The 71,281-nt window shown below is 44.3% G+C and overlaps 3 protein-coding genes across 6 annotated transcripts in view; 2 read left to right on the top strand and 1 right to left on the bottom strand.

Annotated features, from left to right (window-relative positions):
• COPS3 (COP9 signalosome subunit 3) overlaps positions 1 to 7,771 on the bottom strand; it is a 25,763-nt gene extending 17,992 nt beyond the window's left edge. Inside the window, exons 1-4 of one of the 3 annotated variants that reach the window (XM_059378620.1) lie at positions 7,592 to 7,771; positions 4,116 to 4,245; positions 2,015 to 2,127; positions 1,872 to 1,921 (exon numbers count right to left, since the gene is read on the bottom strand). In XM_059378620.1, the coding sequence (XP_059234603.1) occupies positions 1,872 to 1,921; positions 2,015 to 2,127; positions 4,116 to 4,245; positions 7,592 to 7,646 (348 nt within the window). In that variant the 5' untranslated portion in view covers positions 7,647 to 7,771. Of the gene's footprint in view, positions 1 to 1,871; positions 1,922 to 2,014; positions 2,128 to 4,115; positions 4,246 to 7,591 lie in introns of those variants that run through there. The other 2 variants (XM_059378621.1, XM_059378622.1) reach the window with 2 other exon arrangements.
• An 18,454-nt stretch (positions 7,772 to 26,225) lies between these two features.
• Positions 26,226 to 29,066, top strand: LOC132004432 (serine/arginine repetitive matrix protein 1-like). Its single transcript, XM_059380857.1, is given in 1 exon segment — positions 26,226 to 29,066. A coding segment is annotated over 1 exon segment (2,694 nt). The 5' UTR covers positions 26,226 to 26,243; the 3' UTR covers positions 28,938 to 29,066.
• A 2,778-nt stretch (positions 29,067 to 31,844) lies between these two features.
• On the top strand, positions 31,845 to 70,264 carry NT5M (5',3'-nucleotidase, mitochondrial). Of its 2 annotated transcripts, none has more exons than XM_059378763.1 (5): positions 31,845 to 32,685; positions 35,843 to 35,943; positions 47,561 to 47,621; positions 67,710 to 67,842; positions 69,435 to 70,264. In XM_059378763.1, the coding sequence occupies exons 1-5, from the start codon at positions 32,416 to 32,418 to the stop codon at positions 69,575 to 69,577; spliced, it is 708 nt and encodes a 235-aa protein (XP_059234746.1). In that variant the 5' UTR covers positions 31,845 to 32,415; the 3' UTR covers positions 69,578 to 70,264. The 2 variants fall into 2 exon arrangements, with proteins under 2 accessions (XP_059234746.1, XP_059234747.1); XM_059378764.1 differs by having other exon boundaries at positions 31,851 to 32,685; positions 67,710 to 67,824.
• Positions 70,265 to 71,281: the final 1,017 nt, after the last annotated feature.

The raw sequence follows: 71,281 nt of genomic DNA, 5'->3' as shown, positions 1-71,281 counted from the left end.
CTTTATCAACAGTTCATTATATTTATACTGAAACAAACAAAAAAATTCCAAGTTATTTACAATAAAGAGCCTATGGCTTAGTAAACTTAGCTGTAGAGAAAGATGTCGGCATCTTCCCACAGGGCAGTCTAGGGATCAGCCCAACATCACCATCTCTTACCTGATAATAAATTCCTATTGAAACTAATACCATAACTTATAAACAGACCATTTCTTGCCTTGATTATAAATAATAAGACCGAGTTTCAAGTGAGGTAGTCAGTTTCTGGACAAGAGATGTGACTCTAAAATCACTAAATAACTTAACGTGGGTTTTTTCAATAAAGACTTTTTTTTTTAACCATTTCTTTCAAACCACAATTTAATATTCTGACAAAACACCAAATAGTTCTTCCTGTCTTATCTCCTTCCAAGCACTATCTGAAAGTTCAATTTCAAATAATAATTTAAAAGAAAAAAAAAACCCAAATGAAAACTTGTATCACGGAAGTTAAATAAGGACCAAACATCTGTTTCAGATTAAAGCAGATGAAAGAGACAGGACAACCCAATGCAATTCATGATCGGAGATTTTCTTTTGTTGTAAAGGACGTCAGGGAAACCATCAGCAAAATCTGAATAAGATCAGTAGATTTGTTTAAAGGATCCTGACACCAATCACTGTATTCTGGTTATATATGAGAATGTCCTAATTTGTAGGAAACAGTCATTGAAGTATTTTAGAAAAAGCAGCAAAGTATCTGCAATTTTCTTTCCAATGGCTCAAAAAACAAAACAAAAAAGCCAGAGAGAGAAAAGATGGGACGTCTGGGTGGCTCAGTTGGTTAAGCAGCTGCCTTCGGCTCAGGTCATGATCCCAGCGTCCTGGGATCGAGTCCCACATCGGGGGGGTCCTTGCTCAGCAGGGAGCCTGCTTCTCCCTCTGCCTCTGCCTGCCATTCTGTCTGCCTGTGCTCGCTCTCTGCCCCCCTCTCTCTCTGATAAATAAATAAAATCTTAAAAAAAAAAAAAAAAAGAAAAGAAAAGGTAAGTAAGTGCGGTAAAATAATACTAACATCTGGAGAATCTGGGTGAAAGGTACATGGGGATTCTTCATATTATTCCTGCCACTTTTTGTAAAGCTAAAATGTTATAACCAAAAGTTAAGAGTTCTAGCAAACAAACAAAACCCCAGTATATTACAACAAAACAGGCGCACAAACAAAACCCCAGTATATTACAATAAAACGTGCGCTAGGATAGTAATTCCAGAAACATCCACCTGCAGTAGCAGGCTGCCCTGAGGCACTCCCGATGGAGCCTCACCTGATGGAGGAGCTAGCTGTCCCCACAGCCAATGCTTGGCTACTACACCCATTTGCCAGGGTGCTCAGTACTAAGCTGGAACTTTAACAATTCAGTTCACTGTGTAAGTCAGATTTTAAAATGTAACCAGAGGGGACCTGGGTGGCTCAGTGGGTTAAGCCTCTGCCTTCAGTTCAGGTCATGGTCTTGGGGTCATGGGATCGAGTCCTACATCAGGCTCTCTGCTCGGTGGGGAGCCTGCTTCCCCCTCTCTCTCTGCCTGCCTCTCTGCCTACTTGTGAGCTCTTGCTCTCTGTCAAATAAATAAATAAAACTATTTTTAAAAAATGTAACCAGAGGGGTGCCTGGGTGGCTTAGTGGGTTAAAGCCTCTGCCTTCGGCTCAGGTCGTGATCCTAGGGTCCTGGTATTGAGCCCTGCATTGGGCTCTCTGCTCAGCAGGGAGCCTGCTTCCCTCTCTCTCTCTGTCTGCCTCTCTGCCTGCTTGTGATCTCTGTCAAATAAATAAATAAATAAAATCTTAAAAAAAAAAAATGTAACCAGAAATACTTGAATAACATTGCTTACCTGTTTCCTTTCCACAAGTGCGTTTGTCAGCTGATGGCAAAGCCCAGCAACTAGAAAGAGCAATGACAAAATGTTGACAACATCAATTGCTAGTCAGGCAAAATGCATTCGGTGGGAAGTAAACAAAGTGTTACTGAGCTTACAAGTGTCTGTTGCGTATCGAATATGCTCCCCATTACAGGTGCTGATGAAAAGCTGAACCTGTGAGAACAGCGTTTCGAAGTCAGGAACACTAGGCATGGAAAACTTCACAAATCTGGAAGAAAGAGAAAAGCATTAATCCATCCTGATATTTCACTGTGGAAACGAAGAAGCAACTGAGGCCAGAAGGTGAGCCAATCTCCAGTGCTCGATGAAGGTAAATGAGCCACAATCTTTTAAAAAACTAAGAAATGCACTGACCTAATTCTTGGCACAATCAAGAACAAAAAACTCCCTCAAATGAGGCCAAATACCATGTGGTCTAATATTCATGAGGGAACTGAATATAAATTTCTACCCCTAAATTTTCAAAACCATTTTTTTTAGAGCACCAAGGCACTTAGGGCTATTTACTCATTTGAAAAGCAGTTGTTGTTGTTCTTGCTCTGAGGACAGACTGAAGGGGGACAAGGACTGAGAGCACCAGACTGGCTAGGGCTGCGGCCCCGGGTCACAGGGTTCTGTGGTCTATCTGGGACAAAGAACCAGCTGATGGGAAGTCCAGAAAGGGGGGGGTTGGGAGGACATGGATGATCCACCCTGAGTCACTTGGCAGATGGGACCTTTCAACGACACTCTGAGAGCGGGTCAGAGACAGGTTTGGGGAGGAAATCAGATACGTTACTACTGCTCCCGCACTGCGTACAAGTAATCTACAAGCTCTTCTATTTTGCAAATAAGTGAATTGCTGAAACTAACTTCAAGAAAAATGAGATGGATATTACTGCTTGAACACACCTGCTTCTACATGTTTCCATTTGTTCTCCTGTCTATGTGTTTATTACCCTACTTAACTGTGTCACCATGTATCTGTAACCAAACTTCTCGTCAAAATGTATCTCAAACGATCTCATTTGGGCTTCAAAATTGGTCCGTATGGCCCTGTGATTTCCATTTTATTAAGTACAAATATGAAGCCCAGGGCCCCACACTTTGTAACTGAAAGCTCATAATTCAAATCCAGGGTACTCAGAAACAAGTTCAGCGTTCTCTCCAGGTTTTAAGATATACCTTCAAGTTTCGAAATGCTTTCCTGTACTTGACTTCCCTTGATACTCATCAACATGGAAGTATGTGTGTGCATAAAACATGCGTGCTATCTGGTTTTAACCAGCAAACACACACAGTAGAAATCTTCACCTGCCAGCACCATCCCAAAAGAACCTTCTGCAACGGTAGAAATGTGCTGTCCAACACAGCAGCTACGTATGGCTACTGGGTACTTGACAAATGGCCAGTGGAACCAAAGGGTTCACATTCATGAATTTACGTTTCAAGAGCCACATGCGGCTAATGGCTACCATATTGTAGCCCACAGCTCCAGACTTATTCTGACGGTCTCCTCTCTAAACTCTATTCTAACACATCTTTGCCTAAGAGTTGCTGGGCCAGTGAGCCAGACCCCTGCTTGAAGTCCATTTCCTCTGGGTTTATTTACAGTGTTTTCAACTTTCACGACAACCATAACATCCCAATTTGTAATACTAAAACATCAAGAGAAAAAGAATTCTGTCAAGCACACAGAGTTACAAGGAACCCTAAATGAAATAAGATCTATTTAATTTGGTCTTGACCAGCCTGGCCTTGTTTGAAGGGAATTGGAAGCAATGTTGCTTTGGATCATTGGTAATTTCACTCGACATGTCCCTGTGTCGACACCGTGCCCTGTGCCATCACTCTTCCCTATTTGCTTTTTGAGGTAAAAAATGTGGACAATTCGACAGATTACATGAAGAAAAGTATTCAGACACATGCAAACCATAGAGCCCACAACTGAGATAGCTGTTTGATTTTTAAAAATAAATTTCAAAATGTGTATAAACATAAACAACAATTGAAAAGTTATAAAACTGAAAATACAACACACCATGATTAGCTGGGATGAGGAAAATGTTAACTATGGTGACTTAAATGCATACTTGTGCAAAAGAGCACAATGTTGTTTACACGGTTTACTTTTCTACACCAAAAAAAATGACAGCCAGAAAGTGCAGAGCACTCAGGTTTAGCAAGCACAGAACTGTAAAAGAAGATGCCCCTTACAAAACAGCAAGGACGCCTAAGGAGTGCTCTTGTACATCCAGAGCCCCGAGCACAGTGTCCAGATGGGATAAGTTCTTTGCAAGGAGTTCCCCACTCTTGTTGATCAGTTCACAAAGCTGAGTCATTTGCCCTGGAAAACAGGAATAACACTATCATTCAGTTACGGCACTAAGAAACTATAGAAACTCTAACCACAGACTTCATACCCCAGCAAGCTATAACTTTATGATTTCTTATAGCTCCCTCATTTCCAACGAGGACTCAGAAAGGCCAGAGATGTGAAATGGCCTTGACTATGACCTCAAAACTAGACCTCCGATTTCACTCTGGCCCCTGAAAGTTTGCACATTCCGTCCGTTCTCTCTTCCATTCCCCAAGTCAGAAATGTACACATTACTATCACCACTACTCTCATCTCCCTCTCTGTATCCAAAACGTCACCAAATAGAATTTTACTTTTAATTTTACTTCCTAAGTCTCTTAGCTCCATTCCTTTTTCTCTCCCCTGCCTTAATTCAGACCCTTATCATTTCTTGGCCTGGACTACATCATAAATCTTTGAAACCGTCCCCCTGCTTTGCTCTTTCTCTCCTCCAATCCATTCTCTATACTGGTACCTGTGGGATCTTTCCAAAATGTAAAATTCAATCAAATAACTCCAAATGCTTTAAGAAGTATAATCCCTCAGCCGGCTAACAGGGCCCTGAGCTTCCCCAGCCTTACCCTCTGCTGCCCTCCTCCTTTCAACACACACACCTACTCTGGTCATGCCAAGCTCAGAAAATCAGACAACATGTCATGTTCTCTGTCATGTTATGTCTCTACACATCCTGTTCTCCATGCTTGATCTTCCCTCCTTCACTCTGTTCCCCTGGGTCTTCCTCTACCAATTCATACACTTCATTCAACAATCAGTCTGGGTCTTCTTTGGACCCTCCTATCATTCCCTCTCCCCCAGCTAACTTGAAAATGTGTTCTCTCTGTGTCCTCTCTGCATCACCTGGGGTTGTGGTGGTTAGGTCATTTAACATAAAGTCAGGCCGATGGGCCGTGTCATTTCTCCAGTTTCAGAATACAGTGCTTACCAGCCCATCAATCAACAGCCTGTTACTTAATCTCCAAATTGATCCACTAATTTTTCTCACATCCCAAAATGTTGTTTTAACAAAAGGTGTAGAATCTAATTAGGCCTGAGTTGGTACTCTGCAGGAGACTCACTGATTTCGATGGGTTATACAAATAACAGACACCATGGCCACATTCTATACTTCCAAACGCTACTAGCTGTCTTTCCGGGGCAAGGGGGTTGGCATGTATGGGTTTATATAAGTCCACAGGCAACAACCTCTTGTCTCCTCCTTTATAGTTCTCTTTTGCATTTTGAACTTCAAGCTATACACATCAGCTATTTGTACTTAGTAGCCAAGGGACTTTTTTTCCTTATCAAAAACTCCAAAAGCACTTAAACAGTATAATACTTAAAATCCAAGTGACTATAGCTAGGAGCTTTGGTAATTTTGTTTCTGTGGCTTCCCTACTGTAATTTAAAATTTTCACCAAAAATAAATATACTATATCACATGCACTGCAAAAACAAAACAAAACAAAACAAAAAAACAACTCACACCTGTGATCTAATTAATTATCATCTTTCAAGATAACACAAGTTGAATAGGGGAAATGCCATCATTTTATCACAAATCTCACTGGTAAATATGAAATAGCTTCTTCTAGTCAAATAATCTGCCTCCCTTTTTTTACTCACTACTCTAAATAAAACTTGAGATGGTACGAAACACACAGAAATAAGCATTTCAGTCCATTATTTCCCCCAATTAAGTAACCAATGCAGAGTTGAGACTTAAAAGCTGGGTCACTATGAAATCCTAAGATAGTTAACTAGTGCGGGCCAAGGAGAGAGGCAAAGGTAGTTCAGTGCCACAGGGTGCTTCTGACATGAGCCCAGTCAGAGATGTGGCCAATGAGATTTCCTCTACTCAAAGAAAGCTGGATATTATGAAATTCCCTTTGCTTAAGGTCCACATTAGAAAATTCTGAGTAGGAACAGAAACCTCATAAACATTTACTATGCAGTGAGCATGAAGCACAGAAGCCACAGGCAGTGGAAGTATCATGTTCATCTCTGCCTGGCAGACTGTGCCTAAAGCAGTGACTTGCACAGCAAGCATACAAAGCTTTCAGAGAAATCTCACTTGACGCTAAACAGTTCCACTTTGTAAGTGAGAAAACTGGCCCAGGGAAATTAAGTGGCTTACACAGGAAGTGACTGACAAGATTCCAACCCAAATCTAAGTAGCTATAGTACATCCCAGGAAGCAGAAGCCAAATAGTTGGTGGCATAAATGAATGAATGAAAGAACGGTTTCTTCATTGCCAAAGACTGCAAGTCTGTGCCTTCCCTGTGAACCTCGTTTCCATCATGAAGGGAAACCAGAAATATTTCGTTAAGCATGGCTTCATACCCGATCAGTTAACTTAAAGTAACAGTGAGCGCACTCCTCCGTTTTTACAAGGGGAAACAGAGACTCAAGAGATTAAAGGTGACATGTCCAAGGTCACATAGCTCCTAGAACTTTACAGTTAACAGCTGCTGGCCATAATTTATAACTGCATCTACTGCACTGCATATAATAGGTACTGTTTCAAATGTTTGTACAGGCTTCCTCTCATTCAATCCCAACACTTCTTTGAAGTAGGGACATATTTTTATTTTAGAGATGAAGAAACGGTGTGGTTAAAGGGCCCTTCACAGCCTGCAGCTAATTACTTTAATTCTGAGTCCAGCATTCTCTATTCAGGTGATGAGATGAATGAACCAAAGGGCATGAACATTTAAGTAATACTGGTCACCATTTCACCCCTGGAAATGGAGCCCTACAAGCAAGAGCTCGCTCGGCACTCTGCCGGACTAAAACAGGCGCGGAGGCTTCCCGAGGGCGCGCCGGCCGGCAGCTGAGGGGCCGGCCAAGGCAAGCCTCCAAGCCAAGGCACCCAGAAAGGATTCGTCTCGCGCCCGCTGCCCGAGGCCTAGTCCAGAGGCGGCCAGGCGCCACTGTGACAGACGAGGCTGTGCACCAATCACCACAGAGAAGGGAGGTCGAAGGGCCAACCGGCGCTCGGGAAGGCGCCAGCGGAAGTCACGCCCCCAAAACTGTCAAGAGAAGCGCCCGGGTGGAAGGGGCCCTGGCCGGGGGGAGGAGGGTCTAGCCAGCCCCAGGGACGGGAGGCGGCCGGGTCGCCGAGCGCACGGAGCGGCAGACGAGAGAGCAACGGAGACCGAGAGCGCGCCCGACCCCTCCGTGGTCTGAGCGCCACAACCGCGAGCCCGGCCCCGGAGACCAGGCTCGGGACGAACAGGGAGGTCCCAGCCGTCCGCGCTGGCGGCTGGGGTTGCAAGCCCGTCCCCGCAGCCCGGAGGGCCCGCCCAGGCCCAGCCCAGCGGCCCAAGGCCTCACCTTGAGCCGAGAGCTGTCGGACACTGTTCACGAACTGCTCCAGGGCAGACGCCATGTTTCCCCGCGGCGGCCCGAGCAGCAGAGGCAGCTCACGCGGGAAAAGGCGGCCGCTCTGGGAGGAGGGGCCGCACCGATCCTCCACAGGGCCTCAACAGCGACCCGACGTCACTTCCGCCGGCTCAAGCACCGCGAGAGCACACCTACCTGGGAACCAGTTACTGTTCCCATGGAAACAGTTCCGCTTCTCCCCGTAGCCGGAAGTTTGCTTTCTTTTCCTTTTCTCTTTAACCCGTGTGCTTGTAAAGTTTCTCCTGGTATTTAATGGGGCGATGGGCAAAGGAAGAAATTAAACTTGTAATTAGGCCTATATTTCTCGCATTTTGCTCGGAATGGCCGTCCCATTTTCCACCCGGCCAAATCCTTCAAGCCTGGCTTAATTCCCACCTCTTCCATGAGGCTCTTCCTGTCACGAAGACTGGAACCAGGCAGGTAGCCTGGATTCAAATCCCTTTCCTACTACTTACCGGCTGTGTGATTTTGGACAAATAACTTGGCCGTCCTCTGCCTGTTTTCCTCATCTGTAAGATTCTTAACAATGACCTCAGGCACGGAAAACACCTAGAACGGTGCACAGCACAGAGAGAGAACTGCGTTTTCATTCAAGGTATATGTTGAATGAATGAGTCTCCCCGTCTGGAATTGATCTATCCTTCCTCCAGTTGACTCCCAAAGCACTTTGTTCCTCTCATATAGGCAGATCCAGTCTGTTGCAGAAAATTGTCTCCAAAGCCCATACCATAGCCATTGCTCTTAACTGTCATGGAGTTCCTTAAATTCGAGCATCTGCCCTACTTACCTCTGTATCCTCTAAGGGCCTACCATAGCGTTTGGTGCATAGTAGGGACTGAGAAAATAAGCATACATTTTAAATTTCATCCAACATTGGGCGCCTGGGTGGCTCACTGGGTTAAGCCTCTGCCTTCAGCTGGGGTCATGATCTCAGGCTCCTAGGATTGAGTCCCACATTGGGCTCTCTCTTTGGCAGGGAGCCTGCTTCCTCCTCTCTCTCTCTGCCTGCCTCTCTGCCTACTTGTGATCTCTCTCTGTCAAATAAATAAATAAAATCTTTTAATAAATAAATAAATTTAATCCAACATTTATTAAGCATAAGCAATGTGCTGTGCTAGGTGCTAGGGATACACTGGTGAGTAAAAACAGTCATGATCCTTCTTCCCTGAAGATAATGAACAAATAGAGACCTAAAAAAAGGGGGTAGTGCTCTGAAGGAATGGAGCAAAGTTCTGTAGGATCATGCAACAGAAGAAACTGACCTAGCCTGGGAACAATAGGAAAGGCTTTCTTGAAGAAATGATACCAGCTGAGCTCTGAGAAAAAGACTAGGAGTTAGTAATGTAAGGGAAATAGAATTTTCCTGCAAAACAGTGTATGGTCAGACCTTGTGGTGGGAGGCAGTTTGCTATCTGACATCAACGAACTGAAAGGAGCTCATGAGAGTTGAAGGGAGAGGTATGAGATGGGGCTACACGGTAGACAGTGACCACATTAAGTCAGCTGTCTTAAAGATACAGGACTTCTTGAGAAGATTGGGAAATTAGAGTTTTATATAAACAAGTAGAATCGTTGGATTTGTATTTAGAAAAGGCTGTCTGGCATCATATGGATGATGTTAGAGAGCCATTTAGGAAGATATTGTAGTAGTCAACATGAAATATAATAATAATTGTATCTTGAAAGCATGGATTGAAATAAATTGGTGAATTTGGGACATATTTAGATGAATGGCTTTAACACATGCACTCTAAGATGGAAATGACCCTGAATGTTCTCTGGCAGCATTTGGTCCTTAATCTTTGATCTTGTAACACACAAGACAGATATTTTGACTTATAGGACACACGTCTATGTATGTACATGGATTTTAGTGAAAGTCAAAAAATGTTGCAGAGGAGTAAAGCACTACAGTAGTTTAAAATAGCCGCAGATACTAATCCTACTTTAAAATGTGTTGTCTATTTATATTGTGGTAGCTCTTCCCCCGCGTAGTTCTGCAACCAGTAGCATCAGCAATATCTGGGAACTTCTTAGAAATACAAATCCTTGAACCCCCACTCAAGATTTACTGCACCAGAAACTCTGAGGTCGTGCCCTGTAATCTGAGGTAAATAAGCAGATAATTCGATGCATGCTAAATTGAAACAGAGAAGCCACAAGACAAATTACACTAATTTCAAAAACACCTAAAACTTTCTACCCATCTTTCTTCCTCTCCAGAATGAAGTGACTAGAAGAGATGTGCTTACAAGGGTAGCCTTGAATATGTTCTTTGTGTCTTTTTAAAAGCTAGTCATTTGTAAAATCTGGCAATTACTTGAGATACACCTTACAACAAACAGAGGCCCAGAAGTTGGTGGAGATGTTACATTTAATCATTTGTTTCTTCTCTCTTTGAACACACATCTCCTTTGTAACCACAAATATGTGTCAAGTCCTGTGCTAGATGCTGGGGATATGTCTGTGAACAAGACAGAAAGTCCTTGCCTACCCAAAGTTCTGATTTGAAGAGTAAGACACTAAACAAGCAAATGAACAAAATAATTTCAGATAACACATGCTATGAAGAAAGTCACATAGTGATTGAACATAGAAAGGTTAGGAAATATTCTGAAGTCTGAAGGGTGACAGGAGCCAGTTTAAAAAAAAATCCAGGGGAATAGAAATAAAAAGAAAGAGAAACAAACATGGTTTTCTTAATACCTAAATAAGCTTGGTGTGTTTCTGGAAAAGAAAAAAAAATGCCACTGTGGCTAAAATACGGTGAATGAGGAAGGTGCTGGTGTGTCTCAGTTGAATACTGCTTGTCTATAACAATAGTAATAATCTCAGAGATTTGTCTAGTGTTTTCAATTTGCAAAGCATTTTCAATTCCAGTAGATATTTGCAAATTCATCACTGAAATGGCTTTTTTTTTTTTTTTTTTTTAAAGATTTTATTTATTTATTTGACAGACAGAGATCACAAGTAGGCAGAGAGGCAGGCGGAGAGAGAGAGAGAGAGGGAAGCAGGCTTCCTGCGGAGCAGGGAGCCCGATGCGGGGCTCGATCCCAGGACCCTGAGATCATGACCAGAGCCGAAGGCAGCAGCCCAAACCACTGAGCCACCCAGGCGCCCCTGAAATGGCTTTTTAAAATATTTAATTTTTTAAAGTAATCTCTACACCCAATGTGGGGCTTGAACCCACAACCCAAAGATCAAGAGTCACTTGATCAGTCACTCGCCAACTAAGCCAGCCACATGCCCTTCACTGAAATAGCTTTATCAAGTGAAGTAACTTCAAAGAAGGGAACAGTAAAATAAATAAATAAATAAATAAATAAATAAATAGGAAAGGAATAGTCGATAATACTGAGAAAAGCAATGTCAGGCACTTGTATAAGCACTATCCACATACTCCATTTCTACTTGGAGATCCATGTGGTTCTGGGGGAAACTGGGGAGACCTGTATACCTTTGAATTGTTTGGATAAATATCCAGTGTGATTGCTGGATTGTAAGGTAATCTTATTTTGAACTTTTTGAGGAAGCTCCATACTGTCTTCCACAATGGCTGCACCAATTTGCATTCCCACCAACAGGACACAAGGGTTCCTTTTCCTCCGCATCCTCGCCAACACCTGTTGTTTCTTGCGTTGTTGATTTTAGTCATTCTGACAGGCATGATAATATCTCATTGGAGTTTTGGTTTCCATTTCCCTGATGATAAGTGATGAAAAGCATCTTTTCATGTGTCTGTTGGCTTTCTAGATGTCTTCTGGGGAGAAATGTCTGTTCATGTTCTCTGCCCATTTTTAAATTGGATTATTTGTTTAGGTGTTGAGCTGTATCAGTTGTTATTGTTTTCTTTTAATAATTTATTTACTTGAGAGAGAGAGAGAGGAGGGGCAGAGGAAAAGGGAGGGAGAAACCCCAGCAGACTCCTCCCTGAGCTTGGAGCCATCCTGGGCCCCATCCTACTACCTGAGATCATGACCTGAGCAGAAACGAAGAGCCAGAAGCCCAAAGGACTGCACCACCCAGGGTCCCAAGTTATATCAGTTCTTTATATATTTTGGATACTAGCCCTTTATTGGATACATTATTCTCAAATATCTTCTCCTATTCAGTAGGTTGTCTTTTAGTTTTGTTGATTGTTTCCTTGTTGTGCAGAGCTTTTTATTTTGGTGTAATATCAATAGTGTATTTGTGCTTTTATTTCCCTTGCCTCAGGAGACATATCTTGAAAGAATTTGCTGATGTCAAAGAAGTTATTGCCTGTGTTCCCTTCTAGAAATTTTATGGTTTCAGGTCTCACGGTTAGGTCTCTAATCCATTTTGAATTTATTTTTGTGTATAGTGTGATAAGATGGTCCACTTTCATTCTTTTGTATATTGCTGTCCAACTTCCCCAGCATCATTTCTTGAAGAGTCTGTGTTTTTCCCATTGGATATTCATTCCTCCTTTGTCAAAGATTAATTGACCATACAGTTATGGGTCCATTTCTGGGTTTCCTATTCTGTTCTGTTGATATATGTGTCTATTTTTTTGCCAGTATCAAGCTTTTTTATTACTACAGCTTTGAAATATAACTTGAAGTCCAGGATTGTGGTGTCTTCAGCTTTCTTTTTCAAGATTGCTTTGGCTATTTGGGATCTGTTGTTGTTCCATACAAAATTTAGGATTGTTTGTTCTAGTTCTGTGAAGAATTCTGTTGGGGGATGCCTGGGTGGCTCAGTGGGTTGGGCCGCTGCCTTCAGCTCGGGTCGTGATCCCAGGGTCCTGGAATCAAGTCCCATGTTGGACTCCTTGCTTGGCGGGGAGCCTGCCTCTCTCTCCACCTCTGCTTGCCTCTCTGCCTGCTTGTATGCTTTCTCTCTCTCTCTTTCTGACAAATAAATAAATAAAATATTAAAAAAATTCTGTTGGTATTTTGATACTGATTGCATTAAATGTGTAGATTGCTCTGAGTAGTATAGACATTTTAATGATATTTATTCTTCCAATGCATGAACATAGAACGTCTTTCCATTTCTTTGTGTTGTCTTGAATATCTTTCATCAATGTGTTGTAGTTCTCAGAAGACAGGTCTCCCATCTTGTTAGGTAGGTTTATTCCTAGGTATCTTATTATTTTGGGTGCAATTGTAAATAGGATTTTTTTTCTTAATTTCTCTAGGCTGTATCTTATTCTTTCAGAGGTTAGGATTGTACTACTTAGCATTCTTGAGTCTCAAGTGACAGAAAGCAGAATTTAAGCTGTTTTAATTTTAGAAGGGAATTTACCAGCCCATGTCCCTGGGAACTTCAAGGGATGAACTAATTGAAGACTCAACAACAATGACAACAATAACAACAACAACAACAACAACAATACTTGGCAATGTTGAATAACAATCTGAATATTGTTTCCATTTCACTTACATTTTCTTACTTTCCATTTCTTGGATAAAACTTTTGTTTTTAAATTGAGGTATACTTTGCAAAAAATTACACACATTTAAAGTTTGACAAAAATCTGATAAAACAAATAAAAATTGATAAAACATTTTGACTTATGTACCCACCTACAAAACTATCTCCTCAATGAAGAGAGTAAATATATCCATCACCCCCAAAAGTGACCTTTTGTAATCTCTCTCTTCCCCATCATTAATTGGCTTCAATAACTATAGATTGGTTTGCATTTCCTAGAATGTCATATCAATGCAATCATGCTGTACATATTCTTTTTTGTCAGGTTTATTTTATTCATCATAATAACTTTAAGACTCACCCATGTTTTACATTTGTCATTAGTTTGTTCCTTTTTAAGTGCTAAATAATATTCTATTATATAGATATACGACATTTTATGTAGCACAATGTTGATGGATACACTTGGGTTATTTCCATTTTGGGGCTATTACATAAAAAGCTTTTCTGAATATCCATGTGCAAAATTTCATATGAACATATTTTTTTCCTCTTGGGTCCAAAGCCAGGAGCGGAATAGATGGATAGTAAGATAGTTGTATGTTTAACTTTTTAAGAAACTGCCAAAAGGTTTTTTAAAGTGTTTGTACAATTTTTCTTCTCTACCAGCAGTGTATGAGAGTTCCAGTTCTTCCACACCTTTGTCAACATTTGCTATAGCCAGTTTTTTAAATTTTAGCCATTTTAATGGATATGGAGTAATATCTAATTGTGGATTTAGTTTTCATTTTCCTGATGACGAATGAGGCTGAGTATCTTTTTGTGTGCATATTGGCATCTATAGATCTTCTTGAATGAAATATCTGTTTCAGTAATCACCACTGCTGTAATGGTACTCTATAAATTTTGATATGTTGTATTTCAATTTTCATTTGGGTCAGAATACTTTCTAATTTTTCTTTTGATTTATTCTTTGCTCTGTGGACATTTAGAAGTGTGCTTTTAGTTTACAAATACCTGGAGATTTTTCAGAGCTCTAATTTAATTCCACTGTGTTCAAAAAACACACTTTGTATGACTTGGTTCCTTTTAAATGTGTTGAGGATCCTTTTACAGTCTAGAATATGGCCTATCTTGATAAATGTCCCATGCGCACTGAACAAGAATGCATACATTACTGTTGTTTGTGTAGAGTGTTATAAAAATGTTAATTAGGTTAAATTGGTTGATAGCACTGTTCAAGTCTTTCATATCCTTTGTGGTTTTCTGTCTACTTGTTCTATCAGTTTTTGACAGATATTTAAAAATCTCTGACAATAATTGTGAATTTTTCCTTGAAGCTTTATACATTATAAGAAGCTGTTTTCTTTTATCTGTTTTATAGTCATTTAAAGACAAATATATAATTCATTTAATGGAATTCACTATTTTAGTGTATTTAGTCAGTGGGTTTTAGTATATTCACTGTGTCGTGCAAACAATCACCATTATTTAAGTTCAGAGTGTTTCTATCACCCGCAAAGGAAACCACATATGTATTAGCAATTAGTCCTAATTCTACCCTCCCCCAGCCCCTGGCACCCAGTAATCTACATTCCATCTCTGTAGGTTTGCCTATTTTCTGCTGTAAACCCAATCCTATACTGGGTGGCCTTTTGTGATTGGCTATTTCACTCAGCATAATGTCTTCAAGGTTCATCCATGTTGTAGCAGGTGTCAGAATTTCCTCCTTTTAAAGGCTGAAAAATACTCCATTGGATGGATATACCACCTTTTGTTGATTTACTCATTCATTAATGGACACTTGGATCGCTTCTGCCTTCGGGCTACTATTAGTAATGTTCTTTAAACATGGGTGTACAAATATTTGTTCAAGTCCTTGCTTTCAATTCTTTGGGATGTATTCCCAGAAGTGGAATTGCTGGATTATACAGTAATTTTATTTTTAATTTTTTGAGGTACTACCATACCATTTCCCACTAGCAGTGCACAGAAATTTGATTTCTTCATATCCTCTCCAACATTTTTTATTTTATATTTTAAAAATAAATTTTGTGATAGCCATCCTAATGGCTCTCACATGGTATCTCATTGTGGTTTTGATCTGCATTTATGTAATGATCAGGGATACTGAGTATCTTTTCATATCCTTTTTGGCTATCAGTATATATTCTTTGGAGAAATGTCTATTCATATCATTTTCCCATTCTTAAATGTCACTTGCAATGTTTCTGACACAAAGCTTGCTGTCAACTTTATCTTTGTTCCTCTGTAAATAATGTGTCTTTATTTTTCTGGAGGCTTTTAAGATTTTCTCTTTATTACTAGTTTTAAGCAATTTGGTTATGATGTGTCCTTGTTTCCCCAACCAAAAGGACTCCAATCATGCATAACATAGAGACAACAATAGAATTGACAACATAGGGTTAGGGTCCTTCTGGTCAGAAAGCAGAAAAACATTTGAAAAAAAATGGCTGGAAACTTTCTGAATTTGATAAAAACTATAATCCTACTGATTCAAGAAGCTCAATGAACCTCAAACCCAAAATAAATGAAGCAAACTACACCAAGGGATATCCCCCTGAGACTGGAAGGTATTAAGGAAATCATAGACACCAAAAAAGTGATCCCATTAAGCTGTATATGAATTCATGATCTCACCTCCAAGTACTGCATGTGTGAATTTCACCCTAAACTGTACACCAAAATTTTGGAAATTGAACTATGGGTAGACAACCTCCCAGGTCTGAGACTGACAACTAGGTGGTGCACATACAGGAAGATCTGAACAGCACTGTAGCAGCTTTGAAAACTGAGCTAATGAAGTTGTAGTGCCCAAAAAGTTGGTAGAAAATAGAGAATTGAACTAACATGTAGAGCAGGTCAATGGCCTGCTAAAACAAAGCAAAGCAAAACAAACAAACAAACAAACAAAATCAATATTTCCCATAGGATTTATATAGACCCAGGGTCTCATAACACAATATTCAAAATGTTCAGGATACAATGCAAAATTGCCTGCATATTAAGAACCATGAAAATATCAATTATTTAAAAAGAAATTTTATTTACTTATTTGAAAGAGAGAGAGAGGGAGGGAGGGGTAGAGCACGAGGGAGAAGCAGGCTCCCTGCCATGATGCAGGACTTCATACCAGGACCTAGAGATCATGACCTGAGCTGAAGGCAGATGCTTAACTGACTGAGCCACACAGGCACCCCAAAAATGTCAAATTCTAACAAGAGGAGAGACAGTCATCATGTCAGCTCAGAGGTGACACAGACGTTGGGATTATCAGACAGACTTTAAGTTCATTATAACCATGCTCCAAGAAAAAGGATGAGTACACTTGAAACAAATGGAAAGATAGACGGGTTTGGCAGAGAAATAGAAGATTTCAAAAAGAACCAAAAAGTAATTATAGAGTTGAAGAACACAATAACTGAAAGAAAGAAAGAAAAAAAAAGCTAGATTGGATGACTAATAGAATGGAGATAAGGGGGAAGGGATTGGTGAACATGAAAACAGTTTAAGCTGAACAACAGAGAGAGGAAAAAAAAAAACCTAAACTAAAAACAAAAAAAGTCACAAGGACCTATAGAACAATACCCAGAAGGTCTAATGTTTATGTCATTTGAATTCCAGAAAGACAGTAGGAAAAACACTATGTGTAAAAAGTATTTGAAGAAATAATGGTCTGAAACATTCCAAATTTGGCAACAGATTAAAATTACAGATTGAAGAAACTCACCAAAATCCAAACAGGATGAACAGATCCATCCCCAGACACATCACAATTAAACAACTGAAAATAAAAGACAAAATCAATATTCTAAGCAGCCAGAGTAACAAAGAACTAGGTATAGGGAAAGAGTGATTAAAATAATTCCAAATTTCTCATCAAAAAACATGGGGATCAGAAGATGTGGGACAACATTTTTCAAGTGCTGAAAGAACTGCAAACACCTAATTCTACATCCCACAAAAATACCTTTCAAGAATTAAGGCAGACTAAAGACATTCTTGGAAGAAAGAAAATGAAGAATTTATCACATATAGACCTGATCTAAAAGAAATCTGAGGGGCACCTGGGTGGCTCAGTCATTAAGCCGTTAAGTCATTAAGTGCCTTTGGCTCAGGTCATGATCCCAGGGTCCTAGGATTGACCCCACATCCGGTTCCCTGATTGGTGGGAAGTCCACTTCTCCCTCTCTCACTCCCCCTACTTGTGTTTCCACCCTCACTGTCTTTCTGTTGAATAAATAAAGTCTTAAAAAAAAAAAAAGAAATCTGAAGAGTTCTTCAGATGGAAAATGAGGGATACCAGAGGCAAACCTGAAAAGGTAGGAATGAAGAATAACAGAAATGGTGACTATCTAGGTAAAGCCTTTGTTTTTTTTTCTTAAATGCTTTAAATTTTTTCTTCTTAGATTCTTTAAAATATATATAATGTTTGAAAACCAAATTTATAATATGGTCTGTGAATAGCAAACACAACTTGGAAAAACCAAAACAAAACTGGAGGTATCACAATTCCAGGCTTCAAGTTACAAATCCATGGTAATTAAAACTGTATGGTATCAGCATCAAAATAGACACCTATATCAATGGAATAGAATGGAAAAGCCAGAAATAAATAAATAAATGGAAAGCCAGAAATAAATAAATAAACAACTATATGGTCAGTTAGTCTTTGACAAAGGGGGAATGAATATACAATGGGAAAAAGTCTCTTCAAAAAATTGTATTGGGAAAAAACAATGCAAAACAATGAAACTGGACCACTTTCTTCTACCATACACAAAAATAAATTCAAAACGGATTAGAGACCTAAATGTGAGAACTGAAGCCATAAAAATCCTAGAAAAGAGAACACTTAGTAATTTCTCTGACATTAGCCATAGCAACATTTTTCTATATATGTCTCTTAAGGCAGGAGAAACAAAAGCAAAGCCAAACTATTGGTACTACATCAAAATAAAAAGCTCTGCACAATGAAGGAATCAATCAACCAAACTAAAAGGCAACTTACTTAATGGGAGAAGGCATTTGCAAATGACCTATCTGATAAAGGACTAGTATCCAAAATATATAAAGAACTGATACAACTCAACACCTAAAAAACAAATACTCCAATTTAAAAATGGGCAGAAGACATGAACAGATATTTCTCCAAATAAGACATCTAAATGGCCAAAAGACACATGAAAAGATGCTCAACATCACTAATCACCCCAGAAATGCAAATCAAAACTCCAATGAAATATCACTGCACACCTGTCAGAATGCCTAAAATCAACAACACGAGAAACAACAAGTGTAGGCAAGAATGTAGAAGAAAAGAAACCCTCTTGCGCAGTTGGTTGGAATGCAAACTGGTGGAACCACTGTGGAAAACAGTATGGGTAGTCCTCAAAAAAATAAAAATAAATCTAACCTTTGATCCAGTAACCTCACTATTGGGTATTTGCCCCCAAAATGCAGAAACACTAATTTAAAGGGCTATGTGCACCCCTATGCTTATTGAAACATTATTTACAATAGCCAAACTCTGGAAGCAGCCCAGGTACCCACTGATAGATGAATGGGTAAAGAAGTTGTGTTATATTTTATATAATGGAATATTACTCAGCCATAAAAATAATGAAATCTTGCCATTTACAACAACATGGATAGAGCTAGAGAGTATAATGCTGTACTATGGAAGTCAGCCAGAGAAAGACAAATACCATATCATCTCAATCATATGTGGAATTTAAGAAACAAATGAGCAAAGGAAAAAGAGAGAAACCAAGAAATAGACCCTTAACTGAAGGGAGGTTGGTTGCAGGATGGGGGAAATAGGTGATGGGGATTAAATAGTGTACTTACCATGATGGAAAAAATGTATAGTAAGGTCTGATGGGGTTTCCAGTGTTTGTATATGTAAAATGTGACAACCACAATGGAAAAGGGGAGGGTAAATGGACCAAATAGTGGTAAGATTTGTATACTCTACTTGAAGGGGTAAAATATTTATTCCTAGTAATATATGAAAAGTTAAATAAATATTGTAATCCTGGAGTATATATTGTAACCACTAACAAGTGAAAAAAAACCTCAATAGAAACATGAAAAATAATAAAAATGTCAAATAATCCAAAAGAAGGTGGGAAATAAAACAACAGAGAATTGAAAAACAGAGGAAACAAACAGAGAACAAGTAATGAAATGGTAGGTCTAAATCCAATCACATGTACAATTACATTAAATATAAATGTTTTAAACATACATATTACAGAATTGATATTGTCCAAATGGATTAAAAAGCTGATCCAAGGGGCGCATGGGTGACTCAGTGGTTAAGCCTCTGCCTTCGGCTCAGGTCATGATCCCAGGATCATGGGATCGGGCCCTGCGTCGGGCTCTCTGCTCATCAGGGAGCCTGCTTCCCTCTCCCTCTCTCTGCCTGCCTCTCCGCCTACTTGTAATCTCTCTCTCTCTCTGTGTTAAATTAAAAAAAAAAATCTTACAAAAAAAAGTTGATCCAAGTATAATTTACCTGCAAGAAACTCACCTAAAAGTTAATGCAAAGAAAAAAAATAAAAGGGTAGGAAAAGATATGCCTTGAAACACTAATCAAAAGAAAGTTGGAGGTGTCTGTATTACTGTCAAACATAGTAAAATTGTGTAAAGAGAGTTGTACATAGTATTCTGTTATTACCCTTACCGTATTTGTAGATTCTGTAGTGATGTATCTTACAAGCAAAATTAACCGAGATAAAGATAATGCTGAAAGAGTCAATTCATCAAGAAGACACAACAATCTCAAATGTGTATAAACTTAACCTCAAAATATATGAACGAAATTGATTTTAAAAAGTTGAAATGGACAAACCCATGGTTATAGTTGGAGATTTTAACATTGCTCTGTAAGTGACTGATAGAACAAATAGACAGAAAATAAGCAAGGAAATAGAAAAACTGGAGGTCCCTGGGTGGCTCAGTGGGTTAAGCCTCTGCCTTCAGCTCAGGTCATGATCCCAGGGTTCTGGGATAGAGTCCCACATCAGGTTCCCTGCTCGATGGGGATCCTGCCTCTCTCTCTGCCTACCACTCCTCCTGCTTGTGCTCTCTCTCTTGGACAAATAAATAAATAACATCTTAAAAAAAAAAGAAATAGAAAAACTGAATAACACCATCAAACAACTTTATCTAATTGGTATTTCATACAACACTTTATTTGATAAGAGCACAATACACGTTCTTTTCAAATGCACATGAAACATTCTGCAAGACATACCATATAGTGGGTCATAACACAGGTCTTAACAAATCTGAACAAACTGGAATCATACGAAGCATGTTCTTTAAATAATGGAATTAAAGAAGAAATCAAGAACAAAAAGGTAACTGGAAACTTTCTAAGTACCTGGACACGGAAGAACACACTTATAAACAGTTTATGGGTTGAAGTTGAAGTCTCCAGGGAAACCAGAAAATATTTTGAACTGGATGAAAATTAAAATATAATATATCAAAATTTCTGAGATGCAGCTAAAGCAGTGCTTAGAGAAAATAGTATGGACATTGTATTATAAAACAAGTTCTTAAATCAACAACTTAAACTTCCAAGAAAACTACAGAATAATATCATTCATGAACATAGGCACATAAAACCTCAACAGAATATTATCAAATTGAATTCAGCAATAGATAAAAAGTCATACAATGACTAAGCGGGGTTTATCTCAGGAATGCATGAGTTGTTCGTTGTTTGAAAATCAGTGTAACCCATCATATTAACAGCCTGAAGGAGAGAAACTATATGATCATATAAACTGATGCATGCAGAGAAAGCATTTGTCAATATTCAACATGCATTCATGATTAAAAAAAAATACTCTCAGAAGACTAGGCATAGAAAAAGGAACTGCTTAATCAGATTTTTAAAAAGTGCCTACAAAAAGCTCATAGCTAACATGATTCATAATGGTGAAAAAATGAATTCTTTCTCCCAAGATGAGGAAAAAGGCAAAAATAATTTTTAAAATCCTAAAACAAAACAGCTAATCAACTCCCAAATATCTTGATATTTAAAATCTTTGGGCCTTGGGGCGCCTGGGTGGCTCGGTGGGTTAAAGTCTCTGCCTTCGACTCAGGTGATGATCTCAGGTTCCTGAGATTGAGCCCTGTGTTTGGCTCTCTGCTCAGCAGGGAGCCTGCTTCCCTTCCTCTCTCTCTGCCTGCCTCTCTGCCTACTTGTGATCTGTCTGTCAAATAAATAAATAAAATATTTTAAAAAAATAAAATCTTTGAGCCTTCAATTTTTATGTAAGAAACAACTGGACAATGAATATCATGGTATCTCCTACTTATTTCATATCTGAGGAAACTATGAAGCATACATACTCAGTGCATAGTATATTTTTCTTAGTTTTTCACATATAACACATATGCCATAATCTTTCGCCCTTTCACAATTTAGTTGTATAATTCAGCTGGTTTTTGTATATTACAAGGCTGTGCAACCATCATCACTACTTAATTCCAGAACATTTTCTTCACGCTAAAAAGACATTGATTTCCCATTAGTAGTCACTCGCCATTCCCTCCTACATCCTCCTATCTCCTGGCAACAATTAATACTTTCAATCTCTATGGATTTGCCTAATCTGGACATTACAAATTGAAATTATGCAATTTGTACCCTTTAATGTTTGGCTTATTTTACTTAGCACGTTTTCTTGGTTCATCCATGTTGTAGCACATGTCACAATTTCCTTCCTTTTCAAGGCTGAATACTATTCCATTGCATGGATATACCACATTTTGTTTATTTGTTCATCAGTTGATAGGCATTTGGGTTTGTTACTACCTTTTAGTTATTGTGCATAATGCTCTTAAGGGCATCCCTGTGTAAGTTTTGGTGTGAATATAGTTTTTACATATTCTTGGATTTATACAAAAGAATGGAATTTCTGGGTCAAATGATAACTAAGTTTAACTTTTCAAGGAACTGCCAAACTGTTTTCCAAAGCTGTTGTACCATTTTACAAGCCTACCAGTAATGTGTGAGATTTCTTGTTGCTTTATGTGCTTGCTGCATTCAGAATTTCCATTCTTCTCAATTTTTGCTGTTCTGGTAGGTGTGTAGTGGTATCTCCCTGTGGTTTGGATTGGCATTTCCTTAATAAGCAATGGTGTGGAGTGTCTTTTCTGTGCTTCCTGGTCATACCTTCTTTGGAGAAATGTCTATTTATGCATGTTGCTCATTTTATGATTGAGTTATTTGTCTTTTTACTCTGAAGTTGTAAGAGTTCTTCATGTACTCTGAATGAAAGTCCTATTCCAGATATATGATTTGCAATTATTTTCTCTCATTCTGTGGGTTATCTTTTTACTTTCTTGGTAGACCCTTTTGAAGCACAAAAGCTATAAAATTGTGGTGACATCCTTTATTTTTTCTTGGGCAGGGCATATTTGAAATATACCCTAACATCCCTTTTCTTTTCAGTCAGCTAGCTTCTCCCTCTTTAGCCAGGTTAAGATTTCTAAATTCTAAAAGTTCTCTCTATATATCAAATGAAAAGAATGTGTCCTATGCTTTGGAGAGAACTCCATACAAAGGGAGTTTCTAGATACCTAGGGAGCTATGGGGAAATCTTCCAGAACCAGGAGCTTGAGAAGAAAGTTAGGTAGGGAAGCAGTCAGATGTTGGCCCTGGCTTCTCACCCTGAGTCAGAAGTCTCAAGGGGCAAGTCGGTTAGAAACCACAGCATTCCCAGAGCTCCCCAGGCATCAACACGGAAGAGTTTAAGCTTTCTCTGAGACAGATCATGTGAACTGAGTGCTGGGTCAATGTAGACCCTTACTGGCAGGCCTGCAGTATCCGGGGGAGGTGTCTCTAGCATTAAGTGGACCTGAGATAGTATCTTTCACAGGTTATGCTGTGACTCTACACATGCCCAGTGCTGCGAGCAGAGTGGTTAGAACATGGGGGCTGCAGTGTGGGGACTTTGTGAAGAATCAAAAGGCCAGGACCACAATCTTCAGGAGCTGGGGCAAGCAGACCACCACAAAAGGCTAAGGGGGTCACATGCACCTCAGGGTAGACCAACTTAGGGATTGGGGCAAGTACAAGCAGCTATACCCTGTGGAGAGAGCAAGAACAGTGGGCAGATCCAAGCTTCTGCCCTGCTACCACCAAAGAGACATTAAGCTTTCTTCTTGTGGATATCATGTTGGCAGGGTGGGATCCCCAGTAAACAGTAGCCTGGACCCTGGAAGAACAACAGGCTCAAGGGTAGGGCTGTTCTTTATCTTTATCTTTAAGGATATCTTTATCTATTTTATCCAAAGACAATGTTTTGTCCTCAACCAATAGGGCGAAATAATCCTTTTTATTATAAAAATCAGCTCTTGTACACTCTGGGCTATTTTTAATTCAAGAAGAACTTTTTGCATGCCTTTTGTGTGCCAAGCATAGGAAGGAACCTGGGGAAGTATGTAGTGAATCACAGCTTTGGCCTGTGAGTGAAAGAGAGAACATATGGAAAGCCTTTGGCACACAGCAAGTCCTCAATAAATGTGAGTTCTTTTTTTTTTTTCTTGAAAGATTTACTTATTTATTTTAGAAAGAGAGAAGGGGGAAGAGGCCAAGGGGGAGAGAGAGAGAGAGAGAGAGAGAATCTCGAGCAGACTCCCCCCTGAGCATGGAGCCCCATATTGGGCTCAATCCCATGACCCTGAGACCATGACCTGAGCTGAAATCAAGAGTCAGATGCTTAACTGACTGCACCTCCCCCCAGGCACTCTTGGCAGTTCTCTGTTCTACCCTAACCAGTTAGCAGAAAATCTAGGTTAATGCAGAGATTGGAAGATCATGTGATGGGAAGGGTTGGTTTGAATTCATACAGGCTTGAATCACAGGTCAAATGTATTAGTTCCTAGCTGTGTGACCTGGGAAATATTACATCACCTTTCTGAGGCTATGTCTACCCTGTGAAATGATGATGCCTACTTCATAGGGTCATCATGAAGATACAACAAAATAAAGTGCTTGTATGCTGTGTGTAGGTCATCACATTTGATAGAAATCAAGTATCAGGTAACACAAGATCAACAACTCTCAAGGTGACACAAATGATAGACACCGAGTGTCTACTTTGTACAGGACTCTGTTGTGAATGCTGTAAGTGTAAAAAGTCATGTGATTCCACAAGAACCCTAGGAAATGGATGCTATTATTATTCCCGTTTTGTAAATGAGGAAATCTGTTTAAAGACATGTCAAAGTGCCAGAATCATGATTAAAACACAGGTGGTTGAAGTCCAGAGGCTGCAGTCCCCAGTCACTGCACTGCAGGGCAAACATCAGGTGCCAGGCTCCAATCAAAGTCACTAATACAGAGAGACCATTGCATGGAACCTGGTGCATGAGAGAAACTCATTTAAGGGTAGACGTCATTTATGTCCACTGTGTCATTTGGAGTCTGACTGGACTGAACTGAATCCCAGCTCTAATGCTTGCTGGTGACTTAGTGTATTTGCAAGCTATCGATGTGTAAAAATTACCCCCAAACTTAGAGACTTGAAACAAGAAACATTTACCATCTCACCATTTCTGAGTTATAAATCTGAGAGCAGATGAAGTGGGTGGTTCAGGGTCTCTCAGGAAGGTATAGTCAAGATACCAGTTGAAGCTGCATCATCTGAAAGCTTGACTGGGGTGGAAGGGTCTGTTTCTAAGATGGCTCGCTCATGTGACCATCAGGGGAACTTCCGTTCCTCTCTGGATGTTGGCAGGTGGTCAGAGTTCCTTAACATGAAGACCTCTCCATGGGCCTCCTTGAGTGTCCACAAGCATGGCAGGGAGAGAAATGGGAGAGAGAGAGGTCACAATGTTTTATATGACCTATTCTTGGAAGTCACAAACCATCATTTTCACCATAGTATTAATCAGAAGTAAATCCAGCCCATATCTAAGGGCACAGGAATTCGGCTCCATTTCTTGAAGGAAAAAATATTAAAATCATTTGTTTCAAATGACCACACCAAGGGGCAATTATTAATCTCTCAGTGCTTCAGTGCTTTTATCTTTTAAAATGGGTTAATATTAGTATTCTTCATGGCAACTTTGTGGAATTAAGTCAGACAATTCACATAAAGAGCCTAGATGGTGCCTGACACAAGAGTAGGTAAGCATTTGTATGTTAGCTCTGATTACCATTTATTATCAGCTATTCAAACATGGCTGTACCTCTTGTCCCTTAGTCCCAGTGTTGTCACCTGTCAAATGAGATCAGCAATATCTGCTGTGTTCAAGGCACACAAAAATTATTTGTTGAATACTTACACGAATGAATGTATTGAACACAGACTGTATGCCAGGCCCTGTTCTAAGCACTAGGGACATATAACCAAACACACCATGCAACACACATTATCCCTGTGCAACATACATTCTAAAGTAGAGACAAAAAATAAAAACCCATGAGTAAACAATAAAGCAAATAATTTTATTTTTTAAAAGATTTTATTTATTCATTTGAGACAGAGAGAGAGAGAGGGAGGGAGGGAGCAAGAAGCTGAGCCAGAAGCCCAATGTGGGGCTTGATCCCAGGATCTGGAGATCATGACCTGAGCTGAATGCAATCGCTTAACAATCTGAGCCACCCAGGCACCCCTAAAGCAAACCACTTTAGAAATAAAAAGCATGGCGATGTATGCAAAATAGAACAGAATGGGATACCACCAACACACCCACCAGAATGACTAAAAAGACTGACAGCATCAAATGTTGGCAAGTATATGGGACAAACAGAACTCTTATACATTCCCTGTGAGTGTGTAAAATGGTGCAATTGGTTTGAAAAATATCTGCCAGGTTTGTTTTAAGATTTTATTTTAAAATAATCTCTAGGGCACCTGGGTGGCTCAGTGGGTTAAAGCCTCTGCCTTCAGCTCAGGTCATGATCTCAGGGTCCTGGGATCAAGCCCCGCATCAGGCTCTCTGCTCGGAGCCTGCTTCCCCCTCTCTCTCTGCCTGCCTCTCTGCCTACTTGTGATCTCTGTCTGTCAAAAAAATAAATAAGATTTAAAAAAAAAAAACCTAAACACATAACCTTTTTCTAGGACTCAATGATCTCACTTTTAGGTATTTACTCAAGAGAGAAAAAAAGGCGATCTCCGAGTGAGGCAGCAAGATGGACGCGGGATTCTTCCGCGGAACAAGTGCAGAGCAGGATAATCGGTTCAGCAATAAACAGAAGAAGCTACTGAAGCAGCTGAAATTTGCAGAATGCCTAGAAAAAAAGGTGGACATGAGCAAAGTAAATTTGGAGATTATAAAGCCTTGGATAACAAAACGAGTAACGGAAATCCTTGGGTTTGAAGATGATGTTGTGATTGAGTTTATATTCAACCAGCTGGAAGTGAAGAATCCAGACTCCAAAATGATGCAAATCAACCTGACTGGGTTTTTGAATGGAAAAAATTCTAGAGAATTTATGGGAGAACTGTGGCCCCTCCTCTTAAGTGCGCAAGAAAACATCGCTGGAATCCCTTCTGCTTTTCTAGAACTGAAGAAAGAAGAAATAAAACAGAGACAAATTGAACAAGAAAAGTTGGCTTCTATGAAAAAGCAAGATGAAGACAAGGATAAGAGGGATAAGGAAGAAAAAGAAAGCAGCAGAGAAAACAGGGAGAGGTCTCGAAGCCCAAGAAGACGCAAATCCAGATCTCCTTCCCCTAGAAGACGATCTTCCCCTGTCAGGAGAGAGAGAAAGCGCAGTGATTCTCGATCTCCCCGTCACAGAACCAAGAGCCGGAGTCCTTCCCCTGCTCCAGAAAAGAAGGAAAAAACTCCAGAGCTCCCAGAACCATCAGTGAAAGTAAAAGAACCTTCAGTACAAGAGGCCACTTCTACTAGTGACATCCTGAAAGTTCCTAAACCTGAACCTGTACCAGAGCCTAAAGAACCTTCTCCAGAGAAAAATTCCAAAAAAGAAAAGGAGAAGGAGAAGACCCGACCAAGATCTCGGTCACGTTCCAAATCAAGATCCCGGACACGGTCTCGCTTTCCTTCTCATACTCGACCTAGACGACGTCATAGATCCCGATCAAGATCATACTCACCTAGAAGGAGGCCAAGTCTGAGAAGGCGGCCATCTCCTGGAAGAAGAACCCCACCAAGACGAATGCCACCTCCACCCAGGCATAGAAGGAGTAGATCTCCAGTGAGACGAAGAAGGCGTTCATCAGCATCCTTGTCTGGAAGTAGCTCATCATCCTCTTCGTCTCGTTCCTGGTCACCGCCAAAGAGGCCTCCTAAGAGGACATCCAGCCCCCCTCGAAAAACTTGTAGGTTATCTCCTTCAGCGAGTCCTCCCAGGCGAAGGCATAGGCCATCACCTCCAGCAATTCCACTGCCAAAAACTCGTCATTCCCCAACACCCCAGCAGTCAAACCGTACAAGAAAAAGTCGTGTTTCTGTCTCTCCAGGGAGACCTTCAGGTAAAGTGACAAAACATAAAGGTACTGAGAAAAGAGAGTCCCCTTCACCAGCACCTAAGCCTAGAAAAGTAGAGTTATCTGAATCGGAAGAAGATAAAGGTGGCAAAATGGCTGCAGCAGATTCTGTGCAGCAGAGACGTCAGTACAGACGACAGAACCAGCAGTCTTCATCTGATTCTGGCTCCTCTTCTTCCTCAGAAGATGAGCGACCCAAGAGGTCCCATGTGAAGAATGGTGAGGTAGGCAGGCGGTGGAGACATTCCCCTTCCCGGAGTGCCTCTCCATCACCTTGAAAGCGCCAGAAGGAGACTTCCCCTCGCGGTAGATGGAGGAGGAGTCCCTCCCCACCACCCACCAGAAGGCAATGTTCTCCTTCTCCTGCCTCTCCTCCTCCTCGTAGGCGCAGATCTCCCACACCGCCACCACGTCGAAGGACTCCTCCACCACCCCGCCAGCACTCACCTTCTCCAAGAAGATACTCTCCTCCAATACAGAGGAGATACTCTCCTTCCCCGCCTCCAAAGAGAAGAACAGCTTCTCCCCCTCCCCCTCCTAAACGAAGGGCATCACCATCTCCACCACCAAAGCGTCAGGTCTCCCATTCTCCACCTCCCAAACAAAGAAGCTCCTCAGTCACCAAGAGACGTTCGCCTTCATTATCATCAAAGCATAGGAAAGGGTCTTCCCCGAGCCGGTCTGCGCGTGAGCCCCGGTCACCACAACCAAACAAAAGGCATTCGCCCTCACCACGGCCTCGAGCTCCTCAAACCTCCTCAAGCCATCCACCTGTTCGAAGAGGAGCGTCGTCATCACCCCAAAGAAGGCAGTCCCCTTCTCCAAGTATTAGGCCCATTAGGAGAGTCTCCAGGACTCTGGAACCCCAAAAGACAAAAAAGGCTGCCTCACTAAGCCCTCAGTCTGTAAGGAGGGTCTCATCCTCCCGATCTGTCTCAGGATCTCCTGAGCCAGCAGCTAAAAAGCCCCCAGCATCTCAGTCTCCTGTCCAGTCCCAGTCCCCCTCAACCAACTGGTCACCAGCGGTACCAGTCAAAAAGGCTAAAAGCCCAACACCAAGCCCATCTCCAGCGAGGAACTCAGACCCAGAAGGAGGTGGAAAGAAGAAGAAGAAAAAGAAGGACAAGAAACACAAAAAACACAAGAAGGAAAAGGCCGTGGCGGCAGCCGCAGCAGCAGCAGCAGCTATCACCCCTGTGGCCCCCACTGCCCCCACGACCACATCAGCACAGGAGGAACTGGAGGCAGAGCCCGAGCCTAAGAAGGAGACCGAAAGCGAGCCTGAAGACAACCTCGACGACTTAGAAAAGCACCTGCGTGAAAAGGCGCTGAGATCGATGCGGAAGGCTCAAGTGTCCCCACAGTCTTAGGTGGCAATATGTGTCACGATGTACATTTTATTTGGTTTGTACGCAATTCAATTTCAAAATTGCTAAAATGTGTTTGAGCTTTAGACTATAACATTTGTTGTAATAATTGCTAGGTTGAAGTTCACCATGTAAAAAAAGGGGGGGGGCATGGATTTCCATTGCAAACGGTGTCCACAGTGTATTAGTGACATTCTTTCATTGACAGCTGACATAAATTCATTTATAGTGAAATATTTTAAGTCAAAAAAAATTCCCCTTTTTAAAAAAGGGGATTTCAATATTGTTGGCATTCTTATGGTTTCTTTTTAAAGGCCTTGGCTATTCTCAGAGGTTTTCCTTTCTATTCATTTTTTTCTTTATTTTTTTCTCATTTGAGTCTTAGCACCCATTTAAGTTATGATGCTTCCAACCTTGTATGGTTTGCAAGCTTGCCCAGAAATAAGACCACTGTTGAACTACCACAAAAGTATAAATGAATATTTTAATGCCACAATATTTCCTGTTGCCTGTGGAGTCTCTGCTGAAACGAATCAGGATTTGAACTCTAGGATGAGACAAAATGAAAGCATGTTGTTTGCCAGGACACTGTGGGTTTATACTGATGTGTAACAAGTTGATTTGGAACACTGGAATTTCATTCTATTCTGTTTTTTTTTTTTTTTTTTTGTAAAGGCAATTAACTAGTCCCAGGAAGGATCCTTCAGTTATATAAAAGTTTGTTTTATGAAAAAAAAAAAAAAAAGAAAGAGAGAGAGAGAAAAAAAATCCACACAAAGAGTTGTATGATTCATAGCTGCTTTATCCATGATAGTCCAAAACTAGGAATGGCTCGATGCCCATCAATGGGAGAATGGACAAGCTGACATATATTCACGCATTTAAATAGAACTCAGCAATAAAAGAAATTTCTGATACATACAACAACACGAGTGACTCAAAAACATGCGGAGTGGGAGAAGTCAGTCACAAAAAAGTACACAGCATAGGATGCCACTTATAGTCCTAGAATAGGCAAAACTCATTCACAGTGAAAAAAATTAGAATAGTGGGAGACGGGGCTGAAGGAGAAGAAGCGGGATGGAACTTTCTGGGAAGATGGAGATGTTCTACAGCTGCACTGTTTGACATGCTGACCAGACATGTGGATTATTTAAATTATTTAAAGTTAGCTAAAATGGAAAGCTTGGTCCCATAGCTGCAGTAGGCACCTTTTAATTATTCAACAGCCACATATGGCCAGTAGCTACTGTATCTGGATAGCATTGTTCCACATCTTCCTAAGGATGCATCCCTTGGGGATCATTGTCAAAAGTCACAGAATGATGATAAGATTTTTGCATTTCACTTGTAAAATTTACGTTTAAATACATTGAACTCGGGTGCCTGGGCGGCTCAGTGGGTTAAGCCTCTGCCTTTTGCTCAAGTCATGTTTCCAGGGTCCTGGGATTGAGCCTCGGGGTCTCTGCTCAGCGGGGAACCTGCTTCCTCCTCTCTCTCTGCCTGCCTCTCTGCCTACTTGTGATCTCTCTCTGTCAAATAAATAAATAAAATCTTTTTAAAAAATCTCAAAAAAATAAATACATTGAACTCACTTTAAGCTATAGAGGCTGATGTGCTTAGGGGTAACATATACTGATGTCTACAGCTTACTTTGAAATGCCTCCAGGAATAAGATGGACTGATGGAGGGATCGGGAGATGCATTGATGTATGGTAAAGCAAATATAGCAAACTGTTCACCACAGAATCCAGGTGGTGGGTACACGTATCTTCCTCATACAAGTCTTTCAACTCATCTGTGTGAAAACTTTCGTAATACAATTAAGAAGAAAGACAAGGTGACATAATTAAAGAATAAAATCAGGGTAGAGAAACACAGTGGGGAGTCTTAGCTAGGTGGTCAGAGAATAACCAGAAAAGTTTCCTTCCAGAATCACATTCATTTTTTCATTCATTCAGGATGCAGGGATGAATCACACTTGGTCTCTTCCCTTGAATCCAGTTGGTTCCATGAGAGTAACCATTGTGTGAGGGTGCTGAGGACCTACTGTGTGCTTCAGCTGGAGCATGGGTCCGTGGGACACCACAGCTTAAATACTTTTCTTTAAAAAAAAAAAAAAGATTTTATTTATTTATTTGACAGACAGAGATCACAAGTAGGCAGAGAGGCAGGCAGAGAGAGGAGGAAGCAGGCCCCCTGCTGAGCAGAGAGCCTGATGTGGGGCCGGATCCCAGGACCCTGGAATCATGACCTGAGCTGAAGGCAGAGGCTTAACCCACTGAGCCACCCAGGCACCCCCAAATACTTCTCAAACTGTGCTGCGCTGCTTCTTGTGGCCTTCATTATCTCTCTGGCCTGAGAGTGCACCTCCCTACCCTTCCTTCACCATAGTTTCAGACAGATCCAAAACTGTCCCTCCATGAGGGTGGGGACTTTGTTCACCGCTTGATATCCACCACCGAGCACACAGGAAATGTTCAGCAAGTCTGCGCCAAAGAAATATAAGAATGAAAATTGTGGTTTCATTGGCCTCTCCACTCTCTGAGGCCTTGGGGCTTGTTGTTCAAGCTGTCTGGACCCCTAGGTCTCTCTGGTTCTTGCATCCTCTTTTCTCACCATTTCTGTCTTCGCTCCAGCATCCTCTCCTGCAAGAGGCCTTCCCTGAGCGCCCTGCCTGTCTCCCCACCTCTCCAAGGTCATGTCATCCTGCTTTTTGTTTTTTTTTTTTTTTTTTCTTTTCTGTTAAAAAAAAAAAAGAAGAAGAAGAAGAAGAAGGCACTCAAAGCAATCAATACCAGGGTACCAAACAATATGTTTATAGATTTATTTGAAAATCACCAGTTTTATTGAGGCTTCATGATGTTTGCAAGGTATTTATTTGTCCTACTAGTATCAGTCTCTCCCCAGATGTTCACTATAAAGCAGGGAGGCTCTCCGAGTGAACCTCGTCCTTGTTTTCGTTCCTTCATACTACTGTCATCTTTTTTGCCTGTTTTGTACGCTTGGTTGCTTCCCGCCTGTCTCTTCTTCTAAGAGGGACGTTCCAGGATGGCAGGAACTTGTCCGTTTTGTCGGCAGCCCCATACGGTAAGTGCTCAGCGACACAGCCTTGCTCCATCAGCGGGCACAGCTCCCGCAGCCTCGCTGCTGCAGTGGGAGGAGGGAGCCCAGGTCCACGGTCCAGGCAGAAGATGCTAGTGGAGAGTCTGGGACTGTGGACAGTCCCCAAAGCCACGCCCCCGAGCCCCGCCTCCGCCCGGGCGCGTGCCGCAGCCTCGATCTGGTGCCAGAGCCTGCGCGCTCGCGCTCCGAGCGCCCCGCGCCCCGCGCCTCCCCCGCGCTCCTCGCGCTCCCCGCGCGCCCCGGCCGGCGGGGGTTTCTTCCCTTCCTACCCCACTGCTGTCATGTCTCCCGGCCCGGCGCGGCGGTGTGGCGCGGCCCAGGTCCCGGCGCCCGCGTCGAGCGACCTCCTGGGGCCATGATCCGGCTCGGCGGCTGGTGTGCGCGGCGGCCCCGCAGCGCGGCGTGCCCGGCGGGGCAGCGCTGGGGGTCAGGCGGACCGGCGGGCCGGGCGGGCGGCCGCGCCCTGCGGGTGCTGGTGGACATGGATGGCGTCCTGGCCGACTTCGAGGGCGGCTTCCTCAGGAAGTTCCGCGCGCGCTTCCCCGACCAGCCTTTCATCGCGCTGGAGGACCGGCGCGGCTTCTGGTTGTCCGAGCAGTACGGCCGCCTGCAGCCCGGCCTGAGCGTGAGCATCCCCCGCCCTGGTCCCGCTCGTCGCCCGCCGCGGGGCCGCCGTTCTCGCTCTGGGGCCCCGAGCCCAGCCGAGCCCGGAGGGACTGCGGCCCTCCTTCCCGGTCCTGGACCGGGAGCCCGCGTGACCTTGGTTGGGTCACCTCCCCGAGCCTCGGAGTGGTCCTCTCGTAAGACAGGGGGGCCTGGGGAGGGGTCCGGGGAGGACCCAGGGCGCCGCGCCCCGCGCAGCCCCACGCGCGGGAACTGTTGGCTGTCATCGAGGGCTTCTCAAAAGTCAGGAGAATGCGAAGCGTAAAATACGAACTCTGTCTTTAGCTGACTTTTTAATTTTTGGCCGCAAGTCCTGAAATTCTTTAAATGAAATAAACGTCACAAGTAAAGTCCTCTTTGACCCCGGCCACAGTCACACGCCCGTTTCTTCATCCTCATGAATTTGATGAGTGTCTTTGCCGTTCTTTTTTGCCCTTTTTCCGTGAATGCATAGCTCCCAGTGGTATTTGAGGCCCAGAGACGTTGAATGACTTTCTGGACATCACACAATGAGTCAATAGTCAAGATGGGGAGGGTTCAACTCCTTGGTTTACCCCCTTGCTTGGGTGGCCCTGCTGAACCTGAGCCCATCACATCCCCCTGACTCCTGCTGTGCTTTGCTCTCCAAGTCCAGGATGGATGGAGGGGAAATATCCAGGCTTGTTTCTAGACAGATGGCTTAGTTTTTTAGTTGAAACTATTTCGGGAAAGGAACGGAATTTTGCCTTGCACAAACTTAAAGAGGCGGGGTATTTTCCGGCATCTTTTGCTTGCCTACCCAGGGTCACCACCAGAAATTTGATGATGATGATATTCGAGCCTAATTTGTACCACAGGTTGACTGCATGGTCTCCCATGTGAGGCAGACATTGTTATCTTCATTATGCAGATGAGGAAACTAGTCCCAAGCCCCGTAGCTAGGATTCCAACCTGTCTGCCTGCCTGCCCAAGCACATTTAGCCTTCCCCACCCACAAAGTCCTCTTCTTTGTCCTGCTCTAACAAGTGGCATTTCTTTTGACTTAAAAAAGGTAACTTAACCATAATTGGCAGCTGTGAAACAGAAAATCAAGTGCCACGGCTCTTCCTCACCACCAGGTACTTGAGGAAGGTGACTTTCCCAGAGCTCTGCATGCTTGCTTCTCCCAACTCTAACACCCAATTACCAACTTCAAGCTGGAGAGAATACCCTCGTGGTTTCTGTAGCCTCAGTAACAGACTCCCCTGCTCCGTGTGGGTGTTGGTGTATAGACAGTACACAGTGCCGACAGTCTGGGCACCTCATTCCCTCCCAGGAGTATACTGAGGTGAGGACATAAAGCCTACCCCAACTCTGAAAAGGACAGAAGTCTTTGTAGTCCTTTGTACAGACATGCAGGCTCCACATCTAAGGAGATCAATTCACCATTTTCTAAGGGCGAGGCAAAGGAAAGGGGCTCCTGGGACACGAAGGAGGCAGTTCTGCTCCTGGGAACATTGCAAGATTTTCATAGATGAACACATCCCCTTGGTTCCCAGCAAAGCTCCCAGCAGATGTCCCTGGGTCTCCCCTTGGCTGAGCTGGCCCAGCACCTAGAGTTAAAAACAGCTGATGCACCAACCCACCTTAATTATGAAGGCATTTCTGCTTTACAAAATACCACTCTATTGGTATCCCCTTTGATCTTCTCAGGGCTCGGAAAGGTAAAGAGAGCGGAGATGGAAGGCAAAGCTCATTTTAACCGACTTAGAATCCCGCAGTGTTAAGACAGTTGAGGAATTCAGCCCAGAGGGAGGAAGTGCCTTAAGCAGGGTTTCAGAGCCAAGTTAGTGATAGAGGGAGAGAGGGGATGCTGGGACACCGATTACTGAGGCAAGGCGGTGAGGCCAAGGTCATGCAGCTGGGGCCATGCAGTACCCGACTTAATCCTGCATCATGTATGCTTTCCCCTGAGTCCCACTGCCTCCCTGTGAGTCAGAAGCCCTGAGTCAAGTTCTGATAGTATCACCGGTAAGCGGCCTTGTAAACAATCCTCTGTAAGCCTCTTTCCTTATCAGTAAACTGGGATAGTGATTCTTGCCCCTTGCGGGAGGTGACAGCCTAACAAGAGAGACCGTCTATTAGCAATCACTGCTCATTTGCTTCAGCCCACATAGTTCGCAGGCATAATGCCAGTGTGATCTCAGGGCACTCCGCCTCTAAGGGGGACATGGTGGTGGTGCTTGTTCCAGAGTGTGCGGTTTCTGGCCTGGCAGAGACACCCCCAGCTGCCCACATGGGATTTAGGTCCCGTTCCTCGGAGTCTGGGGGGTCTGTCTTCCCTCCCCTTGTCCTGGGCCTGGAAAAGTGTAACATTCTGCAAACTCAATTTTAGCCCAGTGACATAAGGCAGAACCTTGTAGCTTCGTAGCTGGGAGATGGTGTTCAGCTCTAAGCAATGTTTTGCCGTGTGGCCTTGAGTAAATCCCTTCCCCATTCAGAGCCTTGATTTTCTCATACGAATAATGAGGGCCTGGGTTTTTGGCTTTCAGACTTTAAAAGCAGTAGAATGCTTTTTAAACAAAGTACTTAATGATGTACCAATGCGGAAGACAGATATAAGAGCTGTTCCAGTTGATGTGGGGGAGGAACCTAGAGTTCTGCTCATCTGGCCTGCCACTCGGCCCCCGGCCCCCCTTACCCCACACGGCACAACAGGGCTCTTAAGAATCTCTGAGTTTCTCCAGCTCTTGAACTTAAGGACTCTAGAGCCATGGCAAGACCTGGTCTACCTCAGAGGCCCTGAGTGAGATGCTTCTAGCCGTTAGAATCAAGCAAGCACACAATTCACGATGACTTGCCTTTGGTCCCAGACAGCTCTAGCCATGCCTAAAGGAGAGCAGGCTTTGGAATCCATAGCTCCTGATCCCTTACCTGGTCTCTGCTGGATCCTTGCAGAAGTCAGACCCCCTGGAGAGGGGCTGGAACACACAGGTGCTCCCCCCAGGATACGACCTTGGGTGTGTGTGTGTTTGCAGGAGGGGAATGTGGAAGGCTCACACTCTTCTTGTCAACAGCTCTTCCCAGCTGTGACATCGTCTCTGTGGTGAGGCAATGTGCGGAATCCCCTGAGGTCACCCACTTCTCTCTCGTCTTCTTAGGAGAAGGCCATTAGCATATGGGAATCAGAAAATTTTTTTCTTGACCTGGAGCCTCTCCCAGGGGCTGTGGAAGCTGTGAAGCAGATGGCCAACCTAGAAAAGTAAGTTTGTCTTCCTGCCTGTGCTTTTGTGCCTTCCTCTTGTCAGCGCCTACCCTACTCTTCTGCTTCTTGCACCCCCCCTCCACCGCATCCCTTGCTCCTCTCTCTTCACCCCTGCACAGGTCCATGCTTGTTCCTTTGGTGCTCAACCTGGTAAAACCCTGAGTGAAACGGACTCAGCTGGTAAGCAAGTGAGGCGTTTTGATCTGGTAACAGGAGAAAATATTGAGTCTAACTGGATCTGGTTGACTGGGTGCCATACATGCATTTATTCAGCAAATAACTGAGAACCAACTGTTAGATGCTATAGGACACAAGTGATTCAGAGATGACCAAAGTGGTCCTGCCCTCATGGAGCTCACAGAGCAGACATTAAACAAAGAATCTCACAAGCAAAGATAAGCACGGATTGTGATAAGTGCTAAAAAGGAACAGAGGAAGGAGTACAATGAGGTCTAACAGAAGACCTAACAACACATGGTGAGGACGCAGCTGAAGGAGCAGTGTGTGAGGTATTTCTGTTTCGTTCTAGTGAAGTTGCTGCTTCTGGGAGCTGAAGCCCCAGTTCCATAACTGTTCACTAAAACCCATTAGCAGTTACAGATGATGTGCTTCCCAGAGGACGACATAAAAAACAACAGCCATATTGAGATATAATTCATATACCCTCCACCCATTTAAAGTGTACAATTCAGTGATTTTTAAGTCTGTGCCCAGAGTTGTAGTCGATTTCCAAAAACTTTCAACAGCCCCAAAAGAAACCCTGTACCCATGAGCAGTCACTACCTCTTCCCCCTCCTTCCCCTGCTGCCTCAGGCAGCTGCTGTCTTCTTTAGAGCTCTGTAGATTTGCCTGTGCTGAACATATTGTGTATATTTCACGTACATTTCACATAGTACTCTATGTGGTCTTTTGTGATTGACTTCTTTTTTGCAACATTGTGTTTTCTGGGTCATCTCTTTTATAGCACAAATCTGTACTTCATTCCCTTTCATGGCTGAGTAATATTCTGCTGTATGGCCATGACACATTGTTGTCTATCTGTTCATCAGTTGGTAGACACTGCGTTTATTTCTGCTTCTTAGGTATTAAGAATAATACTGCTGTAAGCACTCATGTATGAGTCTTTTTTATGAATGTCCGTTTTCATGTATAGGTTGTATAAACCTAGGAGAAGAATCACTGGGTCATGTGATAAATTCCTGTTTAACATTTTGGGGACTGCCAAGCTGTTTTCCAAAGTGACAGTACCATCTGACATTCTAATTAGCAATGTGTGAGGGTTCCAACTTCACACCCTTGCCAACACTTGTGGTCTTTTTTATTCTAGCCATCCTAGTGGGTGTGAAGGGGTATCTCATCATGGTTTTGATCTGCATTTCTCTGATGGGTAATGATGTGAGCATCTTCTTCTGTGTTTTTGGCCATTGTTTTTGTTTTTTGGAGAATTATCGTTTTTTTGCTATTTTTTTCAATTGGTTTATTTATCTTTTTATTGCTAATTTTTAAGATCTCTTTATATATTTTATTTTTTTAAGAAGGTTTGTTTATTTGAGAGAGAGAGAATGAGTAAAAAAAGGGGCAGAGGGAGAAGCAGACTCTTTGGGAAGCAGGGAGCCTGATGAAGTACTTGATCCCAGGACCCCCAGGTCATGACCTGAACTGAAAGCAGACACCTAACTGACTGAGCCACCCATGCACACGAAGAATTCTTTACATATTTTAGATGATAAGTCCCTTATCAGATATATGACTTGCAAATATATTCTCTCATTCTGTGGATTGTTGTTTTAATCTCTTTGTGGTATCCTTTGAAACCCAAAGTTTTCATGTGGATGTTAAATTTACGTGTTTTTTTTCTTTTTTAAAGATTTTATTTATTTATTACATAGAGAGAAAGAACATGGGGGGGTAGTGTTAGAGGGAGAAGCAGACTCCCTGCTGAGCAGGGAGCCCGATGTGGGACTCAATCCCAGGACCCTGTGGTCATGACCTGAGCAGAAGGCAGATGCTTACCAACTGAGCCACGCAGGCATTCTCTTCTTTCTTTCTTTCTTTCTTTCTTTCTTTTTTTTTTTTTTGAAGATTTTATTTATTTATTTGAGAAAGAGAGCATGAGCAGGGGCAGAGGGAGAGGGAGAGGGAGAAACAGACTCCCCACTGAGCAGGGAGCCTGCCACGGGGCATGATTCTAGGACCTTGGGATCATGACCTGAGCCAAAGGCAGACTCTGAACTGACTGAGCCACCCAGGTGCCCCTGTGTTTGTTTTTTTTTTTCCTTGGGTTATTTGTATTATTGGTTTCATATCTAAGGATTGTTTGCCTAATCCAAAGTCACAAAGACTTGCTCCTATGTTTTCCTGTATGAGTTTTATGGTTTTAGCTCTTACATTCAGGTCTTTGAACTGTTTTGAGTTAATTTCTCAATATGGTGTGAGGAAGGCATCCTACCTCATTCTTTTGCATGTAGAGACCCACTTTTTAGTACCATTTCTTGAAAAGACTCTTCCCCACCCCCACCCCACCCACTGAATTGTTTTGGTTTCCTTGGCAAACATGGACTGCCCATCAATGTTAGAATTTATTTTTAGGTCTGTATATACTTTTATTGGTCACAGTTTTGCTTGAATTTACCAATCTGAAACACCAATGAAACATAAGGTATGGCTTGGTCTTTATTGTGTCATATAAATGCCTCCAAAAATCATAAGCGTTCAAAGTTCTGACCTGATAAATTGGCATCAGTGGGACACAAAATGCTTAGAGTTTGAGTTGAATTGTGGACTTGTTCAGCAATTTATTTTTTAGACTTGAGTCAGGCCGTGCGGAGTAGTCTGTTTCATTCTGGTTTAGGATTTGAACTTGATTTATAGTGGAGTATTTTTGTATAACATTTTGCAGCTGCAGGAAGAGCCCAGAGAGGCAAATCAGTGTATTTGCACTGCAGCTTTTCAAAACCCTATTTGTGTCTAGATTAGCATTTCCTGGACCACATTCAGCCAACTGTATCCTGAGGCGCTAGATGGCATAGTGGTAGAGGTTATGTCCTAACTGGAGTGAGATTGCCCAGGCTGGAGCCTGGGATTTTCTAGAACCTAATCCTCAGATGTTGGGCACGTTATTAAGTTTTCTGGGCCTCAGTTTCTTCAACTGTGAAATGAGGGGAACAAAAAAAGCCTCACTATGGCACCTGGCACATAGTAGGTGCTCAGTAAACATTAGCTGCAGTTGTTAGTATTCTGCAAGATTTAATAGGTCTGCAACAAAAAAGCGTTCTTTAAGTATAACAGTGTGAGGGACATTAGATTAGAAGGTTTCTTTACCACAGGACTTCGAAGGGCTTCAGGTTTGCTAGTATGCATTGTGATTCTTCACAAGCAGAGGATGAAGCTTTTCTTTACATGTTTTAGTTCTAGTTCTAGTCCAGAACTCTCTTTCCCACAGCTTCCCTGTGAACCCTTTTGTGAAAATGCAAGTCTAGACCATACCAGCAGTCTGTTACCTCCATTTTGGCTCTCAACGGGGTGGCTTCCCAAGGTCAGTTCACGCCCAAAGTGTGGACAGAGACAGAGGTCTAGTCTGTAACTAAGTGGATAGCTTTGTGTCTGGTGCTGATGTAGCTGGAAACCAAGATTTAAAATGTTACTGAAGGCATATTTGTAAGGCAGCTGCTATGGGCGGGACCCTCTACCAGATGCCGCAGATACAGAAGTAGATAAGACACAGTTCTGGCCTTCGAGGAGTTCACTAGGAATCCAAGGACTAGAACATAGATACAAAAGCGATGTGGTAGATGTATGCGGGTGGAGACAGGCAGGGCAGCTCCCCAAGGCGGGGGGAAGGCAGGGACCTTGGAGCCCTTGTGCTGAACAATGAAAAGAGATCTGCCAGGTGGAGAAGGCAAAGGGGTTCCCGGTAGGAGAGGAACAGTGAGCAAACACCTTATCTGCCCGCTGTCCTATAACCGCCTCCCTGGAAGGCTGTGGACCGGCTCGTGGAGCACTCAGTGCAAGGCTGTGTCTCCCTGGGCCTCATCTAATGTCCAAGAGCTTCCTTGGAACATCTTCAGGGGCGACTACCCTTTATTCAGTATATACGAGTGTATTCATATGAAACACTCCAACAGTAGGAACATACGTGAAAAAAATGTGAGTTGCCCATTTTGTCCCTCTCTCCCCATGCACATCTCCCCCCATCCTGCTCTTCGTGTCCTGGTGAGCAATGCAGGGCACGTGCTTCCAGACCTTCTCAAATGCATTTACATAGGTATTTGTATTGTAGGTTTGTAAACTTATCCCTTCTACTCAGCAGCCAGAGTGATATTTCTAAACGGAATTCTGCTGATGTGTGTCCCCTCTTAAAACTCTCTCTTGGCTTCTTTTTTACACTCCAATAAAACCCGAACTCAGCCAGGCTTGCAAGGTGGTCTGCGACCTGGCCGTGCTACCCTCTGATCTCTTTGCACCTGTTCCAACCACGCTGGCTGAGTTTCTGCCTGTGGATGCGCCAGGCTCCTTTCTGATCTCACAGCCTTTGTTCCTGACATACCCTCCTGGAATGTTTCTCCCCGAGTACTTGGCACGTGGCCACATTGTTTTTAATCCTTCCGCTCTGAACACCTTGTGTGTCACCATCTCAGAGAGGCCATCCTGCCGTAGCTAAAGGCGCTGCTGTCCCCAGCTAGTCGTTTTGCCGCACTCCCCCCAACCAACCAACACCCCCCGCCCCCGGCTAAGCCAAAGTTGTGTGTGTGTGTGTTTGTCCCTTCCTCTGTCAAATGTCAGCTCCCTGAGGGATCATTTGGTCCCTAGAGTGCTGCCTGGCACGTGGCACACACTCAGGCATCTGCTGAAGAGACATTCACATCACAGCATCATAGTTGTTGCTTATAAAATAGGATTGCTCTCGTCTATAGGACGACACTGCTTTCTCTCTTTTACTTAACAATATGTGTTCGCTAAAAATAATTTTTGTCTAGGTATAATTAACACATGAGTTCTCTTAGTTTCAGGTGGGCCATATAGTCCACAATTGTATACGTTACTCAGGCTCATTCCCATAAGTGTAGTCTTTTATTTTAAATATTTATTTATTTGAGAGTGAGCGAGCATGTGCACACGAGTGGGGGAAGGGACCAAGGGAGAGACTCCCCAAGCAGACTCCCGGCTGATCAGAGCCTGATGAGGGCATTGATCTCATGACCCTGAGGTCATGACTCTGAGATCATGACACCGGAAAGCGAGAGGTGGACGCTTAACTGACTGAGCCCCCTGGGTGCCCTGAGCAAGTACTTTGGCGCTGGGGACTCCATACAGTTTACTAGTTTCATTCAGGGTAACACTGATGGGGGATCAGGTGGCTGAGGATCCTGGGTTGTGTTGTTGTTCTCTGCAAAGTCCTGATCTTAAGCCACAGATTTTATAGAGCAAGGGGATGTACAGAGCGGATTGTGAAGTCAAACATTTGACAGATCTCATGGTGCCATCTGTGTGCTGAAAGAGGGTGGGGAAGAAACTATGTTACCTCTTCTAGTTATCTAAACAACTTTAGGGAGATCAGAAAAAGCCTTCCCGTGTTCCGGTCAGGGCACATGTTAACCTCCCAGAGGCCTGGAACACGTATCCCTAAGGGAGGTCATTATGTGGACAGGAACAAGATGGAGTCAGTGTTGTCAGCCCGCCTACAGGAGCCTGGTGTAGCAGGCGATGTATTCATTCACCCTGTTTTGTGTCACTTACTATGTCCCTGCCACTGTGCTAGTCCTGGGGATCTATTTGTAAATAAGAGACCCAACCTAAGGTCTCAGGTCTTGAGGAGTTTTCATTGAAGTGTGGGGGGGGGGGGCTGGCAAGTAAGAAGAAAGATAATTTTAGTTTGCAGCAAGCTTCATGAAAGAAATAGGCCATGTGTTTGAAACTAAATGGGGGAAAGGGCTACTTTGGGCGGGGTGGAAAGGTGTCTCTGAGAATGTGACAGGGGACTTCAGAACTTAATGTTAAGATGAACTAGTTATTAAGAAGCCAGGGTGCAGAGGTCCTTAGATGGGCAAGGATTTTGCTTACTTGAGTAATATTTTGGAGGAGACCAGTATGGCTAGAGTTCAGTGAGCTTGACAGGGATGGGACGGACAGGGCCCTGGTGGACTGAAGAGGCAGTGATGTGATTTAACTTAGTTCTTTTTTTTTTTTTAAGATTTTATTTATTAATTTGACATAGAGAGACACAGCGAGAGAGGGAACACAAGCAGGGAATGTGGGAGAGGGAGAAGCAGGCTTCCCACTGAGCAGGGAGCCGGATGTGGGTCTCGATCCCAGGAGCCTGAGATCATGACCTGAGCCGAAGGCAGACGCTTAACGACTGAGCCACCCAGGCGCCCCTTAACTTAGGTTTTAAAAACAATATGGGCTTGGGGTGATAAGTTTGGACAGGTATTTCTCCAAAAAAGATAACCAATGGCCAATGAATGCATGAAAATTGGCCCGAATATCATTAGTCTGTTGTGAAATGCAAATCAAAACCACAGTCATACCACTTCACACCCACTAGAATGACAATAATGTAAAAAAAAAAAAAAAAAAAAAGAGGGGGCACCTGGGTGGCTCAGTCAATTAGGCATCTGCTTTTGGCTCAGGTCATGATCCTGGAGTCCTGGGATCCAGTCCCACATCAGGCTCCCTGCTCACGACCCTCCCCTCTCTCATACTTTCTCTTTCTCTCTAATAAATAAATAAGATCTTTAAGGTGGGGGGGTAGGCACTTGGGTGGCTCAGTCATTAACAGCCTGCCTTTGGCTCAGGTCATGATCCCGGGGTCCTGGGATCAAGCCGCACATCGGGCTCCCAGCTCCACGGGAAGCCTGCTTCTCCCTCTCCCACTCCCCCTGCCTGTGTTCCCTCTCTCGCTGTCTCTCTCTCCCTGTCAAATAAATAAAATCTTAAAAAAAAAAAAAAAGACAATCGTGTTACCAAGGATGGAGAACATTTGGACTCCTTATCATCACTGATGGGATTGGAAAAATGGTGCGGCTGCTGTGGCAAACACTTGGGAAAACATTTCCTCCAAATGGTAAATACGGAGTTACCATATGAGCCCACAGTCGCACTCCTGGGCGTATGCTTGAGAGAAATGAAAACATGCGTCCACACAAAAACTTGTGCATGAATGTTGCTAGCAGCATTGTTCGTAATAGCCAAAATGTAAAAACAACCCACATGCCCATCAGCTGATACATGTGTGAACAAATGAGGTCCATCCATCCCCACGCACTGGGATATTACTCAGCAGGTAAAAGGCGTGAAGCCCGGGTACGTTCTACAGTGTGGGTCACCCTTGGAAACCTTTTTCTGAATGAAGGAGGCCAGCAGCAAAGATCGTGCACTATCGGATTCTGTGTATGTGAAATATCCGGAACAGAGATAGGAAGTAGGTTGGTGTTCTCCTAAGGCCAAGGGCAGAACGCAGAGTAACTGCTAGTGGACGCAAGGTTCCTTTTGGGGCCGTGGAAATGTTCTGGTGATTGTTGTCAAAGTCTGCAAATGTAGTAATATCCATTGGATTACAAACTGAAAATGGGCGGCTGTTAAGATTTAGGAATTAAATCTCCATGAAGTTGGTTTTTTTTTTTACTTTTTTTCCAACTTAAAAAAAAAGATTTTTATTTATTTATTTGATAGAGAGAGAGAGTACAAGTAGGCAGAAAGGCAGGCAGAGAGAGAGGGGGAAGCAGGCTCCCCGCTGAGCAGAGAGTCTGATGCGGGTTTGGATCCCAGGACCCTGAGATCACGACCCGAGCCAAAGGCAGAGGCTTAACCCACTGAGCCACCCATGTGCCCCTGTTTTTTACTTTTTATTTATCTTTTTAAGATTTTATTTATTTATTTGACACAGAGAAAAAACAAGAGAGAGAGAGACAGAGACAGAGAGCGAGCATAAGCAGGGAGAGCTGCAGGCAAGGGAGAAGCAGGCTCCCCACTGAGCAAGGAGCCTGACTCGGGGCTTGATCCCAGGATCCTGGGACCATGACCGGAGCTGAAGGCAGCCACTTAACTGATTGAGCCACCCAGGTGCCCCTATGAAACTGTTTTTTTTTTTTTTTTTTTTAAACGAGTCTGCCCCCAAAGAAAGAAAACAAAAACAACCAATTTTGGATGAATTTAATAACATGAGTGAGTCCCAGAAATACCTTTACTGGACGGAAGAAGCCAGACAAAAAGAGCATAGACTCTGTGTTTCCATTTATATAAGATTCTAGAACATACAGTCTGGTCTGTGGTGACAGAGAGCGGATCAGTGGTTCCCTGGGGCCTGGGGCCGGCGTAGGGACAAGGAGGGGCAGGTGGAGAGAATACAGGAGGGGGCCCAGAAAATTTAGTGGACTATTTATTATCTCGATTGTGGAGATCTGTGTTTCCCATGCAACTTACCACATTCTACCTGTGTAGTTTACTGCATGTTAATCACACCTCAGAGAAGCTGTTTAAAAATAATCCGTCCAGGGGCCCCGGGTGGCTCAGTCAGTTGAGCGTCTGACTCTTGGTTTTGGCTCAGGGCATGGTCTCAGGGTTGTGAGATCAAGCCCTGCTTTGGACTCTGCTCAGCACTGAGTCTGCTTCAGATTCTCTCTCTTTCTGCCTCCCCCTCTGCCTCCCTCTGTCTCCGCTCACACAGTCGCTCTCTCTCTCTCTCGAATAAATAAAAAGAAAATCTCAAAAAAAAAAAAAAATCATCAGTCTGGATGCTGGGTGGAGAAAGGCTTGGCGGGGGCAGAATTGGAAGGAGAGGAACCATGAGAGGTGGCAGTCCTTAAGACTGGGGTGGCGACCACAGAGGGAAGTTGATGGAATGAAACACACGTTGAGGAAGAACCCATAGATCTGGCGATGGATACTGAGAGTTGGGGGAAGGGTAAGAAAAGCGGTGATCTTTAGGTTTTTGCTTGAGCAGCTGGCTCTATGTAATAGTGCCATCAACAGGAGAAGGAGCAGGTTTAGGGAGTAGGGAGAATGTCATGTGCCATTTTGGAAAAACCAAGGGTTGGTGAGATGCACACGCAGAGATATTCGGCAGGATATTAAGGACGTAAGGCTGGCCCTTGGGTATAGGGCTGAATGGTGAAGGTAAGTTGGGAGGGGGCACCTTGTGTAAAGCCTTGGATGACATCACGGAGCAGGAACTGTAGATGAAGAACCCCTGAGTGGTTCTTCAGAATCACCAGGGAGGCCAGGAGATCATGCTGAGGTGGCTAACGACGGGCAGGCAGGTGTGCCGGGATAGGAGCTCCCACAGAGGAGGGCAGGGCGACTTGAGTGCTGGTGGGCCAGAGAAGGAGAGGGCAGTGTGCGTTGGCTACAGTAATGTGAGGGTCCTTGATGACAACAGGCACTTTTTGGGGAGTGGAGGGGATGGACCCCAGGTTGGGGTGGATCGAAGCACACACAGGAGGTGAGGAAGTGGGGTCAGCAGGTGCAGGGCGCTTGGTAGATGTCTTGGGAGCAGAGAGATGGGAGGTCACGGGAGCGGGTATGAGGTCAAGGTCGTGTGTGTGTGTGTGTGTGTGTGTGTATGTATGTATGTATGTTTTGAGATGCAAGAGAGCAGCACATGTTTGAATGAGTTGTGGGGAAGAGCAGTCCCGGGAAAGGGAATATGGAAGGGTAGCTCCTCCTTGTGAAGAGGGGGGGATGGAATCCAGCGCACAAATGAAGGGCTTGCCTTGACAGGCGGGAGGATTGGCTGTTCCTCCGTGCAGCGGAAAGGTAGAAGGAAGATCAGATATGGACGTGGTTCTAGATTCCACCATGAGAAGCCAGGGAGTCTCAGAACCGAGAAGGTGGCGGTCACGGGTGTGGTGCGTGGCGGCTGTGCTGGAGACGAGTAAGGCGATCACATGCCAGGGCCCTGGGGACAGGCTGCCTGGCGATGGCACCCTTGCCTTGGGGCTGTGGTTATGAATTTAAGGTGAAAATGCCCAAACCTGATGATGTGAGCATTTTGTTTTGTTTTGGTTTTGGTTTTTACCCCCCAGCATCATGTGGTTGCTTGGGTGCAGGTCGAAGAAGCTGGAAAGTCAGGTTCTTTCCGTTCCCAGTGGAGGAAGAACCAGCAGGGGGATGACAGTGGGGCTCCAGGGGTCCCAGGGAGGATGGAGGCACGCTGAGCCTTGGCGGAGGACGGCAGGTGGCAGGGTGGTGACAGCAGGGGGAATGGCCACACGCAGAGGGGGAGGGAGGAGGAGCCCCCTCCTCTCGGCCAGGCTCAGCCCACGTAGTCACGGGGCACGGGCTTCACCGAGTCAGGGATTTTGAAGGACTTGCTGGATGGACTGGGGGGCCGAGGTGACCCGACCAAACAATGTTGCTGGAGGCTCTTGGTCTCCTTTGGAGAAAAGCTTCATAGACTATGGTTATGTAGCATGATGAAGGAATGATGCTTTGTCAGCCGTCTGGAGCCTGTCTGGTTGGATCCGATTTCTCGTGGTTTTGTTTTGGAGTACTGCCTGGACAGGCCTCTGACTTTGCTCCTAGTTGACCATGTCGTCTTCTCGTCCGGCCTCCAGGCATCCCATTAAGTCCTAACTGACCACCCACTCTAACGGGAGGAATGGTCTGGAAGTGACAAGGGAGGGCGAGGGAGACCCTCCACACCTTGTGTGTCTGTAGCAGGTGGGGCATGGGGGAAACACAGCTTCGTCTCCAATACGCACAGGGAAGGCGGCTTCCTCGTGTGGGGCCAGCTTTCAGCACGGGCAGGAGGCAAGAGAACAGGGAGGAGAGGCCGAGGACCTAGGGGACCGGCCACGGGAGGGGACAGTGAGGTTGGCAGAGGCCGAGAGAACCGAGTCTCGGGTTAACTAGGAGGCCCGTGCTCTCCGCCGAGGGACCTGGCAGTCTGATGTAGGCAGGACTCTCAGGGGACTAATTTGCCAAAGAGCAAAGGAGCCTGGAAAATCTAGCCTTCCACAGGCTGAGTGTGCGGAGCCATCCGTGGCGGCTTTCTGTGGGTGCTGGGGACCAGAGGGCTCTGTTGGTGAGGTTCTGGGGCCTGGGGCCCTCGCAGTCAGCTCCCCCTCTGTCACCAGACTGTGGGAGGGGGCGGTCCTCAGCAGACCCCTTGCCCATTGTGAGGGAGCTGAGCCTGGCCGAGAGGAGGGGGCTCCTCCTCCCTCCCCCTCTGCCAGTGGGCTTAGCGGGCACACTTGACCAGAAGACTGTCCCTCGTGGGGTTCTTTGCTTTGCAATGCACGAGGCCCACAAGTGACTTGCTGTGCACCTCTTTCATGCCTCTCTTACGGCAGATGCTCCTTTCTCTCCATATTTCTCCATTCAGATTCCAGAGAGCGCGGGTGCTTCACCCAATTAAGCTCGGGCTCCGGCCATGCAGAATTGCCATGCATGGACGCCCATCCCCGAGCTGCTCGCTGGGCCAGAGGAGAGGTCACACGCGGCTGCTCAGGGCTGGGGGACAGGATGTGTCTGGCTGGGAGAGCAGTGTGGGGCAGTGGGTTTTCCTGTTCCAGTAATGGGCGCACACCGGGAGGGCCTGACGCAGGGGAGCAGGGGTGGCGAAGGCTGAGCAGACGTGGGGGCTCAGTCTGACTCTCCTTCCTCTCTCTCACAGCACCGATGTCTTCATCTGCACGAGCCCCATGAGGACATACAAGTATTGTCCCTATGAAAAGGTAAGATGTGCAGCCTCCTCTCACCTTGACCCCATGGATTGCGGGTAAAGGGTGCTGACGCTCAGCACGCCCTGGGGGGAGAGGTGCGGACCCTCACAGCCCCGCCTGCAGCAGCTGGGGTGGCTTCATTGCTGCCTCTTTTCCCGTCTGTCCCTCCTGTCTGTGCCCGGCTCTCCTCTCCCAAAGACCTTCGCTAGCACCAGTCTGACATTCCAGCATGTTCTCTGCAGGGAGCCTGGCGAGGATGCCAGGTTCTTTGGAAGGTGTCCACGCCCACAGTAGTGAGGGATCATCTGCGAAGGGCGAGGCAAGGAGAGAAAATGTGTGGCGGGAGGCGCCGGAAGCCACCCAAAGCCAAACCCAGACATTATGCGTGAATTTATTTATGCAAAAGTTTTAACAACGGTGAAATGGTTATGTTGCATTTTTCTCCACACTCATGCCCTCATCTTCATTGAAAAGAAATAGAATTACGTAAAACTGAGGCTTTTATGGAAATTGGGAACCAATTCCATAAATTCCTTGGTTGCCAAGCCCACAGGAAAGGTGTGTTGTCCAGGAGATGGGCATTTGCACCAGAGGTGGGTTCAAGGGAAGTGGGAGCAGCCTTCCCAGTCCAGGAAGGCAGGACTGGGGGCCCCACAACCCCTCTGCTCTGGAGAGGGTCTCAGGGTCCCAGTCTCTCCAGGCTGGGAGACTGGGGCAGAGCTCTCTCAGCACAGACCTCTAGGCATGAGTTTTCTCAAGTGTGTTCATATGATCTCTCTCTCTCCAACTCCACAAAATGCACACAGTCCGCCAATGTTTAATGCCTTTGGTTTGCGTTGACTGGAACGGGGACTCGCCCTTACTCAGTAGTTAAAAGCGGAGAGTTTGGAGAGGTGCTTGGCGGCCACTGAGTCATCTCATGCTCCCGCGCCCATTTCCTGTGTCTTGTCACAGGAGTTAGCTAAACTCAGGGGAGTTAACGACTTACCATCAGTAAGTGTGGAGTGGGGACTGAGGTTTGGTCCTCCCTGGTCCTAGGTTTCTACTAGAGCAGTGATCTGAACTCAGGTCCCCAGACCAGTGGGATCCACGTCCCCCAGACACTTGATAGAAATGGATGTTCTCTAGACCCTCCTGGGAACGTCTGAGCTGTGAGGTGTGTTTTAACAAGTCCCACAGGTGCACCTTTGAGTGTAAGTGTTTGTCGAGCTGGAGCACCTGCTTCTGCTCTGGTTGTAGTGGGGCCCGTGCTTGTTGAGGGAAGAGGGACACGCTGGTTGTCATCCAGGCATTTCTGTGGATCCAGGTTCCATCTTTCTGCCCATGATCCCACATGTGCAGTTCAGCCCAGGGCTGCTCTCTGAGCTCTGGACAACTCGAACCTGATGCGTCTGTCCCTGGGCTCCTGACGTCCCGTCCCATGTCCGTCCCTCCCCTCTCGGTAGACTGGCATTGTCCACCAACCTCTGAGGCTGAAAGCCAGGGAGCCATCCTGGTGACACCCTTCCTACCCCTCACACCCAGTGCATCGGCAAGTTGTGTGTCCTGCTCAGAGTACCTGGTGTCTGCCTACTTTCTCTCCATCACACCACCTTTGCGTTTCTTCCCAGAACCACTAAGAGAGCCTTCTACACTGCTTGATCATTTCATTCCCACCCAGAGCCAGTGAAGGTCTTTCCTAAAGTAGATCATGTCAGCCCCCTACTAGAAAACCTTTTAACAGTTCCCCACTGCACTTAAAATGGAATTTAAACACACACACACACACACACACACACACACACACACACTCCTCACCCAAACCTGCAAGGCCTCTCCCAGCCACCTCTCGCATCACCGGAGTTCCTGATTCTGCCTTCATGATGTTCCATGTTCCTGTTTCTTGAACATGCTTTGTACCCCTAAACCTGTGGGGCCCGCTGTGTACCTCCTTCCTCCTCATCCCTCGGGCCTCACTCAGCTGCCCCAGCCCCATTTCCTGACCGTATCTTAAAGCTTACAGCCTTGCTGTTCCAGCCATCAGCCTTGTTTCCTGTATAAACACTTGAAATGGGTTTGCATCTCTGTCTCTGTCCTGTTACCTGTCTGTCTCCCCAGTGGACTGCAACCCCCATGAGGGCAGCGAGTATGTCTGTCTTGTTGGTCCTGGTGCCTGGCATGCTGTCAAATGAATAGATTAATTAGCTCAACAGACACTTATCAAACATATCTTAGTAAGAATGTTTGTCATTTATCCAATGCCTTCGATGTGCCAAGCTTTATATTTTTCTTTCTTTCCTTTTTTTTAGATTTTATTTATTTATTTGACAGACGGAGATCACACGTAGGCAGAGAAGCAGGCAGAGAGAGAGGAGGAAGCAAGCTCCCTGCTGAGCAGAGAGCCCGATGCGGGGCTTGATCCCAGGACCCTGGGATCATGACCTGAGCTGAAGGCAGAGGCTTTAACCCACTGAGCCACCCAGGCGCCCTGCTTTATACTTTTCTGATCAGTATAGCAGTTCCCTGTGAAACAGTACCCCTCTGGTCTGATGGAGGAGGAAGGAGGCCCTGAGGGGCAAGGCAACTGGTCTCTTGGGTCTAGTGATCTACAGGTGGCGGGGCTTCGTCCTGACCCATGCATCCCCGAGCCTGCGCCCTGAGCCCCTCCCACGAGCTGCGCATGCTCACTGCCAAGAGTTTGGAGTCCAGTGAACACGTGGGAAGAGGATATCCCTTGGGACCCCTAAGATGCAGCAACAGGAATGGCATTCCGCCAACTTGAACAAAAGTAGAGTTTACGAGGACGCTGTTGGCTTGCTCAGAGAATCACAGAATCTGAGGGAGCAGCCCCTTGACAAGGAGGTTGGGAGCCAGAGCCAGTAGGCGGTCTCCCCAAGCATACGTGCTCGCAGAAGACCACAGACTGGTTCATTCTCTATCTTCGGGTGTCTCTGCCTGGGATTCACGTTCCCAGGAGGGAAGCTTACCAGCTTAGCTCAGGTCACACTCCCAGCCCTTGGCCAGGGGAGGGTGGGCATCCTGACTGATGTCCCATTAAGGACAGGGGTCTTTGCAGAGAAAAATCAAGGTGCTGAGATCAGAGGAAGGGGCACAGTGATAGTGGATGGTGGATGCCCTGACCCAACGTGGGGCGTGGGGGCGGACAACAAAACCCCAGCTACAGACCTACCACTTAGCATTAGAAACACTGTTGGCATTTTGAGGTGTTTCTTTCTAGTTTTTCTTTGATGCATATTAAATATAATACATACATTTTTTAAGATTTTATTTATTTATTTGATAGAAATCACAAGTAGATGGAGAGGCAGGCAGAGAGAGAGAGAGAGAGGGAAGCAGGCTTCCTGCTGAGCAAAGAGCCCGATGCGGGACTCGATCCCAGGACCCTGAGATCATGACCTGAGCCGAAGGCAGGGGCTTAACCCACTGAGCCACCCAGGCGCCCCATAATACATACATTTTAACAAAACTTGAAACTCATGTAGCTTAGCACCCATTTTCTCCTTAATGGAGTTTTAGTCTTTTTTCTGTCCCCAAATATTCTTCAAAAACTTGATTGCTAAGAGCTGAAGTCATCTTGTACCAACAGCTTCGTGCGATTATGTCCATAGGACAGATTCCAGGAGATAGAATTCCTGGCTCCCACAAGGAAGGCACATCGTGACACTGCAGGGGGGGGGGGCATATACTGTTGTTGCTGTGCTGGTGGCTGGCCGAGCACCCTCCCCACCCAGGGGCCAGACCGACCACCAGGTCGGTCAGTGGAGGAAGTGGGACATCAAACAAAGACATGAAGACAGCAAAATGCGGAGTATGTTTGAGGAACTTTGGGTGAATTGTTTTGGCTGGTGGCCTTAGAGCCTGTGGAGTTGGGATCAGGTTGGGTTGCAAGTGTCTCTCCCAGCCATGTTTTCACCTCCCCCGATCCATATACACTGGAAATAATTCAGTGGAGAAGACAGACGGAGGGTGTCTTGTGAAGAGATGAAAATAGCCCCAGCCACATCCTCTCCCACCATCCACGCACCCTCCCATCCCTAGTAGACCTTGTGTCCTTGGCTAGTTGGGGCTGGGTGTAGATGGGGGCTGATGATTGTTTTGCCTGGTACCTGTGGTGGGGGAGTATTGGGCTGGTTCTCAGGACATCAACTGGAGATGGATGTTTGCTTTCATGGTGGTCTCAGTCGGGGCACAAGACCGGACCTCTCACAGAGTTCTTCCCTCCGCTCCTGCCCCCCAGAGCAGCATCAGCCTTGGGCAGCCGAAGTGGGAGTTTTTCTCCTTAGTTGATTCCTCTTGAGACCCAGTCAAAGGAGGGAAGCCTAATTGCTAAGAGTTCAGCTTCTTTATTACACCCAAGAAGTCAGACTTAAGTGCTGTTTGTTTTATCAGAACCTTCTTTCTGGCTGGAGCTTACTGACATTTTAAAGCCAAACCGGCTCGGTAGTAGCTAACTCATGAGTTAGTAATATATGCAAGGGCTTCACCTGTATTGATCCATTAGCCTTCATAATAGCCCTGTGAAGTAGGTGCTATTATTATCCCCATTCTACAGATGAGGGAACTGAGGCACAGAGAAGTTAAATCACTTACCCAAAGTTGGAAGCAAGACATGGTGAGTCAGGGTTAGGCAGTCTGGCTCCAGAGCTTGTGCTCTGCACCTCTGTGCTATGCTGACCCCCTTTTCTGATTCCACCTCACTCAGAACTTTGCACGATATTACTAGTTTGTCCCCCAAAGAGATTTTTTAAAAATCCATGTTAAATTCTCCATACTTGAGCATGACATTTTACTGTTCCTTTTCCTGATTCCACAAGTGAGTGATCACAAGTGGGATTAAGTGAGATGCTTGGATGTAACAGTGGGACATGTTCTTTTCATTTGAAGTCTGGTCTCCTGATGATGTCTTCCAGATGCTGTATTTGGATTGAAGAATAAATGTTAAACATTTCCATCACATCATCAAGCCTCTCCACTTAAACTCAAGTAAAAAAAATGTAGATAATGAATTAAATTTCATCACACATTTCACGCCAACTTGTCCAGCTGCTCCCAGAACTTGAACCTTCTTTTAAGACTTACACTAAAATATGCATCACTTTCTCTTGCCACCAGCAGAAACCATAGATTCTTTTAGGAGCAGTGAGAGCCACACTCCAGCCTTCCAGGAACTTCCTCTGGTGGTACCTCCCACTTTGTGTGCTACCCAGTGTCTAAAATTGGGGCTCATGCTATGTTTTGGCTCAAACTACTATTTATAAAATAATTTGCAGTTCATGGTAATTGGCATAGGTTTTTTTTGTAAGATGATGGAAACTTTTGGGGATTAGATAGGCAATCGTTGTACAACATAGAGGATTACTTAAAAAAAAACACTGAAATGTGCACTCTAAGTTGCTGAATTTTATGGTATGTAAATTTTATATAAAAATGACTATAAAGTGAAATAAAAGGAAGCAGCCTTTTATAGTATAGAAGTCTCAAATAAAACCAGAAATGAGAGAGTTAATGCAACAGTGGTTGATATCACAGAAATACAAAGGATCATAAGAGGCTACTAAGAATAATTACATGCCAACATATTGGACAGTGTAGAAGAAATGGATATGGATACATCCTAGAAACACAACCTTCTAGGACTGAATCATGGTGAAATAGAAGATCTGAACAGACCAGTTACTACCTAGGATATGGAGTCAGGAATCAAAAACTTCCCAATGAATAAAAATCTATAACCAGATTACTTCACTGGTGAATCCTGCCAAACAGTCAAAGAAGAATTAATCCCCTTCCTCCTAAAACTCTTCCAAAAAAATAGAAGGGGGCTGGAGGGACTCTTCCAAACACATTTATGAAACATTACCATGATACCCAAACCAGACAAGAATGCCACAAAAAAGAAAATTCAAGGCCAATATCCCTGATAAACAAAGATGCAAAATTTCTGAACAAAATATTAGCAAAGTGAATTCAACAATAATACTTTAAAAGGATCATACACCATAACCAGTGGGATTTGTTCTAGGAATGCAAGGATGGTTCAACACCTGCAAATCAATCAATGTGATAAATTACATTAACAAAACAGATAAAATTATATGATCATTTCAATAGGTGCAGAAAAAGCATTTGACAAAGTTCAACATCCATTTTGTTATTTATTTATTTGTTTGTTTATATTAAAAGATTTTATTTATTTGTTTTGAGGCAGAGAGTGTGAGCAGGGAGACAGGCAAAAGAGGATGGAGAGAGAACCTCAAGAAGGCTCCAGATTGAGTTCAGAATCCTACATGGAGGTCAGTCCCACAATCTTGAGATCATGACCTGATCTGAAACACAGGAGTCAGTCGCTCAAGCAACTGAGCCACCCAGGTGCCCCTGAACATCCATTTTAATTTAAAAAAACTCTCAACAAAGCAGATATAGAGGAAATGTACCTCAACTTAATAAAGGTCATACATGATAAATGCACAACTAATGTTATATTTAATGGTGAACGGCTGAAAGCTTTTCCTTTAAGATCAGGAACAAGACACTTTTAGTCAATATAATATTGGATGTCCTAGTCATAGCAGTTAGGCAAGAAAAAAAAAATAAAAGTATCCAAATTGGAAAGGAAGGAGTAAAACTAGCACTATTTGTAGATGACATAATATTATATATAGAAAAGCCTAATGACTCCATCAAGAAACTATTAGAACTAATAAATTCAGTAAAGTTACAGGATACAAAACCATACACAAAAATCTGTTGTATTTATTTACATTAATAATGAACTGTGAGAGAAATTAAGAAAATAATTCCATTCATAATTGCATCAAAAAGGATAAGATATTGAGGAATAAATTTATCCAAGGAGGTGAAAGACCTATATATTAAAAATTATCAGGCATTAATGAAAGAAATTAAAGAAGACAGAAATAAACATAAACATGTTTTGTACTTGTGGATTCATATTGTTAAAATATTCATACTACCCCAAAACAATCCACAGATTCACTATGCAATCACTATGAAAATTTCAGTAGTAACTTTTACAGACCTAGATCAGGCAATCCTAAAATTTGGAACCACAAAAGACTCCAATAGCCTAAGTAATTTTGAGAAAGAAAAATAAAGCTGGAGATGTCACACTCCCTGATTTCAAACTATATTACAAAGCTGTGGTAATCAAAACAGTATAGTATTGGCATAAAACAGACACATAGAGCAATGGAACTAAGAGAGTCCAGAAATAAACCCCTGTATCTATGGTCAGTGTACAACAAAGGAGCCAAGAATATACAATGGAGAATGGACATTCTCTTCAAGAAATGATGATGGGAAAATTGGACAGCTACATGCAAAAGAATGAAACCTCTACCTTATACCATGCACAAAATTAACTTGAAATGGATTAAAGACTTGAATATAAGACCTGAAACCATAATACTCCAAGAAGAAAAATAGGTGGTAAGTTCCTTGGCATAGCTCTTGGCAGTGGTTTGAACCTGACACCAAAACAAAAGAAACAAAAGCAAAAACAAACTAATGGGACTACATCAAACTAAAATCTTCTGCACAGCAAAGGAAACCATCAACAAAATGAAAAGGCAACCTCCTCAATGAGAAAAAATAATTACATATCCTATATCTGATAAAGGGCTTATATCCAAAATACATAAAGAACTCACACAACTCAATAGCAAAAACCACACAACCCCAAAACCAAACAATCTGAGTAAAACCTGGGCAAAGGATCTGAATAAACATTTTCCAAAGAAGGTATACAGAGGCCCACAGGTACATGAAAAGAAGCTCAACATCACTAATTATCAGGGGAATGCAAATCAAAACCACAATGAGGTGCCACCTCATGCCTGTTAGTTTGGCTGTTATCAGAAAGGCAAGCAGTAACAAGTGCTGGTGAGGATAAGGAGAAAAAGGAACTATTGTGCACTGTTGGTGGGAATATAAGTTGATGTAGCCACTGTGGTGGAAAACAGAATGAAGGTTCCTCAACTGACTAAAAATAAAACTACCATATGATCCTGCAATTTTACTTCTGGGTATTTATTCAAAGAAAACAAAAACACTAATTTGAAAAGATATATGCACCTCTATGTGTACTGCAGCATTATCTACAATAGCCAAGCTATGGAAACAACCTAAGAATCCTTGAATGGATGAATGGATAAAGAAATTTTGTTACTATATGCAGAGGAATGTGATTTCATCCATAAAAAAGAATGGAATCTTGCCATTTGTGACAACATGGATAGACCTCGAGGGTATTATGCTGAGTGAAATGACAAATGGAGAAAGACAAATACTGTATGATGTCTTCTATGTGGAATCTGAAAACAAACAGACATACGGGTTCCTGGGTGGCTCAGATGGTTAAACATCTGCCTTCAGCTCGGGTCATGATCTCCAGGTCCTAGGATCAAGCCCCAGGCTGGGCTCTCAGCTCAGTGGGGAGACTGCTTCTCCCACTCCCTCTGTCTCTCTCTGGCCTGTGCTCTCTCTGTCTCTCTCAAATGAACAAATAAAATCTTAAAAAAAAAAGATAATAAAAACAAAAAACAATAAAACAAAAGAAAAAAAAAAAACCCAAACTTATAAATGCAGAGAACAGATTGGCAGTTGTTGGAGGTTGGAGGTGAGGGGTGGGAGAAATGGGTGAACTGTTTGTTTTATTTTGATTAAATAAAATTTTAAAAATATAATAGAACTGCAAAGGGAAATAGATAAATTCATAATTTTTACAGAGACTAATATATCTGTTTTAATAGGTGATAGAGTACGTAGACATCCCCCACCCCAAAAAATCAGTCGGGATGTAGAAGCCTTGAACAAGCATTGGCAACCAGCTGGACCAAGTTGGCATTTACATAACACCTCACACAACAACAGTAGATACCTGTTCTAGTCCAGTGCACACAGAACATTTAGCAAGATAAGCCATGTTTTGGTATAGCAGATATGCTAAAGCCCTTGAATTATATACTTTAAATAAGTAGATTTTATGGTATATGAATTATATCTAAAGAAATTTGGCCATTCAAATGGCTGATAGTTCCAAAACCAACTCTATTCTTCTGCTTAGATGTGGTTATTTTATCATCTTAATTGGGTTTGTGGACAGAAGTGCATGATAACCTGTGCAGGACCCTGGGTCAAGCCAATTTCCCTGAAAATCTTGGGCTTAATGGCAACATTTTTCACATCTTCCACTAAATGAAGTAGACTGGTAATGATGACACCTGTCATTGGGTAATGGCATGTCCCCACCATCTCCCAGGATTTGCATCCCTTCCCTCATTTGGGGCTTGTCCTGGGATCTGCTCACTTGAGCAGAGGAGGACTTTGGGGGAAGTCCAGCCAACATTTGAAGAGCAAGGACCATGCCTTACTTTCATATCTTCATTTCTGAGCCATGTGGACCCACATGGCTCTGAGAGGGCTTTGAGGAGGTGTCAGGGAGCTGCTCCAGCTCCTGTCACTGCCCTGGATGTTCTGCCCCCTGTCCTTTCTCAGCACCAGCCTCGTCACCACCCATGCACCCCCCTTTATCATCTTCACACCGAATTCTTCACTCCTGCAGTGGCCAGTTTTATGAGCTTGCTGCTCATGACCTATGTCTTGAGAGATCCTTCTGGTGTTTCTTTTGCTAACATGTAGTTTGGATTCAGTTTCAGTCATTTTGACAGATTCTGATTTAGGAATGGCAACACAGTTTTATACTCGAATAGCTCTACATTCCTCTGGGCCAAACTATTTTATCCCCCAAGTATTTTTAGGAACTGAAGTTGTGATCAGGTGACTAGTGAATAATGCCTTTATTCCACAACAGCAGCTAGTAAAAGTAATGAAAGACGCTTGCCCAAGCCTTGACTTATCCTTAAAGGTGCCCCTCAGACACCTGACCCTGCTGAACCCTGGCTGAACCTGAGCATCACACTTTCACTTTTGGGTCTGTGGACCTACCTGTGAACTTCTCAACTCACCTCTCTGGGACTTGGCTTCTTTGTCAGCACAGTTGTAGTAATACCTTCATGGGCATTTTTAAAGAAAATTGACTGGAAATCAAATTGCATTATATAAATATATCAAGTCAATACATTATACACTTTAAACTTGTACAGTGTTACATGCCAATCATATCTCAATAAATATAAATTTAAAAAACAAAGCCGAAGAAGAAATTTGCACAAACCACCTAGCACTATGCTTGATAGCAGTAGGTGTCGTCCCCTTGTTTCTGTCTGTCCCCAAATGCTCCTGCCCAGCAGTAAAGAAAGAATGAACTTCAACATACATTTCTCAAACCAGAAAGTCAAACAATTTTATGGTTGATTAGTTTTTCTGCATTCTTGGCTCCAAGTTCTGTATATAGTTGTCTGTTGTCTATATAGTTTGATTACAGCTGTGTTTTAAAAACAATAAATAATAAGAAGGAAGGAAGTACAGCCAGCTATAGATGTTTCTCTCTCTAACGTTTCTTGATTTTCCAAATTTTTTTTGATAAGCCATTATTTTTGCAATAAAAAAAGTGTAAATGCTTTTTTGGTTGGCATTCATTCAGCAAACATTTACTGAGCAATCTGCTACAGTGCTTACAAAATGCCCCGTCTCTGCTTTAGGAAGATAGGTGGTTATCACTGCGTCACAGGTTCTGTGGTCACCCAAGAGGAGGAGGCTAGGCTCAGCTTCTTGGGGAAAAGAAGAATTGAGTTGAGTCGTGGAGATGAGAAGACAAAGAAGTGGGAGAGCGAGCTCTGAGTGGTGGGAACAGCACGCACAAAGGCAAAGAGGAATTCCAGGGATCTTGGTGTGGGTATGGGGTGTGCAGGGGTAAGGACAGAGAGGCATGGGAAGGAAGGAGATGGTGCTGGCAGGGGTGAGCAGTTGGGTTGAGAGGGGAGAGGCTAGAGATGAGACTAAGAGTCAGGGCCTTTGGTAATCAAGAGTTTGTACTTCAGGCCACAGGATCTGAGAGGCTTTTGAAGGATATTTATGCAAAGCTGTTGTAATGGATGTCTTTGAACACTCACTGCAGTGGTATAGGGGATTCATCGGTGAAGCCACATAGAGCTTGCTGCAGTGACCCAGATGGGCTATAAGGAAGACCCAAGCTAAGACAGTGACAGTGACCCACACAGACTTAACTGTTACCATGGGGATGACTTGAGAGGCTTCTTACACCCATAGAGAAAAATGAACAGTGAACACCCTAGAGACAAATGGACTGTGGAGGTGAATAGAAAGCAAAAACCTACAGTGAACTTACACACAGAGCCCTTAACTTTATTAAGAAAGAAATTACACTTCAATCGTTTTTTTGTTTTGTTTTTTTATTCGTTTGTTTGTTTGCTATTAGGGATAATTGTTTAAAAATTATAATAACTAGTATTAGGTAAATGTTTGCATTTTCAGATATGGCTGATGGAAATAAATATAAAACCTTTCTGGGTGGCAATTTAGCAGAGATCTCAATTGCCTTAAAATTTGCCTTTATTGCTGTATTTTTTGCATTTGTTTATTTTATATTATTTTTTTAAAGATTTTATTTATTTATTTGCCAGAGACAGAGGGAGAGAGAGCGAGCGAGCACAGGGAGACAAAGAGGCAGGCAGAGGCAGAGGGAGAAGCAGGTTCCCTGCCGAGCAAGGAGCCCGATGTGGGACTCGATCCCAGGACCCTGGGTCATGACCCAAGCCGAAGGCAGCTGCTTAACCAACTGAGCCACCCAGGCGTCCCTGCATTTGTTTATTAAGATATAATTGAAACTCAACAAATTTACTTCCTTAAAGGGTAATCACCACCACAGTCAAGATAGAGAAAATGCCCAGCACAACAAAATGCTTCCTCTTGGGCCCCAGTCATAGGGGGACCCACACTGTTGTGAGTTTTGCTTTTAGGAGGTTTGCTAGATTCTCACAGTAAACCTCAGAGTAAAAGAAATTCCCTTGTGCTTCTGGCAGGGGGAGGAAAAAGTAACTATTTTGAAATACACCAGGATATTCTGTTCTTCTTAACAAGGCCTGCCTGCAAGAAAAACTTTTACAAAAGTCCAAATTGCTGCAATTTCATCAGAACTTACCTGACCTTTCTCCAACCCGTTTAGCTATCCTATCCCACTTAAGAGGGAAGTACTGTGAAACACAGGTGAACCTCAGAATCCAGGGGCGTGGGCTCATGGTCAGACTGAGGCCTCCTCACAGGACTAGAGAACACTGCCCCTTCCTGCACACCTCACTACCACGTTGCTAAAGGTCTGTTCACTACAAGTCCTTCTGCGTAGTACATCCTGTGTGGCTTTCAGGAAAAGTTACAAGGCATACTAAAAGGCAAAGAACAGAGTTTGTAGAGAGAGCAAACAAGTCTAAGAAAGAATATAAAAAAAAAGAAATGCTGGAGATGGAAACACTGTAACAGAAATGAAGAATGCCTTTGTTCTTGTTAAATAGACTGGACACAGCTGAGGAAAGAATCTCTGAGCTGGAGGATATCCTGGTAAAAACTCTGTAACTGAAACGCAAATGGGGAAAGGAGTATAAGAAACCAAAACTAAAACTCCAGAGTATCCAAGAACCATGGGAAGGTATAACAGACATGTAATAGGAATACCAGAAGGAGAAGAAAAAGAGACAGGAACAGAATACTTGAAGCAATAAGACAGAATTTTTCACCAAATGAGTATCAGATACCAAAGCACAGATCCAGAAAACTTAGAGAACACCCAGCAGGATAAATAGGAAAAGCAAAACAAAACAACCCATACCTAAGCATATCATATTCAAACTACAGAAATCAAAGATGAAGACAAAACCTTGAAAGAAGCCAGAGGAATAAAAATCCGTAGTTGTAGAGGAACAAATATAAGAATTTTAGCTGAGTTCTCCTCAGAAATCATGCAAACAAGAAGAGAGTAGAGTGGAATATTTAAAGCATTGAGAGAAAAAACCCAACCAACCTATAGTTCTTTCTCCAGGAAAATCCTCTTTCAAAAGTGAAGTAGAGGGGCACCTGGGTGGCTCAGTTATTGAGCATCTGCCTTCAGCTCTCGTCATGATCCTGGGGTCCTGGGATTAAGCTGAGGGGCTCCCTGGTCGGCAGGGAGTCTGTTTCTCCCTCTCCCACTCCCCCTGCTTGTGTTCCTTCTCTTGCTGTGTATCTGTTAAATAAATAAAAAAATATTTTTTTTAAGTGAAGGAGAAATAAATATGTTCTTGGACTTTCAAAAATAGATTATTATCCATAGACCTGTCTTGCACGAAATTTAAAAGAAATTCTTCAGAGAGAAGAGAAATGATATGTCAAAAACTCAAATCTACATCAAGGAGGAAAGAGCATTAGAGAATAAATGAAGGTAAAATAAAAATTTTCATTTTTAGTTCATCTAACAGTTTTTTCAGAATAGCATTAGCAACAATGTATTTGATGATTTTAACTTCTGTGCAAGTGAAATGAATTGCAGCAATGATATATTCATGGGATGGGAGGGAGAAACTAGAAATCTGTTGCTATTATAATGTACTTTCACTGTCTGTGAAGCAGCACACTTGTTTTTGAAAATGGCCTTGGGTTAGTTATAAATGTATACTGCAAACTCTGGGCCAACCACTCAGAAAAGTAAAAAAAGAAAAAGTACATGATTCTCGGTATGCAAAGAAAGGGTAGAAAGTGGAATCATATAAAATACTCAATTAAAATCATAAAAGGCAGAAAAGACTGGAAGACAGAAGGGCAGAGTCAAAAAATGGTAACAAATACAGCAGATATTAATCCAACTATATCAATAATCATTTTAAACATCAATGGTCTAAATGGTCTAAATTAAAAGATTTTGATAGTGGATCAAAAAACCAAGACCCGCATTTATGCTGTCTGCAAGAAACACAGTTTAAATATATAGACATAGACAGATTGAAACTATAGAGATAGTGAAAGAGATATCATGCTAACACTGTCAAAAGAAAGTGAGAGTAGCTATATGAACTTAGGACAGAACAGAGTTCAGGCCAAAGAAAATTATCATGGATAAATAAAGGCATTATATAATGATAAAGGTGTTAATTCTCCAAGAAGACATGCTAATCCTTAAAGTGTAAAGTGTATCCACTTAACAACAATGTCAAAATATGTGAGGCAAAAACTGATAGAACTTCAGGAGAATTCGATGAATTTACTATTACAGTTGTAGACTTCAACATCCCTTTGTCAGAAATGGACAGATCCAGAAGGTAGAAAATCAGTAAAGATATGGTTGGATTCAATAATGCCATCAATCAATTAGATATGATTGACATTTATAGACTACTTTATCTAACAACAGCAGAATACATTTTCTTCTCAAGCTCACATGGCACCATCATTCATCAAGGTTGACCACATTCTGAACCACAAAACACACCTTACAAATTTAAATAATAGAAATCATACATGTTCTCAAACGAGACACCAGTAATAGAAATATAGCTGGAAAATCCAAAAATTCCTGGAGATTAAACAACACACTTAAAAATAACAAAGAAGGAGCTCAATAGAAGATAAGACAAATATCTAGAACTAAGTGAAAATGTTCCGGGGCGCCTGGGTGGCTCAGTGGGTTAAGCCGCTGCCTTCAGCTCAGGTCATGATCTCAGGGTCCTGGGATCGAGTCCCGCATCGGGCTCTCTGCTCAGCAGGGAGCCTGCTTCCTCCTCTCTCTCTCTCTCTCTCTCTCTCTGCCTGCCTCTCTGCCTACTTGTGATCTCTGTCAAATAAATAAATAAAAATCTTAAAAAAAAAAAAAAAGAAAAAAAAAAAGAAAATGTTTCACTAGAACTAAGTGAAAACGTTTCAAAGTTTGTGGGATGCAGTGAAAGCAGTGCTTAGTGGACAATGTATAGCAAAGTCTGGATGACCTTGGACATGATGATGGCTTTTTAGATACAACACCAAAGGAACAAGTTATGAAAGAAATCATCGATAAGCTGAGCTTCATTAAAATGAAAAACTTCTGCTTTGCCAAATATGATGTCAAGAGAATGAGAAGACAGGTCACAGACTGGGAGAAAATATTGGCAAGAGACAACTGACAGGCAACTGTTACCTAAGATATACAAAGCGTTCTGAAAACTCAATGACAAGGCAATGGACAGCCTGATGAAAAGGTGGTCTTAAGACCTAAACAGTCACCTTATCCAAGAGGATTTACAGATGGTAAAGAAGCACACATAACAGTGTTCAATATCCTATGTCTTAGGTAATTGCAAATTAAAACAGCAGTGAGATGCTGCTGTGCACTTATTAGAATGGCCAAAATCTAGGACACTGACAATACCAAATGCTGGAGAGGATGTGGAACAACAGGAACTGTCCCTCATTGCTGATGGGAATGCAAAATGGTGGAGCCACTTGGGAAGATAGTTTGGCACATCCTAGCAAGACTAAACCTGCTCTTAACTGTATGATCTGCTAATCACACCCCTTGGTATTTATCCAGTTAAGTTGAAAATGTATGTCCACTCAAAACCCTGTATACAGGGGCGCCTAGGTGGCTCAGTGGGTTAAAGCCTCTGCCTTCGGCTCAGGTCCTGGGGTCCTGGGATCGAGCCCTGCATCGGGCTCTCTGCACAGCAGGGAGCCTGCTTCCTCCTTCTCTCTCTCTGCTTGCCTCTCAGCCTACTTGTAATCTCTGTCTGTCAAATAAATAAATAAAATCTTTAAAAAACAAAACAAAAAAACCCTCTATACAGATGTGTATAGAAGCTTTATCCATGATAGCCAAGACTTGGAAGCAACCAAGATGTCCTGCATGGGTAAATAAACTGTGTTACGCCCAGGTAGTGAACTATTTTCAACACTAAGCCATTTAATGGCCCTCAAGCCATTTAAAGACATGGAGGAACCTAAATGTATATTACTAAATGAAAGAAGCCCATCTGAAGAAGCTATAATACTGTATGATTACAGTTATAAGACATTCTGGAAAATGCAAAACTATGGAGGCAGTAAAAAGATCAGTGGTTGCCAGAGACTAGTGGGGAGGGAGGGATGAATAAATGGAGAGCAAAAGATTTTCCAATTAGTGAAATTATTCATGGTGGATGCATGTCCTTTTACCTCTGTCCAAACCCAAAGAATGTACAACACTGAGAGGGAATCCCCATATGAATTATGGACTTTGGGTGATAACAATGTGTCAGTGTAGGTTCCTTGAGCGTAACAAATGTCCCACCCTGTTGTTGGATGTCAGTAAGGGGGAAGTTGTATATATTTGGGGATAAGAATTATATGGGAACTCTCTGTACTTTGTGCTCAGTTGCTGTGAACCTGAAATCGCTCTAAAAAATAAAATTAAAAAAATAAAGTGCGTTTGTGTCTTTTTCAATCAGCCTTTTTCCCTGTGCTTTCCCTCTCTGGGTGTTGTTGGTATGAGTGAGCTACTGATGTATTCTCCATTGTGACAGTTTTGCCTTTTACACAGTGTCATATAGTATGGACTCACACAGTCTGTCCCTGGCTTTCATTTAAAGACATAATATTTTTGAGATTCATTCATTGTTGCTGCAAATATCAGTAGCACATTCCTTTTTATTGCTGAATATAATTCTACTGTATGACTGTAGCATCATTTGTTTATCTGCTAATGGATGGACATTTGGGGGTGTTCTCTGATTTTGGCTTTTATGAATAAAGTTCCTATAAACATTCAGGTCCACATCTTTGGGTGGATGTATGCTTTCATTTCTCTAGGGCAGATAGTGAGAGTGGGATTGGCTGGCTTGTATGATAGATGTGTGTTTAGCTTTTAAAGTAACTGTCAAGCTGTTTTAAAAGCAACTGTCCCATCTTGCATGCCGACCAGCAGGGCATGGGATGTCTAGCTGTGTCACATTTTTTAAAAAAGATTTTATTTATTTATTTGACAGATAGCACAAGTAGGTAGAGCAGCAGGCAGAGGGAGAGGGAGAAGCAGGCTCTCCGCCAAGAAGGGAGCCCGATGCGGGACTCGATCCCTGATGCTGGGATCATGACCATGGCCTCAGCTGCTTAACTGACTGAGCCACCCAGGCACCTGCCACTTCACATTCTTATGTGCACTTAGTATTTTCAGTCTTCTTCTTCTTTTTTTTTTTTTTTAAGATTTTTTTCTTTCTTTATTTGACAGAGATCACAAGTAGGCAGAGAGGCAGGCAGAGAGAGAGGAGGAAGCAGGCTCCCTGCAGAGCAGAGAGCCCGATGTGGGGCTCGATCCCAGGACCCTGGGATCATGACCTGAGCCGAAGGCAGAGGCTTAACCCACTGAGCCACCCAGGTGCCCCTTTTCAGTCTTCTTTACTGCAGCTGTTTTAGTGGGTTCCTCATGATATTTCACTGTGGTTTTGATTTGTGTTTCCCTAAATAGCGATGTTGATCATCTCTTATGGGCTTATTTGTCCTTTTTGATAAAGGGTTCACATTTTGGACTGATTTTTTCACTGGGCTGTTTGTCTTAGTTTGAGTGGGGGGAAAATCTTTATTCTAGATACAAGTCCTTTGTCAGATAATGGTTTTTTTTGTGGCTTATCTTTTTATTTTCTTAACCATGGCCTTTGAAGAGCAGCATTTATAATTTTGGGTTTTATATTTAGGTTACGGTCCATTTTGAGTTACGTTTTATACATGGTAGGTGTTAAAAATAGATGTTTTAATGTGTGTGGTTTTATGTTTTATTTTTTTGGCCCATGGGTACCCAGCTGTTCTTCTGTTGGAAAGCCTTCCCTTTCTCTGTTGAATTACCTTGACATCTTTGGGTCTGTTTCTTAAATATATTCTGTTCCTTTGATCTAAATGCCTATCCTTTTGTGAGACCCACTCTTTCTAGGTTATTGTAGTTTTATAGTGACTTTCTAAAAAGATTTTACTTATTTATTTGAGAGAGAGTGATAGACAGCAGAAGCAGGGGGAGGGGCAGAGGGAGATAGAGAAGCAGACTCTTGCTGAGCAGAGAGCCAGATTCCCAAGCTTGATCCTGGAACTCCAGGACCTGACCTGAGCCAAAGGCAGATGCTTACCTGACTGAGCCACCCAGGTGCCCCTTTATAGCGACTCTTAAAAACAGTGTGAATTCTCCAGCTTTATTCTTCATTTTAAAAATTGTCAGGGCACCTATGTGGCTCAGTCGGTTAAGCATCCAACTCTTGGTTTCGGCTCAGATCATGATCTCAGGGTCAGGGGATCCAGCTCCACATCAGGCTCCGCACTCATCCCAAAGTGTGCAGGAAATTACCTCCCTCTCCCTCTCCCTCTGCTCCTCCCCCTGCTCACACTCTCTTTCTCTCTACAATAAATAAATAAAATCTCCAAAAAAACCCCACAAATGTTTGATGATTGTGGCAAAGTGCGTATAACATGGAATGTATCATCTGAACTATTTCTAAGTATGTAATCATCCTATTTCATATTTTTGGTGCTATTATAAAAGGTATTATTTCCTTCATTTCAATATCCAAATGCATAGAAATACAAGTAGTTATTGTGTGTTGACATTGTATCCAGCCACACACACACACACACACACCCTGTATCTTCTTTTTCCATTCATCTGTTGATAAACATCTGGACTCTTGACATATTTTAGCTCTTGTGGACATCACTGCTATAAACATTGGGGTGCAAGTGCCCCCTTAAATCACTATGCTTGCATCCTTTGGATAAATACCTAGTCGTGCAATTTCTGGGTCGTAGGGTAGCTCTATTTTTAACCTTTTGAGGAACCTCCTCCATATGGTTTTCCAGAGTGGCTGCACCAGCTTGCATTCCCACCAGCAGTGTAGGAGGGTTCCCCTTTCTCTGTATCCTCGCCAGTATCTCTTGTTTCCCGACTTGTTAATTTTAGCCATTCTGACTGGTGTGAATTGGTATCTCATTGTGGTTTTGATTTGTATTTCCCTGATCGAGTGATGTGAAACATTCTCTTATGTGCTTGTTGACCTATTTGTGTGTCTTCTTTGAAGAAAAGACCTCATCAAAGTCAGCATCCCAAAAAAACAGAAAGTCCAATCAAGAAATGGGCAGAAGACATGGGTTTCATATCTCACAGACAAAGGGGTCCACAAGAAATTGGGAATTAAGAAAACAGCCAGTCCTCGGCCATAGGCAGTTTGTGAAACGGAGCTCTAATAGATAACCTGGCAGACTTAGAACAAGGGGTCTCTCTCCACAAGTCCTGCGAGGCCCCACGGGACCTGGCCTGCCCCCACGCCCCCCTCCTCTCTCTTTCCTCCTGCTGCTCTGTTCTCTGCACTCCAGCCACTCAGATAAACATGAAAGTATGTTCCTGCCCTGCACCGTTTGCATTTGTTGTTCTCTCTTTATGGAACTTTCTAGACCTTTAATACCCAGTCGCCACCGTGTCATGCCCAGTCAATGGCAGGTGTCCCTTCTCAGAGAGGCCTCCTGTCGCCTCCCTCTGTCAGAGCTCCTGGCTGTATTCCTTTGGAGCCCTCATCCCACCTGAACTTGGTTGTCTGTTTCTGTGCCGTGTCTCCTGCATTTAGAGTGCGGACTGTGTGAGAGCATCTCTCCCACACACCATGGGCTCCCACATCCAAGTGGATGCCCAGTAGCACTAGTGCATAAGGATGGAATGCAGAGAGCGCTGCCTGCTGTATTGGCTGTGTGAGGCTTAGATACGGTGATGGGAGGTGAGTTTGTGGAGTAGGTATGCTGGAAACACGGACCCCAGGCCATGACTGCCTCCCACCATGCTGCCCCACACTGCTGGGCGGCAGTCTCCTTTGTGTCATCTAATGAACTGCTTCAATGTGTCTTCAAGCTTTGTCCCCCCTTGTCTCTGTCCCTGGAGCCCAACAGAGTGCATACACATGGGGAATGGAGGAGGCACTCTTGGCATGAGTGTTGGATTGTGTAGACCAGTCCTGGGCAGATGGTGTTGTGTAGGACTGGAACTGTGGGGCCATGGACAAATCACAGCATCTCCAGAGTGTCCGTTTGCTCTGCTGCCAGTGGGATCATCACAGATCCTAGACAGCGGCCCTTCTTCCTGGAGAAAGCCTGGCTGGGCCCCCGCTCCCTCTGCGTCCAGGTCTGATGGCACTCTCTTCTCCCCACTACCTGTTTGTGTTCCAGTATGCCTGGGTGGAGAAGCACTTTGGCCCTGACTTTCTGGATCACGTCGTGCTGGCCGCAGACAAGACTGTGGTCTCTGCAGACCTTCTCATAGACGACCGGCCAGACATCACAGGCAAGTGGCCTGCGGCAGGTGAGGAGTGAGCGTGGAGCTGAGAGCCACAGGGACAAACAGCACATGGGGCTGGCCTCACGGCCCCTGTCCTGGGTGGTCCCCACTTGGCTACCAGCAGTGTAGTGGGCCTCCAGCCTCCAGCCCAGCACTGACCACCTTCCCTACCAGGAAGACAAGGCTGTTCTCAGCATCCAGCCTTGGAAGGGGTGCTCCTAGGAGTCAGGAAAAGCAGGTCCTAGCTCCTGGGGTAACTCATTGGGTGGCCTAGGATGAGTTCCCTTTATATCTCTAGGCCTTGCCTTTCTTATGTAAAATGAGAGCCAGACTGGCTTCCAAACATTTGGTTTTAGCCTCAAAGCCATTTCCCCCCCAAGAGCAATTTGGAGTGAACCTACTGTATAAAATGGAAATGCAAAGCATCATTTAAAAAATTTTTTAAAAAAGATTTTATTTATTTATTTGACAGAGGTCACAAGTAGGCAGAGAGGTAGACAGAGGTAGGCAGAGAGAGAGGAAGGGAAGCAGGCTCCCTGCTGAGCAGAGAATCCGATGCGGGGCTCAATCCCAGGACCCTGGGCTCATGACCTGAGCCCAAGGCAGAAGCTTAACCCACTGAGGGGTTAACCCACTTTGGGGCCACCCAGGCGCCCCCAAAGCCTCATTTCTTTAGTTGAAGGTGGTTTTGGAATTGTATTTATCCCTTATAGGTGACTCCTTCCCAACAAACAAACAAACAAACAAACAAAACTTAAACTGACTTAGAAAGGAGAAGGGAAATTTATCAGCGCATCTACCTGGCAAGGTGAGGTAGGAAGGCTTTGGGCACGATGAATCTAGGAGCTCAAACAACATCAGTCTAAATTCAGTTTCTTTGTCTCCCAACTGTGCTCTGCTTTCTTTGTACGCAGGCCAGCTCTCTCCTCTCGGCAGCCATTAGCAGTTTGGGGGATAAATCCAATTCTTTTGGACACCTCAGTGGAAGATTCCAGAATATTGCTTCCCTAATGGCTTTTGGAAGCATGTCCATCTCTGCACTAGTCACAGTGTCCAGAGGGGATAATTCATGGATGTGCCCACACGTGACCTCCCAAACCACGTAGTTTCACAAGGAGAGTCAGAGCACATGGGGCGCACAGTGCCCTGAGCCGCTTCTATGTCCAGCCACGGGGAGTGGGATGGGGGTGGGGATGGGGGCGGGGGGTCAGGCCAGAACGAGAGGAGCAGGAGCAGCACCGGCTTGCCAGTGTAGACAGGTGGATATGAGGGATGGGAGCTTAGGGGGGCTCGTGGGGCTCATGACCAAGAGCAGGGAAGCTGCGGGAGCTGGCCCTGGCCGGGGCAGGAAGGCTGAGCCTGCCAGAGGGGACGGGCCGGGCATCAGCGGGGCTCAGCCTCTGATGCTGGCCGCCGTGGTGGCTGGCACAGAAGTCCCCGTGTGCTGTGCCTCCGCTGGGTACAGCCCTCCCCGACCCCCCTGCTTCCCGTGGGCCAGCTCCCATACTCCGGGCCACCTGCCACAAGACAGGTGCGAGCTCAGTCACCACTTTCATGATGGGGACGAGGACACTTTTTGTACTCGGGGGACTGAAGCGCTGCTTTCCTGCCCACAGGGGCCGAGCCAAACCCCAGCTGGGAGCACATCCTCTTCACGGCCTGCCACAACCGGCACGTGCAGCTGCAGCCCCCCGGCCGCAGGCTGCACTCGTGGGCAGACGACTGGAAGGCCATTCTGGACAGCAAGCGGCCCCGCTGAGCTGGACTGTGCTCTGGGCTTCTCCAGGGGGCCCTGGACCTCAGGGCTCCCAGCTCAGGGCCCCAGTGGGGGTGGGGGGCACCTAGAACTCTGGCCCCTGGGTGGCGGGGGGCTCCCTCTCACATGGCCCAGGCCCACTGCATGTCTCTCCGCTCTCCCCAGCCCTGCCAGGCCTTAAACTGATCTCGGGGCAGGGCTGGCTCGCCCAAGGTCCCTGGACAGGACACATCCAGCCAGGCAGCTCAGGCCGACCTCAGGCCATGGCCAGGCTGGGACTAGGGGCTCCAGACCTCAAGGAGCGGAGGGCCGGTAGGCCTCTTCCCGTCCCTCAGGGAAGTCCCCCCATCTGCGGCCCCTCGGCCAGGGAGCCAGCAGTGAGGTGCTTCTGGGGTGAGAGGGCTACAAGCAGGAGCGGATGGGACGAGCCCTCACATTCTGGGCCGCGACCCCTTCCTCCCCTGCCCTCCCACCCGGTCTCTGTTCCCCGCGGGGGCCCACCATGGATTCAGCAAACACTCCCTGAGCTCCAGGGCATGCCAGGCTCTGTGCTGGCACCACAGGCTGCCCTGCTTTGGACCCGCTCAGAAGTTTCTCGTACCCATGACCCGGGGGCCCTGCTCTGGGCCCAGCAGTCAGCAGCCTTGTACATTTGTCGAAAGCTGGCAAAATAAATGGGTTTCAAGTGTTGCCCCATAATGTGGCCCCCTCTAGTCCCTGGCCCCCGGGCACTGCGCTGCACATCTTGTAAGTGCTTGGGTGGCCCCCTGCACTCCTGAGGGGGCTGAGCAGGGTGCGGCCTCACCGCCCACTTTGCCACGGGCGCTGCGGGGTACCGAGGAGGAAGCGGCTGAAGGAGGAGCTGGTGGCCATGGTGGTCCCCTGGGTAGGCCCCCCACCACGCTGACCTGTCTCCCCCCCACCAACATGCCTCCTTCCCATGCATGCCCCGCCCTCCAGCCTCCAGCCCCCCTGCCCTGCCCGGTTCAGAGCAGGCCCCCCACTCTCTGCTCCCCTCCCACACCAAGTTCCTCCTGAGATCCCAAGAGCTGTGTGGGGAGGGTCTGGGTGATGTTATTATCTTCCTTTTGTTCTTTCCGGCCTCTCTTCTCAGCCCACTGGGAAGTGGCAACTTGAACCCATCCTCACCTGCCCAGGCTTTCAGGCCTTCGCCCTGCTACCCCCCTGCTGCTCCCTTGCTATCCTCCCCATCACTGCCCTGCAGAGAACCCCTAACTGTCCCATCACGGGCACACTTGGGCTGCCCCAGCGGGTGGTGTCTCTGGTGACATCAAGAGAAAGTCTCCGAGGCTCAGGCTGGCTGACCGTCTTGGCTCCGTGGCTCTCGGGCCAGCCTGGCCATCCTGATGAGGAGGAAGCACAGTCTTCTGGGTCAAAGGCAGTCTTCCGTGGCACGGCCCCACCTTGACCCCACGTCAGCTGTATCCCTCCAGCAGTGGCGAGCGGCTCTACAGGTCCCCACCTACGAGGAGTGTATTCGGGGTTGCGTCACCTGACCAAGCTGGGCAGCGTCTGGGGCGGGTGGGCAGGTCTTGGCCAGCCTGAGGCTCTGGGAAGAACTTAGACCCGGAAGGCTGGCTCCCAGCTGCTCCCCGGAGACCCTCTGTTGCTGCCCACTCGAGGACCAGGCCACTGTCTAAGAGCCGTGAGACGATGTCACCTGCATGATGTACTTTCTGCCTGTGT

Source organism: Mustela nigripes, chromosome 16, assembly GCF_022355385.1.
Source record: "Mustela nigripes isolate SB6536 chromosome 16, MUSNIG.SB6536, whole genome shotgun sequence".
Taxonomy (NCBI): domain Eukaryota; kingdom Metazoa; phylum Chordata; class Mammalia; order Carnivora; family Mustelidae; genus Mustela; species Mustela nigripes.
Note: the sequence above shows the minus strand (reverse complement) of the source record. Positions and strands in the feature narration are given on the sequence as shown.

Excerpts from the sequence above, each read along its gene's own strand:
- NT5M (XM_059378763.1), top strand. The coding sequence starts at position 32,416 with ATGATCCGGCTCGGCGGCTGGTGTGCGCGGCGGCCCCGCAGCGCGGCG. Across the intron at positions 32,686-35,842 it reads GCCTGCAGCCCGGCCTGAGC|GAGAAGGCCATTAGCATATG; the intron begins GTGAGCATCCCC and ends TCGTCTTCTTAG. Across the intron at positions 35,944-47,560 it reads CAGATGGCCAACCTAGAAAA|CACCGATGTCTTCATCTGCA; the intron begins GTAAGTTTGTCT and ends TCTCTCTCACAG.